Genomic DNA, 63,085 nt, shown 5'->3' with positions numbered 1-63,085 from the left:
GGTAGTCCTGTCGGCCGCCGCGCCACAGCCGCGGGGTATGTCACAGTAGTGCCAGGGCAATTTTACGATTATGACACACATAGATATAAATTGTTTTCATTTCGCTAAATTTTATGATAAACTAATGATTATAACCTAATTTATTTCGTTATTAATATGAGAACAATGGCATGTAATGGACTTTATGAAATGTTGATCTGTTAAACTTTTATACCTTTAAAAGTTAGATACTTTTTCCATATTTGGTTTGTAGATTAAGAGCTCAATAAATGCCTCAAAAATATATTTACTCAACAAACCTCTGTATTATAGTGTAATATATTTGATTGAGAAAGACCTGTGAAAATTTGGTAAAATAATACTTACAATTTATATATTTATTAGTAAACAAAGTACAAAACTGACTTTTACCATAGAAACGCATGTGTCGTTAGATAAAACACTTTAGTGTTTGTTGTTATTTTGTCTGAATATTATATGAATGTCTATGCAGTGCTACTTGCTATAGTACCTCCTAGCAATCCAACAATAACTAAGTGGAGAAATGCTTTTGCAATAATGCAATATGACAATAAATAATTTTACAAAACCACAAATACTGTTTTTAAAGTATAGTTTTTAAAAATGCCACCATTTTGTTTCAACAATTGCTAGAGAGCTGAAAGTTTCACATAATATTTTAAAAGCCTATTTAATGAATTGTGTAGGGTTTGAAAATGTTTGGTGCATATATGAACAAGTAATATAAAACCAAACGTTTAAACCTCTTTGTGGGCACTCTGTATATATATATATATATATATATATATATATATATATATATATATATATATATATATATATATATATATATATATATATGTATATTGAAGTGCCTCTTAGCAAGTGTCCAGAAAAGTCCATGTATACTTCATGCCTCAAGTTCAGCAAAAAATACATGTTACTCACTGATTAATATTTTGGAAAAAGGAGAGGGATGTATGAAGTACAATATGAAATGTAATTAGTCAAAATCAGTACAATAGTTGAGTGAGGTTTTAATTTAAATTAATTTAAATATTTTTAACTCGAGTTCAGTATCACCTCTGAACAAAAATAGAATAATGCTGAGAGCATAATTTGTGTTGATAATTGTTTTATGGCGACCTATTGTAAATATTTAATTACTCCTCTTATAGGTATTAAAATCAGATGTAAAAATATTGTTTACAGATGTGTTATGCAAGGTGTTCATATATAATCTATTAATGTTTTCTTAGAAAACTTGTTAGCTAGGTTAAGTACATGAAGAAATTTAACAACTGAATTTTTTATGGACTTAATTGTTTAGCTTTGGATACTTTTACATTATTCCATGTTATTTTTTCATTCATGGAATTGTTGAAGTAGCACCAGTTAAAGTTAAATGAAAAGAAAAGTGTGAAAATTGTAGTTAAATTTTAATTAATAAATATACTTTAATTGAAAATATCTTCTTAAAAACTCATAATATGGATGTATTGCCTGTCCTTTAGACCTTTTGTCCATAACAGAACTTTCTTTAGGTCTTCTGCAAGCCTTGGATTGTTGAGTGCTGACAATTTTTAGCACATATGTTGTCAGCAACCTTGAATTTTGCTCCAGAAGAATAATGCTAAACAACAAGGGCCATTGGGAAAATAAAATTTAGTTCATATCAATGTTTTTTTAAGCTCTAAAACATTAAGTTACTTTCTAGGCAGACCTTGCATTAACAATTTTCCTCTTTTATTTTTGGTCTCAGAATTTTACAAGACACTTGTGCCTCATTTAACAAGTACATTATATATTCATACAAATGCCTTTTGCTGTTCTCAATATAATTTTACTAAATAACTCAAAGTGTTTTTAAATGTATAACTCCCAATTAAGAAAATATTGTAATAAAATATGTACTAAACATCTTACTAAAACCCCAAAAGCATTTGGGTGTATTAAGCTAAACCTTTAATATAACCTAATAGGTATTTGCACAATTTTTTAACCGAAATAAGGGAGAAGAATGTTATATAATACTGTTTTTTTTTGGCAAAAAGTAGGGTTATTTCAGTACACCAGCAAGCTCTTAACTCAACTAAAAATATTTAAAATTACATACTCTATTGTTTGTCCAATTTTTAAGTTATTAATAATCCAGGAATTTATTTGTAAAATAATTGATAAAGATAAGTATATAAAATAGATAAGATATGTAATTTCATTATAACAAATTTTGACTCTTAACAAAAAAATGGTTTAATTTCACACAGAATTAATTTATGGAAATCCCAAAGCTTTCTAAATTAAACATATTATGATTTGAAAGATACATTATTAAAAATTAATTGAAGCCAAAAGCCACTGACACAAATGAGCCTGACTGGAGGCTTTTAAACGGTCACATCATTTTACTAAAGATGACTTTGGTTATAGCAGTAATAGCAACCTTTCAAATTGACTAACACAGACATGTTTAAGGTGATGTAAAACACAGAGGTAAGCTACAAATTAAACATTAACAATAAATTGTGGATATATGTTCAGCAATTATTTAGAATGAATCATATATAATAGCCATATTAATTGCATTGATAGTAGCTATATTTTGGGAACATTTCGTGCCTCTGAGCTCTCACTCCTTCTAAATTATATATAAACAATTAATAAATCATATTATGGAAAACTTAAAGAAACATTCCATTTCTCACAAATGAACCTGTACATTTATTCCATTCCATACAGTTTTTAAAAAGGCATGAGGAATGGTAAAATCTACATCTCATTTAGTGAAACTATATATGGTATTTATCCTTTATAACATGCTGAGTCCTTCTTTAGCAATTTAATTGTTTTGTTTTTCCTGAAGAGAAGAACGTCCACCTTCCTCTGTCCCCCATTTCCCCTATAAACTGAAGTCTTGGTACAACAATTTGATGGCTCTACTTCTTATAAAGAATACCTAACAAACAGATAAATCAATTTTCAAGTTGGTAGCTTAGAAGTTAGTGATGGCAATTTTACTGTGGAGGTATGAGTGCAAGTGTTTAAGAGTCTGTATACAATCAATGAAACACACAACATTTTGTATATAATTTTGTAGACAATAATGTGTTATAATTAATCTATGGGATGTATATAGTAAGTTTAGTTCTTTAAGTTATAGTAGTAGTGTTTCAAAATCAACAGATTTGTACGAGAGGTAATATATGTGATAAGTATACAGTAAATTTTAAAACACCAAACCTGTGAATAAAAATAAAATACAGTTATTTATAAGAGGTTCTTTTAAATGTCTTACCTTTAACCTGGTTATTTTTAATTAAATAAAAACTAGAAGTAGAAAAAACATTTAAATGTTTTATATTACGTTTTGATATTTTAAACTTAAATATTGGAAAGAATAATTTGTTAGTTTTGGGTAGGTAGTTTTTGAGGAAGCTAGTTGCTTACAAGATGGCAGATGGGGAGGGCTATTGTTTTCTTAACTTATTTTGTGAGTTTTTTTAGGATGATTGTGGGGAATTAATTCATGCAATTAAATTGTCGGTTCAAAATCTGGTCTAGAAATTCCTGCAATAGAAAGAGCTGCAAAAGTTCTCTATCGAGACCAGACACTTCAGAACGGTAAAATACAAAGAAAACAAGAACATATTTTCTCGTGACTGTACACCTTGGAAATAATAATTGTACTATTGACATTAGGAAAACTTTAACATTGGCTGTTTACACTTCCATCATTTGCATAAAATAACTGTTACATAATTTCTTAAACTTTTCTCCAATAGAAATACACCAAATGCATCAAATCGTTTGTAATTCTAAGAGGTTTAAAACAAAAAGTAATAACTTAAGTTTACCATTTGAAAAACATTAGCTGAGACTAGAAATATCAAAAACAGAAGAGTATTGAGCTCTTTGGTAAAGACAGCTGAAAAATGGCAAATACAAGTAATATAAAAAAATAATATAAAATCCGTTTTTCAGCACAGAAAGCAAACAAGTAATACAAATTTGGGTTATTTTTACAAAAAGTTTACAAAATGAGTTATTTTGAGGTATAATTTGCCAACTAAGAATTTTGATTTAGGTGTGGATGAGGGATTTTAATTCCACAATTTTACTCTAAAATGTCCAAAGAACATCCTCCCGGCTGATAAAAGAGATGTGTTGTTAGCATACTGGGTGACATGTATAAATGACGCCAAGCCTAATTCCAAGTTTGGACATGCATCATCATAGAACTCATTCTTGTCTGTGTAGAAATGACCTTTTTATACAAAATTCAAAGTGTACAGATGAAATCTTTCACGAGATTACTTGCCCACATGATACATTTACATTTTTGTTCAGTAAGTTAGGTTTTACAGCAGTGTTCAAATAAAAGTTCTGGTAAGTCAGCTAGAGTACTACAACGTGAGAGTGCACGGAAGTCAAATATTGTCACCGACTTTTAACACTGACTCCATTCCATTATACTTTCTTTTTACTCGATGAATAAAAGTGTCACTTGTTAAAATCTCATAAGATCGTACACAGTTTGTTTCCATTTTTGTTTATTCAGCTATTTTCTCGTTTCCATCATGGCAACCTATAAGACCAATGTAAAAATATGCATTAATGTTCAGCCAAATCCCAATCCCATGGAATGACATGCACCTTTATCAAACTTAGTGTTCTTCATATATAAATGAAGCTTCTCGCAAAATTTCAAGTCTATAAGTCAGTTTGTTTTGAGATATCCTGTAGGCAGACAGACAAATGAAATTTTCCCAGCCCCATGGGTGATAGGCTTTGCTAAAGCTCAGCCATTACTTATATAGATCAGATTTGAATTTCAGTATTTGAGATTGGGTTCAGGTCTAACTCTAATCAGACTCACTGCTACTAGGGAGTGAATCTTTCTTCCTTTCAATGTTGGCAATATTTGGAAACATTATGTAACAGGACACTAATCAATAGATTGTTTTATGCGCTATCAAATGCTACCATTACTTTTGTCGATGAATATAGCTGTTACTATACAGACTGTTCATAAAGTTCGGCACCGGCTTAATATTTTCTAATCAATAACACGTAGTTTATCATTACTACACCTAAATATACTTATAAGTTTTCTGCCATACCAGGGGGATGTCACGTGAGGAATCAGAAGAAAACCTTAAATGAGAGCATAGGTTGAGTAGTACATCTAATGAAAGTTCTTTTAGAAGACCACAATGCCGCAAATGCAATCTCAAAAGGTTAACACATAACATGGTGCTGGTTTACAGTTTCAATAAGTTACAACACAGATCCTGTTGCTTAATATTCTTTTCTTGGCTCAAATTGGGAAAGCCAAACTTTTTAAGTGCGTACTGTACCTAAGAAATAATGTTTTATTGTAGTTATTCATGCTTCTCGTCCAATGGAGGATGATCCACAAGGAGTTCGACAAAAGTATTAAATGCAAGCATAGGTCAAGATGTACATCATTTTAAAGGGTTTGTCTAGCAGATATGAATAACACAAATAGCATTAAAACGGTTGATCCAATACAAAATGGCAGATGTTCAAAGGTTTGAAAAAAAATAATTTTTACTTAACAAAGCTCTTTTAGAGTGTTCAAATTGTTCACCTCTGATTATTTCACAGTTGGAACAACATACTTAAAAACCACTTACCGAATTTTGTTGGACAACTGGAGGAATCAATTGAAATTTTTGAAGTATTTTTTTGTCTAATTTCATCAAAATTATTTGGCTTTATTTTGTAGTCTTTGTCCTTTAGATAACCCCAAGCAAAATAGTCTAATGTTGAGAGATCTCGTGAATTTCGGTTAGTATTCTACAGTCTTCCGCCTATCACCCTACTGTTGCGGAAACAGTGTTTAAATATTCTCTTACTTATACGCCATAGTGTGGTGTCGCTCCAATCTATTGCATTCTAGTAACGACAATAATGTGTCTGTTTACACTTCCACTTATCATAAATGAACACTCATCTGAAAACACATTTCTCTGCTATAGATTTTCGTTCATCACAGTTTTGAAAAATTCTATATGACGATCAGTCATCTTTGTTGAGCTTGTGCACCAAATGAATAGCTTGAAATGATACTCTTCCAGAATATTTTTCACAGGTGTAACAGAGATGTCATGAGTTTGTGCTGCTGAGCGTCTTGTTCGATCGTCTGTTGCTTCCGAAACCAACCATCATGAGAAGTGTTATTCGTTTATGTTTGTAAAGCGACATTGTTGAAAAATTACTAGCAATACAGTTCAAAGGGTGACCTAAAGATAAGAACTTTCAGTGGTAATTGATACCAGTTTTCCCCCTTTATCAATAAATTTGACCAAATTGTTAACCCTTGTTGATAACTAACTTCATAATGTAGTTATGTATGTCATGCATATGCAGTAATCAGTTTTATAGAGTAATTTGTTCTTTGATTTATTTGTGCGCTTAGATTGCGTTTACTAAAAAATTGTCTGTCAACTACCAAGTAAATTTTTGAACATTTTTATCTTTGTACTGGATGAACACTTTTAAATGCTGTATACAGTGTTCTTTTCTACTATACAGACCCTTAAAAATAATGTACATCTTGACCTATGTCAGCTTTGTTTAATTTTTTTTCGAACTCCTCATGGACTAACCTCCATGTATGTGAAGAGTCACTAACTACCCTAAAATATTATTTCTTAGGTCCAGTATGCATTTACAAAGTTTAACTTTCCTGACTTAAGCTAAGAAAATAATAGTACGCCGTATTCAACAGGGCCTACATTGTAGCTTTTTGAAACTGTAAATCAGTGCCATTTTTAAGTAACCACTGACCTTTAATTTGATGTAATACTCGCCTATGCTCTCATTTAAGGTTTTCTTCTGACCTCTTTCGGAACATCTCCCTGGTATGACAGAAAACTGATAGTAACTTCAAAAATAAATTTGTATGTGTATTAATGATATACCAAGTGTTATTGCTTTATCTGTAATCGTTCAGAAGATATTAATCTGGTACAGGACTTTATGAATAGCCTGTATAATGGGGGTTATTTCACGGCAACGCTTGACCATAAACATTTTGATGGTCACCAGTTGTTGGGTTAATCTATTAATAATATGCTTGTAAGGAGATCCCTCTGTCCTTTGTAGTAAATAGTGCTAATGTGAATTGAAATATATAGCATATTATTTAATTTTCATGATAAATTTCTAGAAAACCCTTTATGAGTGAACAGTAATTTTTGGAAGACTCCCAATTTACAATGCTGTATGACTTGTAAATATTCTAAAAGTACAGTAGATGTCTAAGGTATATTATGCTATAGAATTAGTTAACATTATTTTATTCCCACACTTAACTAACACGACTTAGAGATTGCAACAAACTCAATCCGATCACAGACAATGTGAGGGTTGCAGTGCCAAAGTAAAGGTTGGCTGGAAGTAAGCAATGCAAATTTAGGATTCCTAAAATTGTAGTGTTTGTTTTCTTTGAGTTTACAAAACTAAAAATGAGCAATTGGGAAATTACTATACTAAAGGTACACCCTTGACAGAGAATTTTACTACTTTTGTCTAACGGTTTAGCCCCTTCCCCAAAATATCAGATATACAGATGGTAAGAATACTGTATAAGTTAATTGCTATTATGTTTATTTTTAATTTGACTAGGATTATTTTTTATCTATTCATATTGTCACTACTATAGTAAAAGGTGGAATACAATTATTGGGTGTCCCAGAAATGATATCTGAATAGGTCGGTAGAGAGTTCTGGGACACTCTTTATAATATAGAATAAGTACACAATATAATTGTTTAATGCAGTTTATTTATTACTTGTAACAAAACTGCCAACAACATGCAACTTTCAACAATTAAAATATAAAATATGAAATACAAATTTCTACCCTCTATAGTGATTCATCTTTTATATATTATGGTTATGTGCAGGATCATTTACGATATTAATACTACTTAATATTAAAATGTGAAATGGATAGGAAGAGGAACATAAATTTGTCCTCAGAGGACTTGTATATATGGAACGTTTCATCATGTAGAACACACTACCAACGTTATATTTACATTATAAAAAAGTAACTAATTGAATAAGTAATTGATTACGTATTTGAAAAGTTTCTTAAATCCTATATAATATAATAAGTAGTAAATTAAGACAAAATTATTACACAATGCTTTTGTTAGGGTTGAATTAAATTATCAAAATCAAAGTCTTTAATTACGTAACACTGAGATGAACAAAGATAATGTAAGCCTACAAGGAAAGTAACAAAATTAACAATGAACTACGAAACAAAAACCTACAATTTACCTAAATGAGCAAGTAAAATGTTAACCTATTTCTATAAAGATCTATTGAAAATATTGTGTCTCCACAAAAGATTGTATAATTTGAACGAAATGATGAGATTATCGCGGTCGAGACGAGTGTAGTTTCAATGAGTATAACAAATGTTCAAGTGTATAGAAAACCCATTGGGCTCATGAACTGAAAGGGTTCCGTCCCTAGCGTAGTGACTGCACATTGAGGCACAGATAAGGAAGGACCAGATATTTGGTATCAATGCTGTCAATCTATAGAGAGCTGCTTGAAAGAACCCTCCATTCCGAAGAGGTCATCATGTGTCTTTGGCTTGCCGGGACGCTTGGACTCATCTGCCTTGATGGTCTCCTGCTCCTTGAACCAGTCTTGGTACGTCACCAACTTCTCGTGCCATTGCTCTGTCACACCAACAACAGATTAGTTACTGTGGTTCGGGTTTATCATCAAGATCAAGTCAGGAATGTTTTACTCCTTATCCTTTGTTTCTTGGAGAAGGACAGACTGGTACTGTAAATTAGTCCTTAAGGTAAATACAAAGAACTGATTTGTGGGGGCAAAAACATTTTAGAGAATCCCCTTACCATATAAAACAGCCCAGTCATATTACTAAAGTAACAGTTAGTTTTACAAACAATTTTATAATCAGCTAGAAATTTGCAATTGGTTTGAAGAACCTGGTGTTTCAATTCACCATGCGAAAAGTCCTTGAATTCATTATTTCGGGAAGATTAACCTTCAGATTGGAAACTTTCAACCTACATTCAGCCCACACATACATCACGTATTTGTATTTTTAGAAAAAATGTCTGGAGAGCTTGATCACAATGATTACCTTGTAGGAAATGGAAGATTTTAATTGTCATTTCATTAAGGTCTTTGTAATTCTTGTGTGATCAAAAGCCAAAAACATTTTTATCAATATAGTTTTTAATTACTATCAATTGTTTCCTTTAGCAAGTACAGATGTTGATCTTGCTCATATTCTGGGAGAATACAGAACTTGCCTATATTTTTGTTTCATTATATAAGTAAAATACTTAATTTTTCATCAAAGTTTAGTTTTTAAAAGTGACCATGTGTAACTTTTATGCCGTAGACCTGATTTTGTCTACTGGTTGGGCAGTACCCAATGATAATTAGTTACAAAACATTAATTACCTATAGCTTTTTAATATCAGTCTATATGTAGAGTTCTATTGTGATTTCGCATGATTCTATAATCAATAACGACAACCACAAAGTACAATCCGTACAGAGTTTCATGGAAGCAACTCGAGCTATGCACAGCTTTCTGCACATGTAGGTTTATTTTGTAGGTCACTAATATTTTTTATTAATACTTTGTAAATGATTTCAACTTTTCAAAATAATTTAATTGCAAATATTAATGAATATACAACCAGTTACATAAATTAATTCCATAATTATATGTTATCAACTAAACTTATACTTACTCATTAATTTGAATTGTAACATTTATTTAGTTTTTTAAGGAGTTCGATTTTAGTTTTTACACTACACGCATGTAATACATTTTGAAATAAATCATAATTCAATTCTTAAAGATTTATGACAAATCTTTATCTACAGGAACAAATTATAGCTTCTATAAAGCCACCAAATCTTTGTTTTCCCGGTTCTGCTCTTCTTTTTCCGATTTTTGAAATAATAGCCATGTCTTAATTCAAAATTGAATGAGGCATCAAATTAAAAATATTTTATATCTTTTTGAAGTTTTCTAAACTTTTGAAATGGCTTTTATAAAGTCATGAGCCATGATTGCCAAAGCCAAAAAATGAAAAAAAAAAAAAAACTTATTAGAGAGAGTTAAAAAAAATTGAAATGCTTTAAAACATAACCAAATTGAATCTTAAGTTAAAGATTTTCTGATTGCATTAGAAATTAAACCTAATAAGGTTTTTGAAATATCAATGCGTAATGTAATAAAAAAAATAATACATTTTTTATGATAGTTAACTGAAAGATTAGATTTCGTACTGTTGGCCTTAGCCCTACTTACTGTTGATGACGTCAAGGGATCCAGCCGCACCTCCATACTCCTCTGGTAGTATGTCCTTGGGCACGTACTCGTACAGTGAGTCTAGAGTCTCATGCACGTGGATCTGCAAAAATTCACATCTCAGACTGAATTTGGTACAGTAGGCTTTGGTAAAGTGAAACGTTTTTAAACTTTTTAATTTAGTTTTAATATGTCTAATGTACCATTCATTATATACATATAAGTGATTCTTTAATGAATAAAATTGTATTATTACACCTCAAAAGTTAGTCAACTCACCCTGTTTCTGATCTTGTCCTTGAGGAAAGGTCTGACGAAGTTGATGATAGTGTCAACCAAAGGGCTTACATTGATCACGTGCACTTCTTTCAATTTGACTGGATACGCTTCCTGAAAAATTTATATGAGTAGCCTTTAACAAATTTAATATTCCTACGCAGTTGAAGTTCAATCCTTAGAAATAAGTTTTCAGCCTTTATGTGATTTAAAATATTACAGCTTCAGCTGATGAAACTACAAGAGATGTTTGCACTGCAGAACTACAACTTGACAGCTGATATTCATATATCCCTTAGAATTTCAGAAGAATCACATTGCATGATCTTACACCTTTTGTATCACATTTAGAAGAAGCCTACATACCTGGGTAGGAAGCTTCACAAACAGAGAAGCTGAGGGTCAAAAAAGAGTAAGAACTCTAACTTGCACTTGAAAGATGGCTGACTTATCATCCATTTTATTCCAAAGAAGAATTAAACAAAGAGTTTTTAACATTTCAGAAGCTAACTATTTATGTCATCATAAAATCACAGAAAATTCAAGCCAGCAGTTTTGTTTTTTTATGATGTTAGAGATCTGTTCTCAAAAGAGAACGTTTTCTGTTGTCAAAATGATTCACATACCTTTCTACATATGTACACTTAAATTAACCAAATAATAGGCTCACTCAATTTTGAAATCATGTATTCACAAATGCAGAGTTTCGTATTAATTATTCAGTAAATTAACTTAGTGATTGAAATCATCATTTTGATAATAAGATCATACTTGAAATTAATAATAATAAAATAAATAAATCTTGTTTCTACGATTTAATAAAACATTTATTTGGCTATCAAGATCCTCCTCATAATTCCATAGGTGATGCCTGGAAAAGTAACTTACACAATCTGAACTACTGTACTTTGCTAGTAACTTACTTGGACACAAATTAGAAATTTCTTGATGAGAGTGGGTGTGAACTTGGAGAAGTGAGAGGCGAAATGTTGAGGTGTTGCGATGGCAGCATCCAAGATGTAGACGTCACCTGCCACCCCCACCAGCTCCTCCTTCAGCCGAACATCTCCGATCATAAGGACAACCTTCATGCCATCGGCCACACTAGGGATATTGTTGGCTGCGTCTACGCCACGCATCACAACCACTCTTCTGCCGTTGGGTGTTAACCCTGGCAGTGGAGGTACCTGTCTGTGAGCGGAATACAAAATAACTCCACTGATGAATTTTAAAATCACAGCATATTTTTAGGGAATTTATGCAAAACGTGAAATACTAAAAATTCTGGAGGTGAGAAAAACAAATATAACTGAGAATGTGAAAGAAATTCAATGAGTCATTACCGCGTATCTTTGTTTCAATGTTTTTTAAGACAACATTCTGCAAATAAACTGTCTAAGTGAAAGAATCCAACATTTTATTATATATAAAAAAACTACACAATTATACCTGAATGTGAAAATGATCGTATTTTGGCAAAATGACATCTTCAGACTTGAATTTGGATTAACATAATTTTCACCAGACTTGTTTTCACAGTGTTGTAGCTTGATTGTGTCAAGTTTTTAAAAATATGATGTGTTACACATTTTATCATGTAGTATTTTAATAATTTTGAAACCCTTCTATTTTCACCCCCCTCAAAACTGGTGTATATAACATTCAATTCAATTTAATGTTCGCTATCTTTTTTATAAACACTTATGTAGTGTCCTTGAGCATTGTAAAAGTAACACCTCTCCTGGCCTATCAATTAAAGTAAATATGCCGTTCTTCAAAGTACTATAGTACTTTGAAGAGGTGCTCATTGAGAGTAGCGTAAGGGGAGAGAATTCGTGAAAGTCTATCAGGTGTGTGAAAAAGTCAAGGCTCACCATACCACAACTCATGTTAACAGTGTGTTGGGCTGACTAAGCAGAATTTAGTCATTCACAAGTTTACTGCCAGAGACCTCAGACCTGGTGATTATCCAATCACTGGCCCTATCATTGATTTTATTACCAACCTGCTTGTGGTAATCAGTAACTTTCATGCAATGACAGAGGAAGTTCAAAAACTCCAGAGTTGTATCATGCAGTTTATTTTATTTTGGATGATTCAAACACTTGTCTATGTATAGTTCATAAACATGCTACCAATTGAAATTATGTGCTGGATTCTTAATTATGCTGCATGATCCATAAGTTTGTTTCCTTCAAACACGATAGAACTACGTACTGGGTGGAGATCTCTCAATGATTATGAGTTGCAATTTTACAAAGTGTATGGGAGTATCAAAAGATTAAACTTTAAGTACTTTGGCATAGCAATGTACAACTGCCCACCTGTATATTGATGGTAGGCCCATATCCTTGAAATTGATTTGAAATTGAAATTGATTTATTTCATATAAGGTTATAATTTGTTCTCAGTGTAGGTGAATAAGTAAAAGTGTATGGAATGCTCAGTTTTACACTATAATTTAGTATTTTAACTAACTTAAGGATTTTGAATGTTAAGTAGAGCCTCATTTGACCTTCCACTTAGTGCAGCGTTTGAAGTTTAACGCTGTGACAGAAAAAAACAGGTGAAATGGAACTGTACTTACATTGATATTGAATCAACCCTTCCCACCATTGCTTAACGTTGAATGTTATGTTTTAAATTAATTAATTGTCTTAGTAGAATAGATTTTGACATCTGTCCTTTTAATTGTGATGAATTCTGAGCAACAGTACATCTAAAAAATACTTAAGGGGACAGGGTAAGCAAAAAAAAATATTTTTCTTTGAAAATCATTTTAACGTTTTTTCTTGTTCTCTGAAGTATTCTGAACATTTTGATATATAATACAATTTATATATCTATACGTAAGTCATGTTTATTTACGATATTTGTGGACATTACACGCACCGATTTCGCCAGCAATCGTGGTGCAAGTACCAAAAGGCAGTTGCGAACTAACAAAATTTTTCCCATAAAAAGGCACTATCTGCAGTAATTATGAAGGAGATTAACCCTATTTTTAATGACCTAGCCAAAACAGATCCACTAAAAAATGTGTTCATGGGAAAACCCAAAATCCAAATGAGAGCGTGAACAATGTTGTTTGGAACCGCATTCCCAAAACTGTCTTTGTAGCTAATAAAACATTGCATTTTGGCATTTATGATGCAATTTCATGTTTTAATGATGGTTAAATTGCCAAACGTGAAACTATGAAAAAATGTAACATGAAAATAGGCCTAAAACACAATTGAAGCTATGAAAAGGTTGGATAAGGACCGAATATACTTTGCGCAAAAACAAGTGTTAGAGATCACAAAGAAGGTTAAACAAATGAGAATACATAAAAAAATGAAAATTGAAGATGTGGAAGAGGATCCTGATAACCCCAGCTATGGTTATGGGATGCATTAAAAGTAAGTTTACGTTAAATTCATGTATTTACTATTAAAACACTCTCTTTCGTGGCGTTTTTTTGCGATTTCCAAAACTTAAATGTTTTTAATACATTTGCACACTTTTCTCAGCATTGGAGAGGTTTAAAGCTCTGAAATTTTTATCACATATAAAACTAAGTTAGTTGTATGGTTTAACGAGAGATTTTATCAATATTCATTCTAGAAAAAAAATTAAAATAAAATATTTAGCTAAAAACAAAGTTTTTGTTGTAGTTTATAAAAAAATCAAAAAAGTAATTAAAAAAAAAATATTTTTTAAATTACTCCTGTTAAACATTGTACAATAGTATAATTATTACTGTGAAAAAATTTCATTGGGATATCTGTTATGGTTATTGAGAAATGTGTGCAAATGTTTGGTCAATTTAACATTGTTTAGATAGGCCCTACCCTGTCCCCTTAAAGAAATAAAGGAATTTTTTATTAATACTATAGAAAACACGGAACATTACAGAGTGTAGGATTAAAAATAGCACCATTGATGTGGATGTTGAAAATGGTAAACAAGATGTGATTTCTTATTTTTTGTGTACTATATAGGAGGGTTAATGGATGCCTTAAGAGCAGAACTCAAACATGTTTGAATATTTTGAACACTCAATAAATCTAGGATTGTTAGCCTAAAAATGTATCAATACAATTCATCTGACATTCATTGAAATACAGTACGCTATTTTTCATAGACAACTTAAACAAGACTTAATAAGACTTTCTACTGTCACGTCTATATTTCAAAATTTCCAAGTAGTTCCACAAACTTGACCCCAATTGAGTAGCGAGCTGTTCCATGCTGTAGAAAACATGCAGTTGCTGTACGATTGATACTAAGCTGACATTCTCTAGTCTTAGAAATACCCTTTTAAATAATAATACTCACGCCATCCTGAAGACTTCTTGTATTTCAGGCTTAGTAGGATCTCTGTCACTGAAGAATTCAGGAACTGCTGTTCGCATTGTAAAGTACATATCAAGTTTACGTTTGGTCTTCTCCAGCGAGAACTTGCAGCCACGTAGAAACGTCATAATACGGCCATCATCTGAAAAGTCAATAACATTTGTTGGCAACTCAGGGTTAATGTAATGATTTGATCTCTTAATGAAGATTAATACTTAAATATACATGGCATGTTACAATTTATTTTTATGATACTTTTTACTATATAAATTTACTGTTTTTCATATGATATAATTTATTTCAGATACAGGATCAAGGCAATTATTGTTCTAAAAGGTGATTCAACAGGTAAATGTATATTGTAGTATACATTTATACATTTACAAACAAGTTACCTAATGACCGTTATTAATGCATAAAAGGAGAACTGTGCAACAAGATGAAGCCATGATGTTTAACATCAAAGTGCTGCAAGCTATACAGGGGTTTTGCATAATGTCAATTAGGTACAGTATTTTACTAACCCCATTTTCAAGTCTTCAAAGAATTAAAGACATTATACAACTTTGACAGACTTGATTATGAATCTAATAAAGTGCTCTCTTGTAATGTTAATTGATTGAATAATGATTGTAACAACTTTCATAGTTTATGGTACACATTTAAATCAAGTTTTGATTAATATTGTAAATATTGTACATTTCAGCCAACCCTACATCAAACCAAAATGTGTTTTTAAAGCTGATCAAATCAAATCAAATCAAATCCATCTTTATTCACATATACATTGAGTACAGTGTTGCGTCATAACAATAATAATGAGAGTAGTTTCAGTTCTATAGACTCCTCCAGTCCTGAAACTCCTGTATGGTGTATATGGATCGGTCTAAGAGCCAGTCTGAGAGTGCTTTCTTGAACTGTCTATCCTGTAGTTTCTGTAGGTCTTTTGGTAGCCGGTTAAAGAAGGCAGCACCTCGATAAGAAGGCTTCTTTTCATACAAGCTGAGTCGATGTGCCTGTAGTTGAAAGTTGTGTCTGTTTCGGGTGTTGTAGTTATGTTGATCCACCAATCTGGCTTGGTCTGATCTTAACGCATATATTATAACTTCACGTATGTATAGTGAAGTTATTGTCAAAATCTTGAAATCTTTAAAAGCTTCCCTGCAGGAGTCTTGTGGTTTTAGTCCTTTTAATGTTCGTATTGCTCTTTTTTGTATTACTAACACCCTTTGCAGATTTGTTGCGCTTGTGCCTCCCCATACTACGAGCCCATATCTTAGGTGTGCTTCAAACAACGAGTAATAGGCAGTCAGCGCTGTTTCTTTGTCACTTATCTGCACTAGTCTTCGCACAGCATATAGCCCGCAGTTTAGTTTTTGACATAGATGGTCCACATGTAAGGTCCAGGAAAGGGTGTTATCCAATATGATGCCTAAGTACTTATTTGATGACACAGTTTCTAGTTCTGGTAGTCCACAATAATTATTTGAAACTGTTGTGAATATGAGTTGATTAGTTTTTGTCTCATTAAGCACTAGGTCATTTTTGTAGCAGTACTGTTTTGCCATATTGAAAGCAATATAACTGCTTACTTCAAGGTCTTCCATTTTTTTGTTGGCGATAATTAGGGCAGTGTCATCAGCAAACATCACTGCTTCACAATATTCCTCTAGGTATTTTGGGAAGTCATTAGCTAGAAGTATGTAAAGCACTGGTCCAAGTACAGATCCCTGAGGAACGCCTCTGCACATTGATAAAGCTTCAGATTTTACTCTCTGTATTTTGTTGTTTACCTTACAGGTGAGCTCTACTAGTTGTTTCCTGTCACTCAGGTAGCTTTTAAACCATTTTGCTTCTTTTCCTGTTATACCAAGGATATTAAGTTTTTCTAAAATAAGTTTATGATCAATGCAGTCGAATGCTTTACTGAAATCAAGCAGTATGCTGGTTGCTATTTGGCCATGTTCCAGTTTATCAATAATGCTTTCAACAAGTTGTGCTACCGCTGTTGTTGTTGACCTGTTCTTTATGAATCCATGTTGTCTAGTAGTCAGAAGGTCATGCTGTTGGAGATGCTGTTTAAGTCTGCCAAGTATCACTCGTTCTAAGATTTTTGAGAAATTTGATGTCAGTGATATGGGCCGGTAGTTGACTGCTTCAGTAGTTTTGCCGCTTTTATGCTTAGGGTAGACCTTGGCCACTTTTAGACAGCTTGGGAAGATGCCTTCATTTAGGGATTTGTTGATTAGTGTTGTGAGGGGTGCTATAATTTCGTTTTTACAGAATTTAATGGCTATAGAAGTTACTTCATCTTCTCCAGCTGAAGTTTTTGGTTTCATTGTATTAATAATGTTTCTTACTTCTTCTTCAGTGGCGTTAGAGAACTGCAGTTTTTGGTCAAATGGGTGCTGCGTGTCAGATTCTACAGTGTTTCCATGTTGGTTCTTATTATGATAAAGTGTTTTCTCTGCTATTGTGGAAATTATTGTGGTAGATTATTTTAATAATCTATCTGACAATGAATTTGTAAATCATAGATTCATTTTTATCATCCTTTATTATACTATTACAGTTTTTTTTTTAAATTCATATTGGATTATACAGTTTTGTTTTCTTGTGTATATTGTAACATGACCCATTTCATGGTTGGATTTTTTGAGTATTTTTATTTACATTATATGTTAGGTTCACATATAATTTTCTTTATATTCTAATAATTATGTGAACAAGTTTTTACTTTTTTAAAACTCTTTCACTTAAGCAATTTGTGGAAAAATGTATATAAAAACAACATGGGTGTCATCAGTTGGTCTAATATAGCGTAGACAAAATTCTCATTTGTTGAAGTAATATAGCAATATGATTATAACTATGGTAGAAACCTGTAATGCTTGTAAAGTTGAAAGATATGGAATTTCAAGTGCAGAATCATTCAAACTTAATTTATATAGACTGGATCGTGTCTAAAGTAAAAGTATTGGTTTGAGACATTCTCATTTTAAATTTAACAGTTAAAGCAAACTATTTTCAGGCAGGGTCGATAATTTGTTATTTTGGATTTACAAGAGATCGAAAATTTATGGTTCATAAGCAAAACTTTCTTCAAAATCATTCGTCACCTGACCAGTCAAAATTTGTTTACAAGGTGATGAGTAAACCTACAAGATCAAAGTTTGGGCTTTTTGAATTATGTTATCAATCACACCCATGGTGCCATGGTGATTAACTTACTCACCGTCAAAAGGGGGTAAATGTGGTTGTCTCTTGAGCCACTCCTTGATGTGTTCCAAATCCTGGTTACGAGTGGACACATCCTCGTTGAGTTCCGAGCGGATCTGAACTTGCTGTTCAGGAGAAGGCTGCACCAGCGTCATAGTTGCCTGTAAAATATCAGTACAGCATTAGTTATTTGTGAATCATATGTTGCTGGTCGATAAAATGGTTAAAATATGTGAAAGATTCAATGTTTCTATTGGCCTTAGAGTCAGACAAACAGTCTCAAACTAAATCTAGAACCTTGGCAGTGAAAAATCAAACTAACGTACATAATTAATCTACTTGACTTATAATACGACATATTTCAAAATTGTAGCATTGAGTAAATTTGTGTTACTTTGTCATTGCACATTAATTATAAAAATTATTTTAAAGTCCAAATTTAACTGGGGTAGTGTAAGGGAGTGGAATGGGATGAAGAATGAAACTTAACAATGAAATATTTCTAAATACAATAATAACTATTAAAATAAAGTTGTGAAACTGCGTTTCTTTTTCAATTGAAATCAAATTTCCAAAATGACCAGTTAAAAAAAAATTTAAAGTTAGATGACTTTATTGAAAGAGCAAATAGCTGGAGTTCCTATTGCAAGTATAGAGGTTTCCAACAAACATTGGAATTAACAAGATAACCCTCAAAATAGATTTTTGTAATACACCTTAATTTCTTCATTCTTAAATCCCGCTTCTAATTCTGGACAATGACTGGCTTAAGGTCAGTAACACATTAGAAAACACCATAAATAATCTGAAAGTCTGGAGATCTACACAATTAGACCCAAATCCCTCCTAGTTTTAGAGATGAAACGGTTCATGTGTTTAGAGAAGATAAATCCGAATCCATCAGAGTGCCAAGTTACCATGGGTATGCTCTCTTTTTTAACATAACAATTCTATTGAAGTTCATGGAACAATCTTAATCCACTTTACAGCAGAATTAGTGGCTTAAATAGTTGAAGAGGAAGATGATCTATATGTTTGGAGATTGGTATTTCATTGTTGCCCAACATAGCAAATTGGTCAAAGGACAAAATACTGCTAAGACCTGAAGTGTGTTGACACACTCTTCCTCTATAATTAAGACCTAGGAAATGGGTAAATTTGAAAATACCATAAAAAATACTCAATTAAATTAGTATTTTATATTGTTGATGATTCTTGCTGACTTTAATCAACATTGATCAAAAACCCATCTTGATTGGAAATTAAGTTTGGAGTTGCAGGATAATCAAAGCTAGTTATTCTGATAGGTTATTCAAATTTTTATTATCAGTTTTATTTTAAAATTGAGTCATCAAGGAGCGGTCAAACTTCAAAACAACTTGTCAGTATGATCAAGAAAAGTACAAAGTTTAAAATTATTGACATTGTTGAGTGTTGATACACTAAGACTTCTTGTGATTATGAAACTCAGTAAAGCTATCTTATAGCACTTAGTCACCGTAATGAGGTATACAATTGAAAGTAATTTATTTTGCAAGAGTGATGAAATAGGATTTGTTTGACAACCAAATTTTGCTGATATTAATTGCAGTGGGTAGTGTCAGCCTTAATGATAATGGCAGTATTGCAGTTGGCATCGTAATCATGCAGCAGCAGTTTGCGACCAGTTGTTCCTAGTCATTCCCTCTTTAGTCTAATCTAAGAGCCATGAGTCGACCTAATGAGTGGATACGACATTTCACACTTTGTAAGTATTGTCACCTTCAGATTTTTGTTTATACTGCCACATATGATGGCACCCAACAAAAAGTAAACAAAAATGACAAACTTAGATACCTTATAACTTAGCTATAACATCTTGTAGCTGTGAAAATTCTATGATTTGAAAATATATTTTGATCTAGATGCCCCTTGTAGCTTTGCTTATTGTGGTTCCAACTGTAAGATTGGCAGGAACCTTTACGTTGGTGTCCAACTGTTTCCAAACATCCCTAAAATTTGTGATAGTCATTAGAATGTTACCGGTTTCACACCCTAACTCTCATCACTGCATCAGGCCTGCAATCTTGTAGGTTCAAATATCGCCATTATTGATTACCTTACATTCATCATTGTAAGCGAAGGCTTTCGATTTTCAATCCATATTTCAGGACTTGGTAACTAATATTTATGAAGAGTGTTGAGTTAACATAAGTCATATTGAGGTTTTCCACGAATTTTCGAGATTGGTTATGAAAATATTGTCTTGAACATATCTGTAGGACTTATGTGAAATCCCACTAGTAAATTTAACGTTTTAACAATTCTGGTGAATAAGAATTGTCATGGGTTTTTACAGATTTCATGGATAGGCTGCAAAATTTTCTAAACTGTTTCTTAGGGAACACTTAAAAGATAAAGCAAACATGTGAAAAGTTGTATGTAAATCCATTCTGTACCTTCAGAGATTTCATGATGAGTCGGTCAATGGTGCTTGGTTTGTATATATATATATATTTAAGAATTTAAGATTAGGAAGAAGATTTATAATTTTGATGACATCTTATATATGGTGAATGAATTTTTTGGTGCTATGCTATTTTTTCGCAGCTTTTTTCAATCATGTTTATTTATCATAGGTTGAGCTTGATAAATTCCAAGGGTTTTCAGTCCTCTTTTGTATAAAAGAGAATTAAGTAATTCTAAGGCACCACATTTACAGGCTGTAACAATTTCTAGAGGAGGAACAATGGCTACATGAACTGGGTTGCTAATAGTGATATCCAAACATTAACGCGTATTGATATTTTTACACCCAAACAAAAAAGAGATTTTAAAGATGGTTTTCATATTTACCACTTGAATAGATAAACTTGTTTCAAAACATTGTTAGCCTGTACTTATGCCTTTTTACCAGAAACAAGATATAGGTATACATTTGTATTACTTTAATTGTGTACTGTAAAAGTGTTAAAAAAAATAAATGTCAATGCACATAATAAAAAAGTATTGATATGTACATTTTAATGTATTTTTAGAAAATATATTTATACACACAACACAAAGTATGACGAAAATACATTTAGGGATCGTCTAGTTGTTTACTATCGAACAGCTGACGTTCCCACAAAGACGTAACAGATTCGTGTTGATACACAAAATATGACGTAAATACACTTACCGGTAACGATCGTCTGGTTGTTTACTGCCGAAGAGCTGACGTCCGAATATAGACACAAAAGACTCGTGGTGATACACAAACACAGATAAAGAAGATACATACTTCAGTCCTAATAGTATTAACAAAGCCGGAATATTTCGTTACTTTGGTTATGTTTTTTCATACACAAAGTACGACAAAATTCGTTTTAGCGATTGTTTATGCGTTTACCATTGTGACCTCGATACAACTGTAACAGATTCAAATAATACATCACATCCTTGACAGAACTTATTATAGTCCTGAAATGAAAACTAAAAGGGGGTTAAAGAAGCAGGGCGTATCCCACTCAAAACTTTGAGTGTTGAAATCATCCATTATAAGGATATTATTTTTCAAGAAGTCAATCTTCCCAAACATAATCTTGAGAGTTGAGTCGAGGGCAGTAGGATTAGCTGAAAGATAAAAGAAGAGAACAAAAGTGTTTGACTCCATATACGGTAACCTCAACCCAGACACTCTCAGGGATCTGATCTGTAGACAATGAAAGTATCTAGGAAGAAAGAGAGCCTTTCTCGGATCCAAGGTCAGACGACAGTCACTTTACGGACGGAGTAACAATGCTGGAGGTAGTATCTGTCAAGGATGATGATATTTCATGGAATTTGGACATTTACGTAGGTAGACAAGGAACAATCTGGTTCTGAATAGTGAAGCGAAATGATGGAACATGTCATCCTGGTATAATTTCAAATCATCCTTCGTCAGTAATAAACAACAAAGTTACTATATTCGTTGCTGTGTTTTACCTTACTGACTTCTAAATTTTAAGAGAAGTAGCAAAACTAAAACCAGGAGCTGCGATACATCTACAAATTTACGTCTCAGTTGTATTTTAAACCCAGACTTTATTATCTCTATCCGTGACAAAGGCATGAATGTACATAATTATTAAAGTGGCCCAGCGAGACGGCCCTGAACCCATGGGAACAGGTTTGTACTGTGCGGCAGTGACGTATGTTGGCGGGGAGAGGGAATCCCAACCTCTGTCAGATTATGTCACGATCTAGAAAACCATGCATTGTACTTTCCACGGTTACATCTCTAGCAGTTCCGTAACTCAAATGATAACACCGACTATGTAATGTGCTTCTTCTATCATTAACCCGGAGAGATACAACAATAAGTTTTTTTTTCACGGTTACTGAGTAGGTTCAATATACACATTTCCGCGTTGTATTTTGTGTTGACAGATCGGTGTCATTGTGTCGGATCGTGTCGGAACACCACTCGTCGACCAACACAAATGAAATCAAGCGAAAAATTGCATTTACTTTCTTCCAATAATGATTGTTCTAACGTAAAAGTGAGTATTCTAACAATATGCCACATTGCCGTAGCAACAATGACATCGTAACAATACAAATGCTTTGTATAACTGAGTTCAGATACCTAACAAGGCCTCTACTTAACAATCTTTTCTGTTTAGACGCTTCGAAAATCAGCAAAACAACCATTCCCACATCTTATATTGCAATATCGTGTATAGACCAATCTTCTCGTTGACAATATAAGAAAGCCGTAACAAACCTGTGAGCAAAAAAAAAAAAAAAAAAAAAAAAAGCATTTTTAAAAACTGGCCGTAGAAATTTAAAACATTATGAACTGAAAGTGATTTGTTTTAAATACTTACCTGACTTTTGTGTTTATTCTTCTTATTCTTTTAACTTTGCGATTAGGTTTTTATATTCGATTTACAAATAAATGTACTATCATGTTTCTATAAGTATTTTGTTTTATATATATTTTTACATAATGCGACGCAGGATGAAGAATACAAAATAGAGAGGAAAGAATTGCACACCTAAATTTGTAATTCTACAGTACCACACATTTTTTTATAAAGAGTTGAGAATAAAAATGTGCCTTTCCCAGCTCACCGAAGAGCGGATCACCCGTTCTGGCCCAAACACGCGAGGCAAATTTAAAATTCTGCCAATTTATATACAGTATAAATTGTGGTTATGAGCAAATAGGACTGAGATATAAAACATACATTGTCCCCGATGTATTAAATACAAATATAAATCAGTACTAAAGATGACAATATGTCTTAACCACGTTTTAACATCTTAATAAGTGTGTAATAGTGTTACAAACTGATAGATTGAAATTACTTATTTAATGTCAGGCAGTCAAGAAACGAGAAACCATGAATTTGTACTTCTTAAGAAACATTTTATGGATTCTATTAAATAAAATATAGTATTCAAATTTAAAATTAAATAAGTTTTAGAATCAATATACCAATTCTACGCTGATTAAATAGTCAAATACGCGTTATTATGTGTATATTTACTTATAACAATAAGGTCCGTATCATTTCATACACTAATTTTGTTACAGTAATGAATATAAAAAATGTGAATACTGTATTTTAAACGACTATACCAAATTATGAATGGAGGGAGATTGGGAAAGAGACATTTGGTACTATATAGGGTCTGACGGACTTGGGGGGGGGGGGGATCTATGGACCAGGATCCAGGATGAGCAAACATTCTGAAGCACAAGTTAATGTCCATAGGCTAAGACAACCACGAACTAGGGTTACAGGTACCAAAAGGGGATCAAGGTTCCTGAAACGTGGGCTGTAGACGTGCAAGGACCGAGACTGTCACCCAAGGATCTACGGATTCAGGTACCCAGGGGCTCAAGGATCCTGAAGCACAGGTTTATAGTCTTCAGCTGGTCGGTTACATCTATCTTTATATTTCCAAGTGCCCTAAATGATTTTCATAATATGCAAGAGAAAAAGTCACAAAGAAAATTCAGATGAATGAAGAGGTTGACAAGTCAGGAATTTATTTGAGATGAAGAAACAACAAAATTGCTCTTTGCATACAATTACTTCATTTTTGCCAATCCAGTTTTGGATTGTAAGCACTTTTTATAATTTTCTGAGACTTTCGAATACGTATATACAAACAAGGGTACATTTAGGCTAATATAACCCGAATTAGTATTAATGTATGTTACTTCCTAACAATTAATTGGTTTAATCTCAAAATTTACTAAACAGATAAAGAAGGAGAGACTGTAATTGTTCTTGAGAAATTGTAATACATGTTTAATTGTGTTATGTTTGAGTATTTTCACAAAACATTCTCTCAGATATTGTATATGAAAATCGTAGAAATCTGTAATGGGTGCGAGTATTCAAACCAATATCGTCGTTCACTTTTAGTACAAAAACCTCAACCTTTTAAATTATAACTTGTTGGATGGATTTTAATAACTTAATTTTACTCTTGTTTCCTCATCAAGACCTGCTTGCAATTTGTAAACAACTCTATCAAGAATTATAGTATGCCCACAGTCGATAATCATTGCAAAACCGAAGATTAGATTGTTTTGAGTGGGCTTATGAGAGAAATATACATTAGCCACCTAACAACTGCCATGCAATTACACAATGTAAATTACACAATTTTACCTCTATCTATCGCTCTTACTTGTCCAATCTTAACCATATCTTAGTTCTTTGTGTAACTCTTACCATGATATTATCTGATTATATGAGAAGGTTTAAGGTAGTCAAGACTGCGAGTTCAAGATATCCGCCTAGCGATTTAATGAAAAGTCTATCAATCATCGAAACCTAGTCTTCTATTTTTTTGTAACATGTATTGATGATAAGTGTCCGAAATCCTTTCACTTCTTTATAGCTGTATCAGGTTTCCTGTGGGATGAAGCAGTATGAAATATAATGTTGATTACGTACAACCACGTGCACAACTTAAACGAACCAGGTGATTGTATTTCTGGCCGTATCTGTGTTTTACAAGTACTGGAAGTAAACATCGGTTGTAACTATTTATGAAGATTTATGGAAAGTCAAGGTTTACTAAAGACAGACATGTCACAGGTTTCAGAAAATGTGGGAGTTCAGTGAGCTCTTTGTTTCCTTACTGATCGAAACCTTAAGGTCCAGTCACTGCATTAATTCTATACGCACCTTCAAAATCGATCTTGGTCCAAAACGAAATTCAATCTTTCAGGCATGTTAAGGTCAAACGGACAACTTTTAATGGAAATGGAATAGCAATTAATCAACGTTTGACTTTAAACAACCCTTATGTATTAGGCTTGAGATGTATATACATTGTTAAAAACATTAAGATGGAAATTACCCTTGAATATATCGCTTAATCTTACCTAAGCGTCGAATCTACCAAGATCGAGACATCCATTTGGCCATTAGCATAGGTTTAACGTTTAACATCCATTTGTATTGAAAATAAAAATTGAGTATTTTAAATTTAATATAAAGGAACTTTGCTTAGACGCAGCTTGAACAATTGTATATAAGGTTAAATTTAAAATAATGAAAATCAACAAGGCTCTTTTTTTAAATAAAAATGCCTTGCTTGGCAAGTGGGTTTTAGGTAAATTCTGTAAAAAAAACAAAAACAAAACAGTATTTCTGGGGTATTAATAGACTACAGGTACGTGCTCAATTCCAGCGTTAGACCAGCCAACCATAGATACATACATCCATGGGGCCAAAAGCATCGAAAAAATGAACTTTAAAAGAACCTAAATAGAGAAAAGAGAAAAAGAGAACCTAAAAGAGGCTTTTCACTTGGTGGATACGGAGAAAGTAAAATGATTTACATGTTGTAATGCAATTCAACCACTGAATCATGCTGTCAGTAAACCGCCCAAGGAAAGAACTAAATTTTCTGTATACACCATCACCTTGTCACTCCTCCAGACGTCATCTATAAATGGCAAGGCTAGGGGAGAACACGACCTTAGGCCACCAAGGCTCAGGGTTGGCCTTGGATTGCGACCTCCCGAACCGCAAGTCAGAGGACGTACCGCGGTCGTCTTGGAGTGATGGAGTCATGTCTTGACAGTATCTTGTCTCCTCACCGAGCATCATTGAAATCTACAGATCTTCAGATCTCTCTTCCATCATAATTACTAGCCTTGGACAATTTGTCTTGCTGAACCTTCATTCTAAAAGATGGGCAGGCGAGGCCATTCCAACAAGAGCGCAACACTCGTCTGAATTTCTCGCTTGATTGTAATAGTTCTTATTGCAATTGAACAATCGTCACCATTGTTCTTTTTATCATACATTTTGGCGAGAAAGTAATATTCCATCACACACTTTACTCTGTTCTTCGATCCTTTGTGTTACTTTGAACGAAATATACTCTGTCGAACAATGGAGATAATTATGCAAGCGCAGAACACATGATTGGAACCAGGGCGAAATTGATAAAAAAATCTATTAGAGTCCAGCAGCATGTATAAAAGAAGGGCCCGGAAGGACGGACCAAATAAAACAGTCTGAGAAAAATATCAAAATCAAGACTATAGCATACTTATATTAATCACTTTTGTATTTTGATCAAAATGTGTGTTTCACGAGTTCTTAGTTTTAAAAATTCATATGACATAAATATTAATTTAGTAGTCATACATTTGTACTATCTCATCCCAACGACCACGGAGAACCTCAACTCGGTTTCTTCCGGACATTTGTCATCGTTCAGTGAAACAATACAATTAGTAACACTACGTTTCGAGATTTGCAATCTGATCTCTTCTTCAGGTGATCCGTTCTATTTGGTTGGACGATAAGTGCAGACCTATTGTGACCCGTATTCTGTAGTTCAGTTTTGATAATTATTGTTTAGTCTTTATTAAGTGCATGTTTTAGAGTTAGTATGCATGGAATACACACACAACATGGTTGTTGCGGTTCCTGACTTTGCGTGTCAAACGCTCTGGTATGTTTTGTTTACTTTAACATAGATTGTTTTAGCCATTCACCTGATGAAGAGATCAGATTGCAGATCTCGAAACGTAGTGTTACTGATGGTATTGTATCACTGAACGATGGCAAACGTCCGGAAATCCCATTTCCTTCACAATCATTCCATCGTCAAACTAAGAACCAAATCGGTTGATCAGCGCGACGCGAATTGTGATGCTTGGAAATTTTAGTTTAGACTTGGACACTTAATTATACGCCAAAAGGACCTTTCTTTGTGTTGTAAACATGTGAATGAATATGACGCATTGCATCTTTGGTTGAAGTACCATGGGTACTCTGTATTCTTCGTGAGGTATCCCTAAAAAATAGTTTCTCATATAAGATTAAGAAACACATTTGCTACATTTGTAAATTTTGTACATTTGCTAGTTAGTTAACGTTATCCATAGGAACATAGTAGCCAGGGGCGTAGGTAAAAGACTCATTTAAAAATAATAATACATATAAATAAGATTTCTCATTTTAAACTATTTTCTTTAAAATTTTGATTGGGTTACCGGCAACCTTAATATTCACCCCCGGAATCTCTAGAAGGAGAAGCTACAAATTGTTGTATTACCAAGATCTAGGTTTGCTAATGAGATACCCCAAGAATACAACATTCTTAGGTTTTTGTTATAATGACGAGAAATTATTTTTATGCTAACTTTTTGCTTTGAAACTAACATTATGCGGACACATGTTTGCAGGGAGAATAGATCTAATATATATATATATATATATATATATATATATATATATATATATATATATATATATATATCGTTGCAATACACAGCATATGGGTTTAGATAAGTCTAGAAATTTAAGCCTCAACTTAAAATAGGAATTCAAGATGTTTTTTAAGGAATTCAGATCTCAGTTACATAGTTGAGGCATTTATTTAGGAATTTCCAAGTTGACAACATTTTAATTTGGAATATAAACCCACAACTTTTCCTATTTTCCATTTCCCCATTTTAGTTTTAATAAAAATATATCGTTTTGTCTCCGACCTTATGAAGTACATTCTCAGTTCTGGCATAGCTCATAATATTGATAAAAATTCATGTGAGTAAACCGTACAATGTGGAGAGTTTTTGAAAATTACGTCATGTTCAGCATCGAGTGCAGATGATCGAAAAATTATAGGAAAGAAAATACATTTCAGAGATTCAAACGTTATTCTTTCAAAGCGGAAAGTGTTCGATCTGGGCTCTAAGAGGGAGATGTGTTGGATGGGTGTATTGTGCAAGCGTGTTATGTCACCGACACTGGTCCAACACTGGCCACGGTAGTAGCGCTCGGGCTCGGAGTCTGGCCACTTTCACTCTCTAACTCTTACCTCTCTCGGTTACGCGGTCGACGGTCTCTCGCAAGTGGACCTTGCTTCAGGTGCGGATCTAGGAGGGGGGTGCTATGGGTGCTGGAGGACCACATCTCCGACAAGGGGGAAAATATGTTTTTTAAATATAAGTTTTACGAGGCGGAGCCATATATTATCTTGAAAAAACCTTCTGCGATTTTAAAAGAAAACATTTACCGTACTTTGTTTGAAGTTTATTTTTGACGATGGACGGATTGTGAAGGAAAAAGGATTTTCCGGACATTTACCATCGTTCAGTGAAACAAAAATAAAATCAGTAACACTATGTTTCGAGATCTGCAATCTGACCTCTTCTTCAGATAAAACACTAACGTAACGTGCCTAAAAATGTCTGCAATTCTGTCGGAACGAGAAACACACCTAATCGGAAATTGTTCAATTGAAATTATTAAAAAGGTGGTAGAAGCATGGGCGCGGCTTAAGTGTGAATGAGTTGACTGTGAAAACTAGTCAGTTTATTGTAAAAATTAAAATTCAGTGATATGGTAGCTAAAAAGTGGCTATTTTACTTTATTAGCCAACACAACTATTACATACATTTACAAGTTTGCTTTGACAAATTCCTAAATGATTTATTTACAACGAACCATCCTTACACCACTGGAACTAAAATACTACTAATATTTATATGGAATTAGATTAGATAGATTAAATTCCATCAGTAATAAGTACAAATTCATCATTTTCAAAGTTTATTTTACTACTATAGTTATAAGAATCAAGATAACTAATATATTACAAGAGAAGTAGTAATTGATAATAAAAAGCTTATTTATGAAACTGGAACTATTAAAATGTATAATCGTGTAAAATGAATAAACAAATTAATTAACTTAAGAATTTAAAACTCAACTAGAAATCCTAGTCTTAAAAATAAAAGAAAAGATAGTAATCTTAACATAGAGAACACTACTTCTTAAAAAACAACTAAGTAATAGCAATAGTAGTCACAAAACTTGATCGAGACCATGTACATCTACATCTACACATATTCATTTTAAAGGATAGGCATATTACATCAAAAATCTTCAAATTCGAACTTATTAGAACTTAATCCGCTTCATTACACTAAATGTAAATAATTCAACCCCAATTTGGACGAACAAAACATTTTGGTTAACATTTGATTAGTTAAACTGATAACCTAATATTCGGTTATTTTAAACGCAACTTTTCACAATTTACCGTGTACCGTTCGGTTTTGAGCCTTTTAACTTTTCTTCTTTAAGATCACCACTGAATTGTACTACTATACGTACTTCAAAAGCATGTAGGACACTGGAAAACGTCTCTCTTTAAAACGTTCTGTTCCGGGTCTCGAGGTACTGAAAGTGTCAAAAATATCCGGTAGATAGCGTAACAGTCACTCAAAATTTTGCGAGAGGCAACTGAAAAACAGTAATCAAAGAAGAAAATGTATATACACTAGCTAATTTTTTACATGTTTATTAAACACCTCAGATTAATTTTATACGAAAAACACATATTTAGTTACAAAAATCTTATTTATTTTAAATTTTTAGACTGTTGGTTTTAACCAAATAGTCGCTAACGCTTTTGCGTGTAATGTCGCAATAAATACACCGGAACAACTGAAGCCGGTGGGTGGACCGATGTTACTAGGTATCCTCAAATATATCATATACATCGTTTATACAATTATACACCATTCATTATTGTAATCTGTGATAGCCCTATACCTCAGTAACGGAATTTGTTCACCTTTTTAGTTTTAAGTTATGTTTTTATTTATTCTATACCTCAGGGGAGTTTGGTATTATTTTTATTTGATAACTAACAAAACAGTATAATAGAGTGTAAGCAGCATCACAATTAACAATTTTAATAATTAATGTATTCTGTGCAGCTTTTAACAAAAGTAAATATGCAATTTATACCTAGGCTATAGAGCATACATATCACACAAAATACTTTTCCATCTCCAGTAGTAACAGTTTTTAGGCTATGCTTTTACCTTGTAGGGACTCAATATAATTGTTAGATAAAACACTTTCGAAACGACAAGCAAAAGATTAACTGTCGTGTAAGTCATTCAGGTTTAGACATTGTGAGTAAAAATTAAAAACAACTATGTGATTGAAAGGATAACAGGTTTCAGATATTTTCGGTTGTTATATGTTACAAAAGGTATAACACGTTTTGAGGATTGGAATTTATCCAAAGTTTCGAAACGTTGTGTTATGCCTTTTGTATCATAAAATGACAGCAAATGTCTGAAATCCTGTTATCCTTTCAAACCTTCCATCGTTAATAACAGAATTTTAACAAAAAACTATGGGATTATTAGTAAATTGTGCTTAGGTAACGCAAATCTAGGCTTCAGCTGGTAAAACCGTATAGGCCTATAACCAAAACTTGATGCCAATTAATTTTTAAAATATGTACATTGTAAACTCTACACAATTATTCATGACACAAAACATTGCAAATCACTGAATCCCACAGTTTGAACAAAAAACTATGGGATTATTAGTAAATGTTGCTTAGGTAACGCAAATCTAGGCTTCAGCTAGTAAAACCATATAGGCCTATAACCAAAACTTGATGCCAATTAATTTTTAAAATATGTACATTGTAAACTCTACACAATTATTCATGACACAAAACATTTGCAAATCACTGAATCCCACAGTTTGAACAAAAAACTATGGGATTATTAGTAAATGTTGCTTAGTTAACGCAAATCTAGGCTTCAGCTGGTAAAACCATATAGGCCTATAACCAAAACTTGATGCCAATTAATTTTTAAAATATCTAAATTGTAAACTCGACACAATTATTCATGACACAAAACTGCAAATCACTGAGTTACATGTCAACTCACCGGCATGTATTAAGAGTTACACCTTAGTCCCTACATTAGCATTATTGACATTAAAAGCAATGTGTTATTACAAGTGTTCATTGTGTAATAGAATGCAATACATATGCTTGTTTCAAGTATAATTGTACAATTAATAGTATAATTAGTAAATAGTATATAGTATAGTAAATAGTATAATTGTACAATTTTCTAATCCCCACAAAATGTACATGTTCTTTAACCAAAATGGCATTTTAACTATTAGGTTTCTGTTCAAAGTACGAATATTTCAATCAAGAAAACGATTATGTCAAATACCTTAAAATGAAATACTTGTAACATTAATAAGAGAATTGTGATGACTTTCGCTTCACCTAACATATGCTTTCACTTGTCTTTCATTTGCACCAGATTTCCTATCATTGTGACTTTAATTCATAGGAAAAAAAAAAAAAAAAAAAAAAAAAAAAAAAACTCCTAATTAAGTAGCAGTAGGACATGCAATATTAATCTAGTGTTGAACCTTTTGCAATTTTCAAAAAAGTTCGGAAATTAAACAAATTTTATTAAAATCACGTTTTGTTACTTCGACTAGTCATTACTATAAGTGACTATCACCTCTGAAATGTCATCTTTGACTCATGTGGAACCCGGTATATGAAATGTATATTATAAAACATTGGATTTATTATGCAAGCGTTGTATGCAAAACAAACATCAAATATTGTATTGAAGATGTGTTACAGGAAAATCATTTCGTCTGAAACGAACACTGATGTTTTCATCTGCGAATGAAGTTTATATGATTTCAGCGGAAACAATCACATGTACACAATTGTGCAATCCCAATAAAACATTGTTCTGCTATCCTGTAATAATTAAAGTATATATTGATTTATATTACACAGAATGCCAAGAAAGAATGACTTTTTTATTGGTTTAAAACATTGTATACCGTTGTTTATGAGAATTCTCACAATTCTGTTTTTACTTTATAAACGTCCATTTTAAACAGATTATTTTAAAATATAAATATAGGCTCCCGATAAAAGGAATTAAAATTATAGAATCTCTTATCTCTAGCGGTATTTAGTTTTAATTCGAGAAAGTTAATAATGAAAACATAAGTTAAATTCCGCCATAGTTAGTTTTCTAATATCGCTATTAAAACATTTCCTATCCTACGAAATAAATGGCAAAGAATTTAGAAATATTTAACCTTCAACATGAAGGACGCAATACTCGGAATCTGTATTGTTATTATACTCTTGTATGATTGTTTATAAAAGGGTTTAATTTCAAAAAATCCTAAAATTTCCAAAAGAATGTAAAAAATTATATTATTCATGTTTATAAAATATGCATGTGAAACTCTGTTTAACGTTTTGCATGACGTGTTTCATTTTATGATAACAGAGATTTGATGAAATAGGAACAATATAATTGAATCAGTTATAAATTATTTAAACATTGGATTTTATGGCGAGTACTGAATACAAATAATTTACGAAATTGATTAGAAAAGGAAAGATTATTTTATAGGCGATATAGAGATAAATTATAATAAAAATACCATTTAAAATCAATGCATTTATTTCAGAATTCGTAATCCTAATAGTCGTTAAAACGGCCGTTTCGTTTGATAAAAATGATTGATTTTCTTATCGTTCTTCTCCTTCTTAAAAAAAAAATACAAATTGTGATAACACTAAGTTGGAATTTGTCTTGTAATTGTATTCATAGGGTTTTCTTAAATTTTAAGCGATATGTTGTTGTTGTACATATCTGTACTTAGCCGTTGCTTATAACGTAGTAATATTTAATTTTAATCTATATTATGAGTTCAGATATTTGGTAAGGGCATTTAATTAATGGAAAGCAAATTAATGTTATTATTTGGGATTAGTTTATTTAAATCTCTTATTTTTTCAAAAAAATGTACTGCAAAAAGAGAATATTATCAACATTGGTTAATGTTTAAGTGGTTGTGTTTAGCTAGTGCTCTGCCAAATATAAGTCAAATTATTAGCAGTATGTTAATATTTTACCATAGAACAAAGAATAAACTAAGCATGTTCCTTAATTCTTGACGTACTGCTTCTAAATTTCTACAAAATGAGTTCACTCATATTTTTCGGGACGAAAGAGTGTACATTTAGTTCTTTTTACTGTTACAGTTAATTTAGTGGATTGAACTCAAAGTAATTTATAAGTAACACAAATTATTACTTTGAATAGATAGCATTTAATTGAACACCATTACCAATACAATGAAAATCAATTCACTTAACTATATCTTTGAAGTTGTACTAAACTATATTTAAATGGCACGTATTAAACAACTGCAATAATATATCAATTACAGTTACGTTTCATGTTGATCGAACACTGCAATATTGTTATTAATTCGACACAAAGGCCAAAGAGTAATTACCGCACATGTGTTTGTCACATGTACTCTGCAATTTGTACAAGTTCATAACTTGTAGTCTCAATTTCAACTAAATTCTTCTCTTACGAATTTATTGATTTGATTTTCTTTATAACAATCTAATTGTTATAAAAAGTAAGTGCTTCTAAACGTCTTTCCCATGCATAGTAATTGGATGATGATAAAAGTGCTAGTGGTAGTATAAATCGAATTTTGGTTTTCAGTAGAAATACCCGTTTCATTTAGGAATCTCCATACAGAAGTAAAACAGTAGTTTTCACTTAAAGTTCATACGTACTTGCAGTTTTTCAGACTTTAGCATGTGGATGTAAATCATGAATACCCATTTTGGTTTTTAACTTTGTAGAAAATAATGTTTTTTTGCAGAAATCAAAAAGTTTGGGAAAAATACTCCGGTAATTTTTATTGTATTTCCACGATTTATAAAACTAATAAGTTCAATAGACATTTAAAAAAGTGGAAACCCCAAATTCCCGAAAAATCATTAAAAAAAATGAAAAATATCGGGTACTAATAATTATGAATAAAAAGGATGAATAGAAAATTATGGAGCCAAAGTAGATGGTTGTATTTTGATTAAATTTGGTGTGTGTGTCTAGTGTTTTAATTTTGTAAGGGTCTAGTGTTTAATTAAATTTCTAGCCCATTTAACACTTTGGCTGAGGTAGACGCCTTACGGCTCAGTGGCTGAAGGTAGGGGTTGAGTAGGTGTCTTATTCGTACATATCAGCAGTGGAGGTGTTAAAATAGCATAGCTTACATATATAAAAAGACTATCTTTAGACATTATTCGATTTTGGACAATTTAGATAAAACGCGTTATACTCTGGGTCTTAAATACTTTCGGAGCAATCTGGGAAGGTTGTAATAGACAAACACAATATCTCGTATGGACCAGGAAAAAGCACATAAATTAGCCTATATCTTTGAGACTTGTTATCCAAATTGAGAACATCTTCGCCTCTCACTTGACTATCTGTCTCTGCTATGACCTTATTGATGTGTGTATTTCCCAACGATAATAATTGTATCAAACTAGTTTGCATTGCGACCGAGACTTGCGTAGACGATATTATGTAAATGACAAAATCAAGCATTCTGATGGAAACACCTCATAAATGTCAGTCACAAGTTATTACTTTGTTAAATAGGTTATGTTCCTTTGCAGATTATATATATATTTGGGATTTGGTCCTATCATTGGTCGTTTATTACATTTGCATTGTTCCTGTTATGATTGATAATCCCTTTCTCAGGTAACACACAGCGGTTGATTTTTTTACCGTTTTACACTCCGTTACTTATAATTTTATTCTTATATTTTCTCCTGGGGGTCATTGTAAAATTGGAAATTTATGGCCGATAAAGATAAAAAGGAATATAAAAATTATTAAATAACGATTATTATTAAAGTTGATTTCTTACATGATTCAATGTAAACCCCTATTTTATGTCATTATAAACTATTTCAACCTTGAGAAACTGGACAACACCTTCCCTCATTTTAAACCCTCCTTTTATTGAAACAATATAAGTTTTCGAACCACAATAAGCATTATCAAACAATAAAAATCTATTAAGAAAAACGCAAGTGTTCAAAATATGGCGAATAGTGGTAACGTTAGTTCACATGAGCGACTTTGAACTAAAGCAATAAACAACTATCCCGATACTGAAACCACTGCGAACTTAGTTCACATTAGTGGTTGTCCCCGATACACAACCATTCTGATACTAAAACCACTGCGAATTGTATGGCAACTTTAGTTTACATAAGGTTGTCCCCGATAATAAGACCACTGGAAATTGTATGGCAACTTCAGTTCACATAAGTGGTTATCCCCGATACACAACCACTGTGATACTGAGACCACTGCGAGTTGTATAGCAACTTTAGTTCACATTAGCGGATTTCCCCGATACATAACCATCCCGATACTGAGACCACTGCGAAATGTATGGCAACTTCCAATTCACATAAGTTGTTGTCCCCGATACAACCATTGTGATACTGAGACCACTGCGAATTGTATAGGCAACTTTAGTTCACATTAGCGGATTTCCCCGATACATAACCATCCCGATACTGAGACCACTGCGAAATTGTATGGCAACTTCCAATTCACATAAGTTGTTGTCCCGATACAACCATTGTGATACTGAGACCACTGCGAGTTGTATAGCAACTTTAGTTCACATTAGCGGATTTCCCCGATACATAACCATCCCGATACTGAGACCACTGCGAGTTGTATAGCAACTTTAGTTCACATAAGCGGATTTCCCCGATACATAACCATCCCGATAATAAGACCACTGGAAATTGTATGGCAACTTCAGTTCACATAAGTGGTTATCCCCGATACACAACCACTGTGATACTGAGACCACTGCGAGTTGTATAGCAACTTTAGTTCACATTAGCGGATTTCCCCGATACATAACCATCCCGATACTGAGACCACTGCGAATTGTATGGCAACTGTATTTCCCGTGAGTGGTTTGTCCCCGATATACAACCATCCCGATACTGAGACCACTGCGAATTGTATGGCAACTTCAGTTCACATAAGTGGTTATCCCCGATACACAACCACTGTGATACTGAGACCACTGCGAGTTGTATAGCAACTTTAGTTCCCGTGAGCGGTTGCCCCCGATACACAACCATCCCGATACTGAGACCACTGCGAATTGTACGGCAACTGTAGTTCCCGTGAGTGGTTGTCCCCGATATACAACCATCCCGATACTGAGACCACTGCGAATTGTATGGCAACTTCAGTTCACATAAGTGGTTATCCCCGATACACAACCACTGTGATACTGAGACCACTGCGAGTTGTATAGCAACTTTAGTTCCCGTGAGCGGTTGCCCCCGATACACAACCATCCCGATACTGAGACCACTGCGAATTGTACGGCAACTGTAGTTCCCGTGAGCGGTTGTCCCCGATACGTAACTATCTAGATATTGAGACCACTGCGAATTGTATGGCAACTTTAGTTTACATAAGCGGTTGTCCTCGATACTAAGACCACTGGAAATTGTATGGAAACTTCAGTTCACATAAGCGACTTTCCCTGATAAACTACTAACACTGTAAACAGCCTGGCACTGGAAATCCAAATGTTATCTTCTTTTCGCCATAAATACTATTGGTCGGACGCAGCGTATTCCGGTGTGAACGTACTGAAGACAGTCCCGACACGACAGTAAGACTTGTATATGTGACGTTTCCACATAAAACCAACAGTGCCAAACGTAAAGTGCGCTTTTCGGTTTCGTTGATTGCGTTTTCCGCTGTTACACACCCTTCGGCGTGACGCAATCGGACGAGTTGCGACACACGCGGAAAGCTTTACTCAACTGCGTCTTCTTGCGCTCCTCCGACTCCACGTCGCGCTCTGCTTCCCGGAATAATTGTCACGAAGGCGAGCGGCGTTGCGGTTTGGTGCTATTCGTGTCACTTTGGTAGTTGGTTCAAGGCGATGTTGGCGTCTCGTTTCTAGTAGGTCGATTTTACAAGTGCGTCGGGTACCTGGAAACGACGTAAATTCTCATTTATACTTTTAACATTTTGTATAAATTTGAAACACTAAAAGAATGTGAGCCTAAAAACTCTCATAATAGCTATAGCGAGTTGCTACTCTGGAGAGTACGTCACTACATATGTTATAAACAATTATAACTTCCAATATGTCTTGTCTTGCCGCTTACCTCAGGATTGTTTATACCTCAATGTATGTGCATCCGCTTTCCTTGTTCTTTAATTACAAGAATTTATTATATTTTAATAACTTAACATCGTGCTAGCACGTAAATAATTATGGTTACAACGATATTTTCCTAGTGCAAAAAATGTTGGTTATACTTCTAAGTATAAATGAAATATAAAACTGATCTATTATTGTAGTAATTTAAGTTTTTGTATAAACTGTAGTTATAAGAAGTGTACAGAAGTGCCAACCAGACAGACAGTCGAAATGACCATTGTATTTAGTGCAAATTGTTGTTCCTTACTTAGGATAAGTAAATACTTATTTACTTTTTAGAGAGCTAAAGCTAGATCCTATTAAGATTAGTGAGGGTAATATTTTGTTTTTGTTATTGTACAAATAAAGCACTTTTTCTTCTTCTTCTATTATTGTAGTATTAAGAGAACCCGAATATTAGGTGTGTATAGATCCCCGTCAGGATATAATTATGTCACTTTTTATGTCATGATGTGTTTTAGATTATTGCATTTTCTTTGTGCGAATAGAGAGCTCACAAAAGGAAGGCTTAGCTGAATTGCTTTTAACTGATTGTGAACACACTTTTTTGTGTCTATTGTAGTATTCTTCGGGTTTACGTGAAGGGAATTGTGAATTTTTTAAAGGCAGTTACTTTCCAGCATGTTACGGAATTTAAGGCTGAACAATGATCTTTATACTTCCCCGACCAGATGTTACATCAGATTCAGTAATATAAGTATTTAAACGAAAAGCATTTCTTCATTATTATAAAAAATGGCGATTTTCTTGAAGAGAGATAGAAGAATATAAACCAATTTCGGAGGTGCATCTCTAAAGCTTAATTGGTGGCATCTTTTTGCTTGTGGGGCAGAAGATCTAGCCCTTGGCGTGAGAGTGGTGACGGGAAAGTTATTGTCATATAAAAGTACCTTACACTTCATGCCACATATCCAGTTCTGGACCACTTACGCTTTACTGGTGGGACCTCTATCATAAAATAAATAAAAATGCCTTTATTCATGAGCGTATTTCTGTAAAGAACCGTTTTCCAAATAAATTCAGGTCAACAATAAATACTAACTAAAACTAAAACAACTACCTAAATCACAGCTCAGCACCCACAATAAAGTTGGTATTGATTACAACTTCCTTCATCTTATCTTTAAAAAAAGAACACATTTTTTTGCTTGCAATATGTTTAGGGAGGCCATTGCAAATGCTGGGAAGAAAATAAGAGAAGCCTCTTCTTCCCACTTCCAGCCCCACTTTCAGAAAGAGAAGCCTTCCATCTAATGATTCGTTGAGAGACCTCTCGATACAAGAGTTCCTTGCTGAGGTAGTGTGATTCTCTAAATTTGGGAATCTTGTGGACTATGGTCCATCATCATCAAGGAGTGTCATTGCTTATTAAACGGCCTAGATGTTTACCCTATTAAAACAGTTTTAACCTCAGACTCGTTTAGTCTCTTAATTTCAATCACTGAGTAACGGGAGTTGTCATATCTTGAAATAGCGATACAACGCTTTTTATATTTTACTCTAAAGTTCATACTAAATATTTAAAGGGGGAACTAAATAAAAATTCCATTGAAATTTTATTAAAAACGAGACAATTTTTTTACACTACACCCAGAAAGGGTGTAAAAGAGTTCGAGTTTAACATTGTTGTTATGGGACTAAAATAAAGATATAGGGCAGTACAGTTGGCTCTTAACATTCTTCTTCGAATGTACCGTAGCACTAACTCATTGAGTTTGAAGCAATTCTCTTAAATTCACTTCAGAAAGGGCATAAGGGTAGAATTTGCGACTTTCAGATAGTCACTGGTCATGCTGGTGGGCTTCCCCCACCATTCCTACGAAAACCCTTGGAATTATCCACACAGAATTATGCATAACAATGTATAACTATAGCAAAGCGAGCAGGTACTTGACAACCTAACTTTCTAACATATCCAAAGACTCTAATTCGGGGAACCTTTTAAGCTGCCTTTTAAGGAAGCAGCCCAATTTAAATATTACTAGAAAAAGTCCTTCCATGGTTATGTTGGTGGCAAAAATATGTCTGCGCACAGCCAGACACACACACACACACATACACACACAAAACACATACGAGTTCAAAACATACATTTAGAAATTTCATATTCATTCATAATCTCAGTAATTATCAATATTTCTAAACAACTCTTGTTGTAGGCTAAAGCAAACACGATACAACAAAATGTAATAAAAATGTGATAGTTAATTTTATTTTCATAGAGTACCAGCATTTATAAATTAATTATTTTCAACACTGAAAACCCACATAGAACCCCATAAATTGGCACCCTTTTACGCGAAAGTATAATAAAATTTATACTGTATTCTAATTTTGGGATAAAGCTTGTGATGAGTGAGTTTCGTCCAAAACGGATTTTGCAATGAGAAACCCCCTCAATGTAAGCCCACACGGGGTTAAAGTTTTCAAAATTTTAATAAAAAAAATTAAAATAATTGTTTTGGTAGAACATTAGTGTGATTATATTTTAAGTGTTCACCGTAAGCGGCTTACATCGCAATGAACAAATTTAAAACTTTTTTATAGTCAAAAGTCATGGACTTGGCATCTTTTCCAATATGACTTTTTTGCTTGGATGTCTTGTTTAACAGCTGAATAAAATGAAACATTCGTTTCTTTAAATACAAAATTCTACTAATATTCACAGGATAGGCAATTTCTAAATATAAATTATAACGAGAGTAAGGATTTATACAGTTTTGTAACATATTACACTAGTTAAAGTTTAGAATAATCGTGTTATAAGAAATAAATGTTGCAAATTTTACAAAAATAAGTACGCAATACAATAAGAAATATGAGTACTTGTATACACTGTTATTGCAATTTGAGTTTAAATTTAGTATATTTTTAATTTCTGGAGGATTCTGGATATCGGGTATTATTGTAAACATAGGACTTATCAAATAGTTTTTGTGACGTGGCTGCCGGTTCAGTATTACCGCAATGTTCTGGAACTGTCAGATTTATATCTGCCGACTTTCTATTTGTGTTGGCTATGGCGGCCACAACACACAGTGGAACGAAAGGAAACGAAACTCGAAACGGAGAGAAACGGATTCACAGTCCGTAGTTCCGTAAATTCTCACGCGATGTCTTAATGCTAGCGTTATCACCAGTAGACTGAAAGTCACTGGTGTTGGGCTAGCCTTAAAAAATAGAATCTACTTTCATTTTTCTGTTCTCCTGAAGCTTTGTTACGCGTTCTTGCAAGGTATGATGATCTGTCCATTCTAGATTATTACAGTCTAATTGTCTATTGGTGTTAATAAACTTTTCCCTTGCTAAGCTGGAATGTAATAGCTTGTCACACACTTTTTGTGGGATGTTTATTTTTGACGATGGAAGGATTGTGAAGGAAACAGGATTTTTCCGGACATTTTCCATCGTTCAGTGAAACAGAAATTCAGTAACACTACGTTTCGAGATCTGAAATCTGATCTCTTCTTTAGGTAAATAACTAATCTAATAAAAAAAAACTAAACACAAAACTAATTATTAAAACTGATATACAGAATACAGGTCACAATACGTCTGCATTCGTCGACCAACCATATAAAACTTTTTTTATTAAGTGCATGTTGTAGAGTTAATGAAGTTGACACACAACATGGTGGTCGCGATTCCTGACTTAGGCGTGTCACAACGCTCTGGTATGATTTGTTTATTTTAACCTAGTTTGTAATTATGTGTTAGGTTAGTTATTTACCTGAAGAAGAGATCAGATTTCAGATCTTGAAACATAGTGTTATTTTTGTTTCACTGAAAGGTGGCAAAAGTCCGGAAAAATTCTGTCCCTTCACTTTTTGTAGGTTGTATCCGTGTATATTAAAGTAGGTTAATAACTATAGAAATGTTTTCAAATCCTTCTGTTGATCATTTAAATTTAAAAAACGCACGTAGAAAATGTTAAAAATATAAACTACAAGATTACTAAGGATTGCATTTAACAAAACATAAAACCATGCCGTGAGGAAGAACTCTTCCCAGCCCTTTTTGACTTGTAGAGGCTGAAAAAGGGACAGCCTCCCCTTCTCTCTGACAAGCGGGGAATCAAGCTATTCCATTCTCATGATGGCTGTACCTCCCCAATCCCAAACCCATGTTAATCCTGAATATTCGGTCACTCAGGAAGCCACTTAGAAGGCCGAGCTGTTTAAGAGCAGATAAAGGTTTTCTCAACTTCCTGTGCTAGTAAAAAAGTTTTGACAACCTGATGTGTGATTTGGAAACATGCTATTCATTGTACATGGCAGTTCTTTGACCAACTGGGCTGGACATGGAAGGCGCCAAGCATCGGAATGAATTGATAATGCTGGGGAGAAATCTTTTTGCAAGTATGAATCATGATGCAGAGACCGTTCATTGATAGTTTCACATTGAATTTTCCACTGCGTCCCACCTGCCTAAGATGCTAAGAACGTCCATTAATTACTACTTGGACATCTCATTTCATTTCTTTTTTGTTGGCTGTTTCTAAAGTCCTATTCTGCAAACATGCTTATCAAGTTATGCCTTGCCTCACGATACATTTAAGCGACAAGTCGTTTCACTCAAGAGCTGTCTGTACCCATGTGCTTGTTTTGAAAGCACAGTAAAAGGAAAAATAAAGTAAGGAATTTATTATTTTACCAGGCGAAGTTAGGCCCTCTCTAACATAAACTGGGGACCAATGGCTTAAAGGTGACTTCCGAAACTACCACCAACGGCCGGGCAGGCGGGCTGCTTGCAAGGACAGGATCCAACGGTTTAGATGAACTTCCGAACCAGCCACCTATTTCCGAGTAGGTGAGCTGCTTGGAAGGACACGCACTGGTAGTCCCCCAACCAAGGAGTAGCCTTGCTCGTTGTCCTTAACAAGGTTACCGGTATCCTTGCAATACCCCCTCTAACCATTACACCAGGCTATCGATCGGGAGGTTCTCCATGCTTGTCATTCGGTTGAACGATATACAGTAATAAGTTATCATATTGTCAATAAGATCACATGAGTTGATTTTATACACATTTTCAATAATTTGTCTACTATCATTAGAAATATGGAATCAACATAAACTCAGCACACACTGAAACGATAAGCGCTAGCATTATATCTCGTAGCAGTTACACGTATAGGGGGTTAGTGTGATTTTAGTAACCATATTTAGATATGTTAGTGTCAGATATAACATTGTATACTTAGCTAGTCAGGTATTGCTTTATAAGACTTTAGGCCCCAGCAGTCCAGATGCATCTGCCATTCTCACGTGGGGCTGGTTAAACATATTCTAATACGTACACATATTTACTTATTTGCTTGGATAGTTATACAGTGCTCAGTCTACATTCTTATATTTTCAAAACCAATATAAAGCTGCGTAATATAAACTATTTGTTAGAGACCAAGGAAATAGTTTTACTACGGTAGCTATAAAAAGCTGGGGAACAAATTAAAGACGCGCTTTGTTTGCAGAATTAAAAGTTTTGATATATACAACTGAGCGAGTAAAATTATTTATAGCAGATTAATAACATTCGAGTACATCAATGTAGAAAGGTTAGAATACATTTTAGAGTTTCTCCCCGTTGAGTTTTATACCCATCAGGAACGTGTACTCCGTGCACATACATGTTATACTGAAGTACTCCGTCCCTCTGGTCTCATAAACAGACGAGAACATTAAAACATTAAGATGTAATATTCAACAATGGAGATAATGTTAATGTTATGGTCAAGCAAAGTGTATGGTGCACGCTAACCACATAGTTATTTTGGAAAGGTAATATTTCTTCAGCGATACCTACAAATAAAATGTACTTATGGAATCGTTGAATTCTCAAAGACTACAACTAGATTTAATTATTAAAGCAATACGGACATGGGGAAGACAATTTTCTAATCATTGCAAATCTTTGAAAAATAAAATCGATACAAACTTTCTGTGGTGATTTCCTAAAATCGCAGACTAGTCCGCATAGGTCTGCAGGGAAGTAGTTCACGTAACCGGTTTTGGTCGTTAATGGGTTTTACATAACTAGCGGTGTGACTGTGTCGAATGCAAACCACAAATGTAATTATTCTTGCCTGTGCGACAAACACTACTCGTCACTAAAGAATTAAGGGTAGTATTAAAAAACATTAAGTGGCGTTGGACATACAAATGTTGTAGGTCTTAAGTTTCACTTAAACAATATGTGTTTTATACCTTCATTATAAATAATGGCTGAGTTAATTCTTTAATTACTCATTAAATTTAAACATAGGGGAAATTCAATCCTTAACATTTTAAACTGAATCTTAGGTCATTAAAAACTCAAAGCAGACGAATTTGGTCGATTTTCAGGATCCGCGATTCGTAAATAGTTTATCGTTTAAAATGTAAAAAGTGTTTTTTCTTAACGGATGCTGCTTTTATGACTCTTTTCTTTGAAATAAATTTATATTATACTACCAAATAAAAGACCCGAGTCTCAGGTCCTCATGCTGCTTTTACGGAAACATTGTGTAAAAACTGGTCATGAATATTACTTTATCTATTAATTTAAGGTCTATTTAAAATAAAACAAATCAATTTCAAAAATTGCAAAGCCATTGCCATTCATTCACAAAGGTGTTAATAAACTGAAATGCACGGGCTGTAAACTTTAAATGGGAATTTTTTAATTTTAAATGGCCTTTAAGTACTTAAAAATACTATAAAAGAGACGTTTAAAATAATCACAGATATTTACATGACCGACAGTATGAAACTCAATATTAAATTCCACAAGAGATACTGAGATTAAGACTGTCTCAATTTTTGGATAGTTTGTAAAGACTTGAAGAACAACACAGTCACAACACTATAATATTTTATAAAGAAATCAATGATGAGTGTTAAAACTCGTGTAGGCTACCTCATAACTGGGACCAAAATACATGTGAAAAGTTTGTATGAAGACCTCCCATCACAACCGGTTACTGTTAAGATTGATGAATGGAATTGAAGTTTTACTATCTAATTTATTATGGTACAGATTCTCCATACTTTGAAATCGAATGTCCAGTAATCTTTCTTCTTCGACTTAAGATTCAAACCTTTTCAATACGTTCATCCAGTGCAATCTAAGAATGTGACTATCTACTTAGTACCATCTCGAGTGTTTAGAACTATTAAAACCCTATGTAAAGCGAACAAAATATTTGGGTGCACACAATCTTTAACTTCTCAAACATTTTCATAACGTACAAATAAACATAAAAAAGGCTTTTCATTATTCTAGAAGCTAAAATCGTTGATATAAAACTCTTCATGTAAACATGTCTAGTCTAAACTAATATTTATAAATAGAAAAAAATAGTTAAAATAGTAAAAGGTAGTTAGTAAGCACATGTATTGAATGCAATATTGAGCTTTTAAGTATTTTTAACAAGATATAGAATTATAAAACTTAAGTTTGGACAAAAAAAAATATTGGTTTAGACAATGGAGCCTAAACATAGAACGTACCAATGTTCACAAAAGTAAATAAAACTAAACTTGGATTGAAATATTAAATATAGATTAAATATAACTGCGAATAGAGGTTCAGCAATAATTGCTCATGATTCTTGATGGAGCCTGTGAAGATAAAAGCATCATTTAGGGAACCCCACTAGTTAGATGTCATTTCTTAGCTCAATTTGTCCCTAATTCGTTTCTTATCGGTTTTTATTATCATCACGTATCAAACGATATTGTCTATTTATCATCCAGTGATATATAAACTAACGATCTCAATTTTAACAGAAATATCAAATATTTTATTCTTTCATGGCGTATAACTTCCAGTTATACCTACAATGGGTACAGTAAAAGCCGATGTGTCACTTAACCCCATGGATTTCTAGGAGCGGCATATCTCTAACCGCAAATGTCGAGATATTGGGGTAAAAGGGTTCATCCATAGATTAGACTGCTGTGGAGCTTGACTGATGGAGTGGGTGGAGTTCCCTAAGTGTTAAAGGGTGTTGTCGTGAACACGAGGGAGTACTGACCCTTGTCTGCTTTGACTGGAAGAGGCTGGAACAGAACTAGCCTCCCCTTCTTCCAGGGATACATGACTGAGGCAGGAGGTATTATGAAGTCAAGAGTTTGGTGAACAGATAGAATATAGATGACACACGCTCCAGTAAACTAGCAGATATCATTCCCAAAACGACCACATGGAGATAAAAATGCTATAATAGGTGTGGAATAGTTTTCAACAGAAGTGAAAGATATGGTGTTTTTGTGTAATGTAGAGAACCTGTTTAAAACAGTATTAAACATAGTACGAGAAGGTTAAAATTCGGAAAATAATATTCAGTATTACTTGTCGGATAAATGAAATTTGAAAACTCATTTGTTTAGTACTGAACATAAATACTCATAACAATTGTTTTCATCTTCGGGGGGGGGGGGGGGGGAATTGAAATTGACCATTGGCCTACAAGCTCAAGAAAAGGAGCGATATGTCTTAAAAATTCAGATCATTCATCCTATACAGTAACGAATAGTTAAAATTGTAGCTATAGTGACACATATATAAAGTCGAGATCACTGCATACTCACTGGTTAACTAATAAGAAGAGCGATGAATCCTAGTCACGTCTCACTGACAATAGCTTAACAATCAAATAAGATATTAAAATATCGTATATGAAACAAGACAGTAACAGAAATCCTATGAGATTTAGATTTGTGTTGGATTTCACACAGGATTACTGTTGGATTCACAGGATTTCTGTGCTCCTTAGAACCACGGCTGGTCTTACTGGGGATATTGTGCCCGAAAATCCTCAGTCCATTTTTTCTGTGTAATGAACGTACCGCTGCCGTTAGTTACATCGCAAACACACGTCTAGAGAGAGAGAGAGAGTGTGTGTCTGCTACAACACGTACTGCCTCCAAATCCTGCTGTCAGCCCTGCCACCTTTATTTACACACCGAGAAGAAACGTTTATTAGACTTTTTATTTTTGTTTTATCTTTTATTTATCTTCAATTATCAAACGATGATAAAGGAATTATAATTTTTAAAAGTTTAAACTTACTAAAATGTTGAACCATAATTACGACAGCCTTAATCATAATATAAAAAAATTAACATGTATTTTTTGTCTATATATACAGTGTGATAAAAGATAACGATTACAAAATTAATAAATAATTAAACACGCATAAACAAAGAAAAATTTCTTTAATGCCCTAAGGTATAACCTAAAATGTTTGATTTTCTTTCTGTTTGTTTGTGTGTGTTATCACTCTATCTTTTTATTTAAGAAACCAATTAAGATAACACTTTGGGCTGATATTGAACTTTTAGTTTAAACATAAAAACAATTATAAAATTAACGCATAATTTTCAAAATTGCTGCCATTTAATTATTTAGATGCCATATTTTAATGTAAACCCATAATCTAAAGCAAAATTTAGAACAATTAAATACTATATTTTCCATACAGAATCCAGTTTGTTAAATTCGGTCTAAGTGTTTTAAGTTGTAATATATATTATTCTTTTCACCTTACGTGTACGTGAAGGATACGAAATCATATTTATGAAGTATCTATAACTCGTAATAAAGAACATAGCTTAAAAAATATGTTATTAAACTCCGTATAACAAATATTGGTAAAATTATCTAACATTTCCACGTATTAGAAATCAATATTCCCATACTAAATTAAAAACTGTTATATTTACAATTAAGCGTGTCATTGTTATTTACAGTGCTTGTTTTGGTAGTATTGAAGAGAGAGTTTCCCTTTTTAAACGATAAAAGGATAGTGACCACAGATAAAGATACAGGGGATTAGAAAGCAAAAGAAGGCCTCTTTTGTTTCTCCTTGCCCTCTCGAATTGTACTAGAATGGTACTTCAGCTCCGGACAAACACCTGGCATTCCTTACTTCGGTCTCATCACTGACTTCAGAGAACATCACTCTCCCCTTATTATAACATCGACATTATAGCGGATCGACATGGTGGAAAGATGTTGATCGGTTCAACTTGTAAAAATGTAACTCTGCATATCAGTGTAGGGCTTGAGAAACTAAAAACTGTAAACTTGAAGCTTTGAAGATAGGTGACCCGCGTTCTTGTGAATGGTATAACCTATTACCAGTCAGTCCCTTGGTAAACACACTCGCCAAGACAAATATAATTTGGAGATTCTTTACCAAATGAGAGGGCTTATAAGTCTACAGGTATTGTAAATGTTAGCATACGCTAAGTTACAGACGCTTTCGTTCTATTCTGACGATGTATGTAGAAAATGAATTTCAGTCAACATAAAAAATGACAGCAGTTTATTATTTTTGGACTTTGGACACTAGAAATATTGACCTTATATTAGAGCTAAACAAATAACACATTGCAATTTAGATATTCCTAGATAATAATCCTTTAATTTACAGACATTTTTACCATTTCCACATTACTTTTAGACCCATAATATTCATTAAGGGTGGTACTGCATGTAACACAATTTCTTTTTAGTTCTAGATTAAATATTAAAGTTCGTTTTTAGTGGCATATGAAATTACATAGTTCTCATGCTCTGAAAATACAATTTGTTTATAGGGTATTCAAAATTGAAATTTTTATCACCGTTTTTGTATGTCTCAGTACGACTAATGACCACGATTAAAGAAATACAAAACCTGATATATGCTTAAATTGCAGTTTAGTTTGCATATACTTCGTCTCCAATCATAGGATAACAAATTACATCTGGAACTAAATAATATCACTTTTGTTTCATTGATAAATTATTAATAGTAATTTTTATTAGTAACGAGCAAATACGATAAAACTCTTTCTCCTCTGACCCGTTCTTAAATCACATTGAGGTTGAGTGGTAGAGAGGGCTAAATAGCCCTAACTCCGCCTCTTGAATAAAGGCATATTTCATTCATTCATTCATTCATTCATAGTTAAAACACTGGTAATAAACTAACTGAAAATGATTTTCACACCAAGGCAGCGTAACGTATACATTCTAGCCCATAGACGTTATTAAGAAACAATATCCTTTACGAATGTGTAGATCATATACTCCCTATTGTTTGTGGTACACTGCAGAATAGGGAGGACTTACAGAGCACACGAACTTTATATATATATATATATATATATATATATATGGGTGTGTGTGTGTGTGTGTGTGTGTGTGTGTGTGTGTGTGTGTGTGTGTGTGTGTGTGTTATTTTATGACAAAATAATTTATGAAAAGGAAACTTCCCTTCAGTTTCCAGTTTTGAGGCCTATTCACACAAAAACAGTGTTATTTATCGATTAAGTATATGGAATGTGTGCAAAACCTCAGAGGTTTGTACATAGAATGCGGCTACTATCTAACTCGGAACAGCGGCTATCTCTTCTACATATAAGTTTGACATCCCATAATGTGAAGTCAAGCCGCATTTGAAGCGTAAAATGAAAGTATGTTAGATTATCTGTCGCTTGATGGTGTTGCATCACTCAGTTTTTGCCCTTAGATATCGCTTTAATCGGGCACATTTTTAGGGTTAGGATTATTTTTCTACCACGAATAAATATTGACGTAGAATTGTATAACAATAAAAATGATATTGAAGCAGAGTACTGGTTCTGATGTAACCATCAAAATCCATAGCATTCATTGAAAATCAATTGCTTTTGTTCAAATGAAGATTGTTTTTTTTTGTAAAAATATACGTGTACAATAGATTTAAAGATGTTATGTTATTAACTCCACATTATAGGGTTATCTTTATATTAGAATAATGAATCGTGATCTAAAACCTTTTTTGAAATAAATAAAAAAATATTGAAAAGAATATGGAAATATTGGATATCGAAAGTAAAGGAGATAAGTTAAACACGAAAGAAGAATTACATATTTATCTAAATTATAACAAAGATCCTCACAACGTATTAAATAGCAATCTAAAAAGTAAGACAAACCCTATCTTTGAATAAAAATATTAAACACAGAATACTAATCAAAATTACAACTGTGTCATATAAATTTAACATCTGCTTAAATGATCCACATGTGTATATTTAGTTGTTTGTTTATTATTTAGTTAGAGGTTACTGTTCACACTGATGATGGTTTAACACCGAAACAAGTGTCTGAAATAAATTAATTTTCAAAAAGGGTTTTAATTCACGATTCATTATTCTAAGATTTAAAGATATTTATAAGTATTATTGTCACGTTATTTGAACCAAAGTACAGTAAAAAAGATTGTTTATGAATGAAAAAGTTCTTATTTTCCCTTGGAGAGTGTTATTTTCAGTAGCGTAATGCTGATTGTATGTTGAGCCCGGGTGCAGGTTAGCGGACTAGGGTACTAGAGAGTCAGGAGATACTCACGGCCATTCTTGCGGCTGTGGAGGTCGAGAACACACTGGGAGCGGGTTCCTAGCCGAAGAACGAACCTGGGAGAAAGGTTCTTGCGCAACCTTCTCTCCTCTCCACCGCGTCCTCCACCACGTGTCTCTCCACACTCACGTCCGTGGCTACAATATCTCCTTTGTAATGAGCGTTTTGCTTATTTTGAAACAAACATTAGATGGGTGATTACCTACGATTTCCTCCACCTAACCGCCATTGGGTACATCCCGGGATTTATCAACCCTAGTTAAAACTCTCGGTAATGGTTATAAACATTCTAATTATGTTACAGCGTTGTATAGGTTTGTAAAATTTAACAGAGCGATACTATCAAGATTGAGGTAAGAAAGAAATCGAACGTATGAACGACACAGTGGGTGCAACGTTTTAGTAAAAAGTAAAAAATCATTTACTAAGAGTTCTGACTGAGGTTTGGGAATGAAGTTGTGTGCTCATTTAAAATGTAGCAACTCCTTACAACTTAATTGAAGGGGGAAAGAAGGCCATCTATGTAAATCTAACCACACCATCCACCTTCATTGACATTGGAAAAAAGGAAAGGTATGATGTAAATGTAACCACTCCATCCACGCTTCCTTAAAATATGAAAGAAGGCAAGGAGTATAACGTAACTACTCCACCTATCTCCATTGATAATTGAAGAAGACAAGCCATGTAGTTGTAATCAATTCATCCATTTCCCTTATTTAAGAAAAAAGGATAGAGTTATTTTAAGACTTTTTGTGAATAAGAAGTATCTTACTGAACGACGACTACACCGCCAGTAAGACCCATAATGAAGACACTCGTTGAGAATAAAAATATAAAGAAAAATTTCGCGAAACTTTAAATATAAAGTTATCAACATAAGCGACCCACGGTCTTTCCAGTAGTCTATTCCAGTGGTCAGGAAATACTGCTGAGACTAATATAATGATAACTCTTACGCTGAGAGGGTATGTACGTTGTCTTTTACGGACATGTCCGTTCTTTTACGGACATTTTACGTTCATAGAAATGTACATGAATAACATAGTGTTTTTCAAATATTTTTTACAGAAGGAGCCTACTAGCTGAATTTTAAAAACTAAAACAATATAGATATTCGAGTAATATACCAATTTTGGTTTCGATTAAGGAATTAAAATGCTAGAGTTTTATCATGAGATAAAAAATAATACCTTATCTTGATATAGAGTGGAGGGGGGGGGGTTACATGAATCAACCATACTTGTGAAAGGTACCTACTAAAAAACTGCGCAAAAACACATTCTTTGTTATTTTTTTATATAAATATTTTTTACAATGTATTTATTGTGGCCCCAATCAAAATCGCTTTTAGACTACACTGCTTTGTGATTGCCCACATCACAGACTGAAACATCGATGATTAACTATTACGTTGGACATATAAATGCTTACAACTGGCTCTGCCCTGATGTATTAATATTGCTAATACCTTTGTGTTACACGTAACACAGCTATATATAGCAACAGTTGCACAGCAGGTCGTTCTCTATAAGTCCTCCCTATTCCCCAGTGTACCACAAACCTGAGTTTGAAATCTGTTAAAGATACAGTTCTACTTGTTAATCTTTCTGGCGCGCTCATTTAGGAGGAAATCTAAATGTATATGTGAAGAAAAAACAAATGTAGAGTCTTTTAATTATTAATTGTTTCTAAGTGATCCAACAATATATAGCTAAGCCCGTCCACCAAAATCTTTCGTGGTCCTGAGTAAACATGAGAAATCTCATTTAGAACTAGAACAACTCCGTGTATAATATTAGACACTCCTATTTCCGTGCTTCTTTTTTTACTTCTATAATGTTCAGTTTGATTCTTATCAAACAGTTGTATAAGTGATACACTAGCTTTTGTACACTACGTTAAGTGAAATATTCGAACGGTCTTGACATATAAATAGTATACGATTTTCTTATAGCTAAGTAAATGTTTGTGTCGAGTAAGTGATCCTGGTGAAAGGTGATGTGAGTATCTTTGCGACAAGCAAAGACGACGATGCTGACTTACAGAGGACAATGAGGAGGCGCTCTGCTAGCGATGGGAGGTCCGGTGGATGAGAAGCTCGGTATCGCACAGATATGCCGTGACAGCAGTCGGTGTGCGAGTTTTGTTCTGTACTCTCTGTAAACCGTACCACGTGATTCACACTTTCCCTCCCCATTCCCCTCCACAGCCGGCCACCGACCACCGTGGCTTTAATTAGGATCATCATCACATGTTGGATAGATCTTAATTAGAGACGGATCCAGGGCGGTGGACACGGCAGGTGCGTCGGCGCTCCTCTCGTAGTCGCGCCAACCCGGGGTCGCGGGAGCACGCTATACCGACACTAAATGTGGGGGGGGGGGCAAGAGGGGAAAGGGCGCGGGAAATCTTAAACGATCATTTTAATTTTGAACCAAATGTAACTTAAAACTCCGAACAAAATTTGGCAGGCGTCTAATTTGTAGTTTATAAATATCTCCAGTGAACGTCTCCTTTACTTAAAAAAATATTTTTAACTAAAAAATCTGGTATGAAAACTGCATCTTTTTTTTGTCAAAAAGCTATTTAAATATAAAACAATCTATTTTAAAAATATTTCCATAGTCTGTATATCACACCCCAAAAAATAATTTTGACTTAAATTTTATATAAAAACGTAATTGAATTAATAGGGATCCAAAAAACACCTGAGTCTATTTCTATAGAACTCTCAACTCTGTGATTGTGTGGAAATGATGTACATTGTGTAATATTAATATTAGTATTAATGCAGTATTTATATTTGGTCACCTACATTATTTTAATTTTAGTTGTATTGTCTCTTCCCTTCGTTACACTTTTCGCTCTGTTGTGGCATTTTCACACTGTTATGATTACAAGGTATACACACAGTCAATTTATGTCACACACAACTCAATCTTTACGCCATGTGTGTTCAGAGGACATTCACAACCCACTTAGGCGATGAACCATGTTGTGTTTTTGGTTTAGTGTATTTATGTACTGGAGTAAATTGTGTCTTTGTTAGTGTGTGTGATTGAAATTTCAGTATGCCTGTGCTCCGATTCATGCAGGTAGAAATAGTACTACTATACTGCACTGTTAGAACACGTAAACAATACGTTAAAATAGAGGATCTGTTAATGCATTTGTTTCTTTGGAAGACGTTCTTTAAAATAAAAATGTGTAATACATATATCGTTTGTATGTTTTTGAATGTACATATACAACTCGCTTATACAATTGGAATACTGCGAGTTGTTCGTTACATAACCACTTTATATGCTCGACACGTTCAACATAAATTCGATAAACAAGAGCCGCAAAACGAATTTGTAAATGTACTCTTTTGAAGTAAGATTCACTATAAACATTTTTAATGATGGATATCAAGCAATCAAAATGTATGGAACTAGAAATGGAACTGAAATATATGTCGTTCCTTTTAGGAAATACGTTGTAAAGGTTCCAAAACAGTTATTTTTTGGGTTAACGTGAAGGATAAAGTGTCTTAGATACTACGTGAACAGAACAACTGGTACGAATGTTGGTATTCCGGGAAATTGCATATAATTTTAAATCATTTAGCTGAAGGAGACTTGCATCAATTAGTTTCTCTCCCTCAAAACAGTATAAAAAATATTTGAATATTGTGTGCAAGATTTCCAGGATCCTTAAATGGCTAACTCCTGGTTAATTGGCTAGCCAATCCCCAACGTCCAATTGCCATTCAGGCTTCTTAGTTCCTATCCCCACAAGCTTCGTCTGGCCTCAGCGATTCTAATCTCTGGCTCTTGTTATCGACTTTTAATCTTGCCCGCTTCTTAAGCTCTCTGGCTAGCCAATTTGCTTTCTTCCACTTGCCATCCAGGCTTCTTAGTCCCTATCCCCACAAGCTTCGTGTGGCCTCAGTGATTCTAATCTCTGGCTCTTGTTATCGACTTGTAATCTTGCCCGCTTCTCAAGCTCTCTGGCTAGCCAATTTGCTTTCTTCCACTTGCCATCCAGGCTTCTTAGCTCCTCTCCTCACAAGCTTCGTGTGGCCTCAGCGATTCTAATCTCTGGCTCTTGTTATCGACTTTTCAATCTTGCCCGCGTTCTTAAGCTCTCTGGCTAGCCAATTTGCTTTCTTCCACTTGCCATCCAGGCTTCTTAGTCCTCTCTCCCCACAAGCTTCGTGTGGCCTCAGTGATTCTAATGTCTAGCTCTTGTTATCGATTTTCAATATTGCACGCGTTCTTAAGCTCTCTGGATAGCCAATTCCACAACTTTCTACTTGCTATCCACGCTTCTTAGCTCCCTATCCCCACAAGCTTCGTCTGGCCTCAGCGATTCTAATCTCTGGCTCTTGTTATTCGACTTTTAATCTTGCACGCGTTCTCAAGCTCACTGGATAGCCAATTTGCTTTCTTCCACTTGCTATCCAGGCTTCTTGCTCCTCTCCTCACAAGCTTCGTCTGGCCTCAGCGATTCTAATCTCTGGCTCTTGTTTTCGATTTTATATCTCACGCGCTTGTTAAGCTCTCTGGCTAGCCAATTTGCTTTCTTCCACTTGCCATCCAGGCTTCTTAGTCCCTATCCCCACAAGCTTCGTGTGGCCTCAGTGAATCTAATGTCTAGATCTTGTTATCGATTGTCAATCTTACGCGCTTCTCAAGCTCTCTGGCTAGCCAATTCGCTAACTTCCACTTGCCATCCAGGCTTCTTAGCTCCTATCCACCCATGTTATAGTTTCGCTTATCAAGTTACCCAAGTTAATGTCTACTGGTAGTACGGTGACCTCCGAATTTCCTTCCTTCTTCCCCTCTAGGGATCTAAGTATAGTTTTCAGGTTCCATATATCTTTTTCCCTAGGCATTGTAATTTCTGGCTCTGGTTGAATGTTGAGTAGCTCCACTCCCTCTTAAACTCTTTCGTATCTGCTTCGTTATTAGCATGCTTGCTTATGTTCAATATTTTGCTGGTTTAAAGCACACTTAATTCCCGACTTTCTGTTAGTCTATTGTATTACTCGCTAGCTTCCAGTATTTTTAGCCCTCTTGATCACCAAGCTTCTTAGGTTCCATGCTTTCCAGGTCTCAAGCTCCCTCCCTCAGGCTTACCCATCTGTTCACTAAAGCCTGTTATGTATTCACCCTCCTGAATTTTGGCTTACAATGTCACTGTTCTAACCCCCAAAGAGTGTGGTATTGAAATATCATGATTACAGCACTACGCGAAGGGTATCTACTATCGTAACAAATAGGACAAAATTCTGACCTCACTGACGCAAATAATCTTTACAGGACACGACGTAACACAAACAGCTAATTAAGGAATTAGAGTAATTCGGTAATGAGCACTGGGAGCATGAGTAATAGGAGAGCTCTGAGCATGACCACCATCTATGTTTTCCGGTTCGTGCAGCGTCGAAACATCCTTAACATCATTACAATCTTGAAATATTTCGTCCTTATTGTAGATAGCTATCTCAAGTCAACATATGTTAAGTCTAAATTACCATTAATACATATCCGCTCCCTCAACTCACCTGTATGAGCGGATATGGTTTAGTGGCAGTTATGGTTTAACAGCTGTTAGAATGGGATACCATGGTGAGGTCGAATAACTCAAGATTTTAATTGTGATAACGAACTGGAAAACATAGTCGTGTTACTGGCCACGTAAACCTAAGAACAAGATTTTTTATAATGAAGCGTTTGACATATCGGTTGACACTATCGGATTTTAGTTTGTTGGCCATTTATTACACCCAAACGGAGTAACGACGGGTTGATATACTCAATGGTTACTCAAGTATTTAAATATAAATTCATTACTAATATTAAATATATGTATTTTAGAACAGAGAACATTGCTCAGCAAGAAACTCACTACATGCATCCATTTATTTCGTAGGAGAACACTGTAAACGTCAATGAATTCCATGGTTTAAAAGTCTAAGAAAATGCTCTACTAGGGTCTGAACTACCTGAACAGCCTTCTACAAAGCGACACTCATCATCTTGTAGTTGCAGGACACTGGAGTATTACTGATTACAACCTCGAGGTGAAAGTTATATTATACTAATGCGTCTAGTTAGCAACTTTTATACCTATACACATATACATACGTATATACATAATCATAGTCTTTGAATATTACTCTTGTAATACATTTCTTTGACAATATTTTTTTAAGTTTTCCAATCTGAAAATAAAGAAAAGCAATGTGGGGAATATGTCGATGTTTCGAAAGCGTGTATCGTTGAGTATCACCGTGAGAAGAACTGAGTACCATCACAAGTGTCAATGAGTATTATACCAAGTATAGTCGGATATCATCACGAGTACAATGAAATACCATCAGGAGAAGAACTGAGGACCATCACAAGTGTCAATGAGTATTATACCAAGTATAGTCGGATATCATCACGAGTACAATGTACTACCATCAGGAGAAGAACTGAGGACCATCACAAGTGTCAATGAGTATTATACCAAGTATAGTCGGATATCATCACGAGTACAATGTACTACCATCAGGAGAAGAACTGAGGACCATCACAAGTGTCAATGAGTATTATAGCAAGTATAGTCGGATATCATCACGAGTACAATGTAATACCATCAGGATAAGAACTCAGGGCCATCACAAGTGTCAATGAGTATTATAGCAAGTATAGTCGGATATCATCACGAGTACAATGTAATACCATCAGGATAAGAACTCAGGACCATCACAAGTGTCAATGAGTATTATAGCAAGTATAGTCGGATATCATCACGAGTACAATGTAATACCATCAGGAGAAGAACTGAGGACCATCACAAGTGTCAATGAGTATTATAGCAAGTATAATCGTATATCATCACGAGTACAATGTACTACCATCAGAAGAAGAACTGAGTACCATTACAAGTATCAATGAGTATTATAGCAAGTATAGTCGGATATCATCACGAGTACAATGTAATACCATCAGGAGAAGAACTGAGGACCATCACAAGTGTCAATGAGTATTATAGCAAGTATAATCGTATATCATCACGAGTACAATGTACTACCATCAGAAGAAGAACTGAGTACCATCACAAGTATCAATGAGTATTATAGCAAGTATAGTCGGATATCATCACGAGTACAATGTAATACCATCAAGATAAGAACTGAGGACCATCACAAGTGTCAATGAGTATTATAGCAAGTATAGTCGGATATCATCACGAGTACAATGTACTACCATCAGGAGAAGAACTGAGTACCATCACAAGCGTTAATAATGGGTATTATAGCAAGTATAGTCGGATATCATCACGAGTACAATGTAATACCATCAAGATAAGAACTGAGGACCATCACAAGTGTCAATGAGTATTATAGCAAGTATAGTCGGATATCATCACGAGTACAATGTAATACCATCAGGAGAAGAACTGAGGACCATCACAAGTGTCAATGAGTATTATAGCAAGTATAGTCGGATATCATCACGAGTACAATGTAATACCATCAGGATAAGAACTGAGGACCATCACAAGTGTCAATGAGTATTATAGCAAGTATAGTCGGATATCATCACGAGTACAATGTAATACCATCAGGATAAGAACTCAGGACCATCACAAGTGTCAATGAGTATTATAGCAAGTATAGTCGGATATCATCACGAGTACAATGTAATACCATCAGGATAAGAACTCAGGACCATCACAAGTGTCAATGAGTATTATAGCAAGTATAGTCGAATATTATCAGGAGTATCGTTGAACTGAATTCAATGACATAACCCGGATAGCGAGCGACGTGCTAGGGCTTCAAATGTTGTGTAGAATTTATTGCTCAAAAGTCTAAAATGAAATCGTAAACCATGCAGTATTCGTGGACCCCTATCGTACTTAAAACATGTATAACCCAATTAATTGTGTTTATATTTATCATTCAACGTTTGTACAGTGCACATGCATAATGAAACCTAGCTCTGCCTTATGAAACCTGTTGGCATTGTATTAAATAACTCTATGCCTAATATTAGAGCAATTTTTAAAAGTAATGTTAATTGATTTATGTTATGTTCCCTTCAGATCATGAGTCGAACATGGAGTAGAAGTAACATGGTGAAAAATCTGCCACCGAATATGAACTTTATTTATTAAATTTATACAGGAAAATAAAACTCCAAAGATCCAATTCACATGTCGTCGAAAAATTATTTATACAAATAAGATCTTGAAATATCTCGGCCTTGCTGTGGAGAGTAACAGAAGTGGCCATCTCCAATTACCTGAATCAAGAGCCTGCTGCACTAGTGGCTCTTAATCCATCTTCAGTGTAGCCCCGTAGTAACAATGTTAATTCTCATGCAATTGTACGATCTTATTGTTTTTCGTTGAACTATTCAAGACGTCTCATTTTAAAGAAATAATCAACACGTATCCAAACGCTTCTTTGAAACTTTTTGATGTTTTTGTTGGGGTTTCAAAAACAATCCTAAACTTTACAGTACTTTATTTTTTAAATAGTAAAAAAAGAATACACAACAAAAAATTGTTCTTATGGGGAAATCTCAAGGTCCATTCACCGCATCCTACGATCCGGGTATCAGAAACAATCTTAAGCTTTGGTGTACTGTATCGTTTAAATAAAAAAAAGTATACACTTTACAAGAACATCGTTTTATGGGGAAAACTAAAGCTCCTTTCAATGCATCCTAATATCCGAGTTTCAGAAACAATCTTAAACTTTGGTGTACTTTATCGTTTAAATACTAAAGATGTAGACACTTAACAAAAAAATCGTTGTTTTGGTAAAAACTTAAGGTCCTTTTACTACATCCGGATCCTAAATTAAGCCATTAAAGTAAAAAATAAAATACAATTCGATTAAAATAAAGATATCAATACGGCGTTCTATAGAGACTTTCTGGAGGATAACAAATGGAGTGATGAACTGTTTTACCAACTTGTCGTTTTTAGATTTTTTATTCTCGCACAATTACATTTGTGTACTTCATACTTCCCGTACCCCCCCCCCATCAAATAGTGTAATATCCGCCCCTGGATTATATAGCGCAAATGGGATTCAATTCGTGTGGCTGGGCTTAGTGCACTTCAGTACATTCACGGAACAAACCTAAATGCCCTGCTCGACCATGCTATCCAACCTGTAGGTAATTATCCTTGGCGGTATTTTAAACGAACGTCAAACATGGCACGGGTATAATACAGCACGGTATGGTATATTATAGCACGGTGTGGTATAATATAGCAGGGTTCGTGTCTGTCATGCTCTGCTTGCTTTTATTCCTAACATCCGCTGTCCGTTTTTTCTTTTAATTATGTTTTTTAGCTAGCTTTTATCCATAGGTATTTTTAAAGAGAATCGTTGAAATCCAGCACTCGGACCGCTACAGGAATGTTTCGCAGGAGGTATTTTTCAAACGAATTACCTGAAAACTAGAATTATTACAGGATTTTTATAACTAAAACCACCTTAATTTGTCTAGTAATGAAAGTAAAATAACATTTTTTAGAATTACCTTGCACGGGTTCAAAGTAATGTTTTGTTTAACCTTGTTCGTCAAAATAAGAGAGGTTCTATAAATAACACCCCTAGTTCTATTCTAGAACCAAACTTAATCCCGCTACCGTTTATAAACTAGTATCTTGTATCCAAAAAAATGGCGATTGCTCAAAATGCTGAATTTCATATTTTCGAAACACACACGTTAAAATTTAAATTAAATGGATCTAAATGTAATGATATATGTGTAACAGTATTTATAAGTATATATTTAAGGAGGCTGCTTATTTTTCATACAAAAATACAGGAAGTGAAAGTCTAAATGAGCATCTATTTCTACTAAGATCTGCATTCACATTAAGCACCACTGGATTATGTAAATCGCCAGATGAGATTTCAAAATATCGGGTTATCGATTAACTGCCGAAGCTTGGTTAATTGAGGGGTGGGGTGTTTTATTACGCCCTTGGAAGGTAAAGACCCCAGATGAGAAATATTCCTGGATCCCAATCAGCCGTGTAAGCGGGGAGTTACGTCATGAGTACGCCCACGTCCCGGTATCGACTACCGCACAAGTACCCAAGTCTAGAAGGACTGCCCGTAAATCAGATTGTGGATTTACTCTATGGAACTTTGAGTTTCACTATTTTCTGTGGAATGCAATATCTGAGACCAATATATATATATATATATATATATATATATATATATATATATATATATATATATATATGCGTTTTTAACATATGCATACTCAAAATTCCTATAGCAGTGAGCCCACATTTATTGTACTTAGTTTGAAATTCTGCTTAAATATTTGAGCAAACAGCCCTTGACCTGGAAATCAGAAAAATCAAGTTTTCCAAGTTCACAGCACGTAGGATTATGCTTCCATAATTACACACTTATAATATTTTGGCCTCACTGTGCCTTCTTTAGATTTTTTGTTTGAAGTTTGTTTTTGACTATGGCGGGATTGTGAAGGGAAAAGGATATTCCCGGACAGTGATACAATTTAACAGCCATTCTGTGTGTCTCTTCCATGCACACTAACTCTAAAATATATCCTTAATAATAACACAACACCAATTGTTAAAACAGAACTACAGAATACAGGTCACAATAGGTCTGCACGCATCGACCAACCACATACAACATGACGGTTGTGGTTCCTGACTTATGCGTGTCAGGGCGCTCTGGTATGTTCTGTTTACTTTAACCTAGATCATAGTCATGCATTAGTTTAGTCGTTTACCTGAAGGAAAGATCAGATTGCAGATCTCGGAACGTTGTGTTGTTGATTGTTTTGTATCACTGAACGATGGCAAATGTCCGGAAAATCCCCTTTCCTTCACCTCTTCAGATGTTAAACCGAAATTGCCAAGAATACGTATCCATCTGTAGAGGTCATATGACTAATGAACTAAATGACTATTATGAACGGTGATCAATTATGCCTTCTTCATTACAGGTTGTCTACTTTTCAGCGTCATGTAACCAAAGACGATAGCTCAAATTGTGTTACTTGTTGGTATGCATTAAAGCTAAACCTTTCTTTGAGGTTCGTATAATTCGTTTGACTCGATTATATAGTGCTATAAATAATTATTTATTTAGTCTGAGTCTACAAAAGGGTTTCTCTCATATATACGGGAATGTGGAGGTATATCATCTCCTGTCTGAATGGTAAATGGCAATAAGCCTGTCATGGCCGTTCTAACTTATTTCTTCAGGAACGGTAACTGAGTTCATGGTCCCGGTCGCGTAAGTTTAAGAACTGAAATCAGAAACAAATTTACCCAAAGAACTAAGTCCAAAAAAATGCTGTGTTGAAATAACATTTCCTCACTAACATTAGATTTGCCCAAATTACAAAGCCATACAAAATGATTCGCAGAGGTTTTGTGCGAAAATTAAAGTACTTTTAAGAAATTTAACTTATCGAGATTTAAAATTTTATCCCAATAGTGACAGAAACCCTAAGATGTCTACACAGAAGTATGACCTAATCTATAATAACTCATTTTCCATATACATTTTTTAAATTATAATGGCAATAATGTATGCTTGTGTTACATTGTCTAGTGACTGTTTTCACACGCAAATCATACAAGCAACGCCACACTCTGTGTTGTATAACGAGACGTTATAATTTACTTATTCAGAGTGAAACGAATTAACATATTATATTTCAGGAATAAATCAATAAATTTCCACAAAATACCCTTTAAACGAAGATAAATTCAGTTTTAAAATACATTTTAATCTCACAAAATATTTTTGAAATATTATTATATTCCATTATATTTTACAAATTCTAAGATCTTCGCAAAAATATTAATCTATTATATCATGAACTCTGAATGTTGCCAGTAATAAATTCTTCTAAATGTAATACTAATTACTAGCAGTATTCAGAAGTTATTATATAACGGATTTTTAAAACTGTTTACGAAGTAAGTTTTTGACACAAATAAAAATTATCGAATTATCTACTTTTGAATATTTTCTAAACTCAGAGGCTATAGGGGAAACTCGCCTTCGGCTCGCTGGGGGCTACGCCCCCAGGCCCCCAAAGTAAACGCTTAAAATTCGGGGATAAGCGGAATTCGGTGACTGGTTAAGTCCGGACATTAGGTAAATGACAAGGGATTTTAAAATTGACCTTTATCATTGATTTTTTCCCGGATTCGTAAAAACTTTTGACTTTGAGGGCATTTTGCGGTTAAACCGTTAGAGATACGACAAAAAGTGACTGGACCTTTCTTGTCGGAAATTTAATTCTGTCTTTCGATTGTGCCCTCAGATTTGATCTACGACCTATGGTTTAGCCAGGAATGAGCTCGGGAGAAAAGTCTGCACGGGTCAGCTATCTTGAATTGTTTAGTATAAACATAATAAAAACCGACCTTAAGGCAGTATTTTAAGTGGAACAGGGGGTTTAATGTCACCAGGAGACTATCTAGTCAAGGCGAGAAATTCCCGGGGGGGGGGTGATTAATGTTAAGGGGGTTAGACATCAGGGGGTTTAAATTAGTCAGGATATTGTCTGGTCATTTGAACAAATTCCCAGGGGGGGTTAACGTTACCGGGGGATAAGACTCCGGGGGGTTATCTGGTCATACCAGGAACTTCCCAGGGGGGGTTAAGAGATTTGGTGACTGGTCAAATTCGGACATGAGGTCATGACAGGAAATTCCCTGGGGGGGTTTAATGTTACCAGGGGGGTTAACACATCAGGGGGTTGAATGTACAGGAGGTTATCAGGTCATACCAGGAAATCCCCGGGGGGGGGGTTAATAATTAATCTATTATATCATGAAATCTGAATGTTGCCAGTAATAAATTCTTCTAAATGTAATACTAATTACTAGCAGTATTCAGAAGTTATTATATAACGGATTTTTAAAACTGTTTACGAAGTAAGTTTTTGACACAAATAAAAATTATCGAATTATCTACTTTTGAATATTTTCTAAACTCAGAGGCTATAGGGGAAATGAGCAGCAGTAATACGGCTGATTCCCATGCCAGTTACGAAATAGGAATACGTTCATTCTTTCCGTATTTGGACAATGCTCGATGTAACTAAAT

General features: G+C 34.0%; 1 protein-coding gene across 2 annotated transcripts; it reads right to left on the bottom strand.

The window, feature by feature from the left end:
* Positions 1-7,792: 7,792 nt before the first annotated feature.
* Positions 7,793-52,088, bottom strand: LOC124369873 (alpha-tocopherol transfer protein-like). 2 transcript variants are annotated; one of them, XM_046828009.1, is made up of 7 exons: positions 52,012-52,088; positions 18,198-18,342; positions 14,945-15,104; positions 11,548-11,815; positions 10,628-10,738; positions 10,349-10,451; positions 7,793-8,726 (listed from the first exon to the last, which is right to left on the bottom strand). In XM_046828009.1, exons 2-7 carry the CDS (start codon positions 18,334-18,336, stop codon positions 8,575-8,577), a joined length of 933 nt encoding a protein of 310 aa, XP_046683965.1. In that variant the 5' UTR covers positions 18,337-18,342; positions 52,012-52,088; the 3' UTR covers positions 7,793-8,574. The 2 variants fall into 2 exon arrangements, with proteins under 2 accessions (XP_046683965.1, XP_046683964.1); XM_046828008.1 differs by lacking the exon at positions 52,012-52,088 and adding an exon at positions 49,957-50,074.
* Positions 52,089-63,085: the final 10,997 nt, after the last annotated feature.

This window comes from Homalodisca vitripennis, chromosome X, assembly GCF_021130785.1.
Source record: "Homalodisca vitripennis isolate AUS2020 chromosome X, UT_GWSS_2.1, whole genome shotgun sequence".
Taxonomy (NCBI): domain Eukaryota; kingdom Metazoa; phylum Arthropoda; class Insecta; order Hemiptera; family Cicadellidae; genus Homalodisca; species Homalodisca vitripennis.
Note: the sequence above shows the minus strand (reverse complement) of the source record. Positions and strands in the feature narration are given on the sequence as shown.

Bases quoted from the DNA above. Each gene is read 5' to 3' on its own strand.
- LOC124369873 (XM_046828008.1), bottom strand. The intron at 15,105-18,197 runs GTGAGTAAGTTA...TTGACTTTTCAG, and splicing joins ACATTTACCCCCTTTTGACG to ATGATGGCCGTATTATGACG. The intron at 10,452-10,627 runs GTGAGTTGACTA...GAATTTTTGCAG, and splicing joins AGGACAAGATCAGAAACAGG to ATCCACGTGCATGAGACTCT.